Source organism: Apteryx rowi, unplaced genomic scaffold, assembly GCF_003343035.1.
Source record: "Apteryx rowi isolate R43461 unplaced genomic scaffold, aptRow1 scaffold_664, whole genome shotgun sequence".
In the NCBI taxonomy this organism is placed as follows: domain Eukaryota; kingdom Metazoa; phylum Chordata; class Aves; order Apterygiformes; family Apterygidae; genus Apteryx; species Apteryx rowi.
In genome coordinates, this window is record NW_020450943.1 from 367388 (window position 1) to 434834 (window position 67447).

A 67447-nucleotide genomic window follows, 5' to 3' on the forward strand; every position below is an offset into this window, starting at 1 on the left:
TGAGGAAATATACACTCAGCTGTCTGTCCTAAAAACTGCTCATCTAAATTCAATGGTGGTGCAGTGCCACAGAGGTCAACCAGGCTGTGCCCTCTTAACTCCAGAGCTGAAGTAAGCCCAGGTAACATTTCTTCTCTTTACTGTGATTTCAGCAAAGAAAATAATACTGTGATTTCTGAGGTCAGCACTCATGCCTGTTCCAAGTAATTAAAAAAAATCACTTTACTAGGAGAGAACTTGTCCTTAGTTCAGAGACTGAAACAATTATTTCTACATAATGACTTCACCAGCTAAGACAGGCTCCTCCCATGCATTTCACTTCAGACAGAGGCTGAATAGGGATTTACAGTATTTCTTCTAGCAATATACCCAAGAGAAAGCAAGAGTAAAAGTGTAGCATTCCCCTGAGCGTGAGACCTTTGAGCAACCAACATAATGTTCTCTGTGCAAAAGCAGCACAGAATACTGACTTCTTGTCAGCTGCTGGTTTTTGCTTTTCATCAGAAGTCAGAGGTAGGTGGTAAAGAGGCCACACTGTTTTATCAGTGTGAAAAGAGTGTTACTTAACATGTTACTTGAGGTAAGAGCACTTAGTGCTATCCACAGCAATTTCCTGAGACTTTCTGCCTGTGTCAGCCCGGAGTGGGCAGAATGCCTCCAGAGAATCAGCATTTAGCTGCTATTACCAGACAGCTTTCCATTCCCCTTGTAGTCCAGAGCTGCAGGGTGGAGATCTTGGTCACAGCGGTAATGAAAAAATGATAAGCTATATCCATTCTCTTGATCATCCTTACTGTATTCACAGGCAGTTTTGTAGCAAAAGAGCAGTAGGAATTTAGCTTTAATCCTAACTGAACAGCAGGAAGAAGAGTGCCTACACACAAAATGTTTCTGTGAAAAATTTTTGCATAAAGTAAATATTTTATGTATATATTTTTAATGAATAAGCAAAATAGTTGCTTAAAATGGCAAATCTGCAGCATTTGCCTCTCCCCCTATCCAAAAATGACAAAAGAAACTCTTTTTCATATTATCTTGGTTAAAATATATTATTTTTTACTTATTGCCAGAACCAAAGTCAAAGTCCTATTTTATGTATATAAAAATCCCACAAACCGTAAATTAGGTCTTTACAAGTTGGTTGTTAAATGCTCTAGTTTGAAGGACTTTTATCTGTAATTTAAAAGCTACCTATAAATTTCATGAGTATGATTCATAACATCCCATTTCTAATGCAGAACTCCTATTAGTAGCCATGATTAACAATTTACTGTCTTTATTCTTTTAGACATCAGTTCTCTGTTAAATACAGGTTTCTCAGAACTGTGGTGGAATGCCCTTCCACAGCAAAGGAAAAGATGTCCTAATTGGGCAATTACTGATTGTCTTCTAGATTGCCTTTTCTGTTAATACAGGAATAATATTTTTTATTTGTTAAATTTACAATATATAATATTATAAACAACATCAAAATGTTACTGATGAAAAGATAAGCACATAAAAATTATGTTTAACTGTCATATTCCTTATACGTATATATTATGATACCATCTGTAATTACAAGTCTACATACTGTTTTTTTTCTGTCGTGCCTCTGCCTGAAGAATCAGGCATTATTATATGTCTAAAACAACTGCTAAGAATTTTTACAGTCACAATTCAGTTGGTAGCTTTTTTCTTAATTTCTGAAGACTACTGAACGCTCGTAAGAAATATGAAGTGATTCATTTCCTCTTGAGATCTTCCAAGAAATTCTGCAAGGCTCTGAGACCCTCTGAAATATTAATGAGGTTATTTCCATGAGTACATAAAATAAAATACCCAGATGATAGACTTGGTGGAAGTTACAGCTGATCTATGCATGACAAAGGAGTTAAATTAGAAGTCAGCCCTTATGCCTTTACCCTTCCACTCTTGTCTTTCAGCCACTTCCAGAGTGTCCTTTGACACTAACTGTTACAGTGCCTGCTTAGGGCTACAGCATATTAAATCTCAGCTGGGTATTTAGAAAAAAATCATGATCTAAATAATGCTAATTTAATGAATTTCTTTAGCATGAAATTTTCTAGGGTTTTTAAAAGAAAAAGATGAAAATCAATTCTGTTATGTAGAATTGGAGCAAGCCTGTTGTCAGAAGCTGAGTCCTGAATGGCTGTCATCATTGTAGAACAGTGTTAAGTGTAACAGCTGCACAGTCATCAACCACAATAACCCTACCAAGAGCATGCTGTTAAGAAAGCAGCAGAAGGATACAAAGACTGAGGAGTTTGTGAACTGGCTGCTAAGGACAGTCAGGGGTGTCCAGCCCAGCTCTATCTTTCTGTCTCTGGGAGGGGTAGAGCTTTTTCTCATCCACTTCCCCCAAAGATGAAATCCCCACACTTGCAAGGAAGCTGGCAGCTTCCCACGATCTCAGGACACCCAGTTCTTGCTATTCCTCTGTCAGCAGTGTGGATCTGAACCTATACAGGAACAGGTATGGCCACTTTTTTCATAACCTTCCAAAAATTATTCAAGGCACACAGTATAGAGAAGGGAAAGAATAATTTGAAAAGGGCAAACCTGAAAGGAATTTTCAGAAAATTTTGTTCAGGAAAATGAAAAACATCTGTCCCTAAAGTTCCCTCTTCACTTTGTTTCAAAACCTTCCTGTAAGCCTGTTGGTGTCAGTGATTTTTTAGGATAAATCAATTCAATTATAAAAGCCACTGAAATCTTTTCTCAGGTGAGGTGTTGAACAATTTAAACATAAGGGGTTTTGCCAGTTTTCCTTCTAATGAGTGCTGTATGTAATTCCATAGCTGAAGACAATTAATTCTGTTTGAAATAGATCGTAAACACAGAGTAGCAGCAGCAGTTTCAAGCATTCTAAGAAAAAGAGGTTCCAGATATGCAAGAAGAACTATATCTGCTACTAAAACTCGTCTTTTTCCTGGTAAGTGATATAAAAGTAAAATATAAACCTAACAAAGCCTTAGGCATGAGGAGGTCAAGAAAGACCTTTCCTTTCACGGGATGCTTCAGTTTAGTTACAGAGTTACCTTGATTCTACACAAATTTAGTATGATCTGGCTTCATTATTGAAACACATTTATATCAGAAATAAATAACCCTGACAGTGAAACTACAAGAAGGCTTATGTATACTGTGCTTCCTTCAGTCTTCTATATGTCTTGCATTAATGCCTTTGTTGTTTTGTTTTGTTTTTTATCTCATTTTAATTTTGGTCATGTGCCACATTTGGGGGTTGGTGTGAGTGGTGTGTGTGTGTGTGTGTGTGTGTGTGTGGTGTGTGTGAAAAGTATACACAAATGTACTGACATGTATGTAAGCTCTATGCATTTATGACTCTTGACAAAATTTTCTATCAAAGGATGGAACGAACAGCTGTAGTAGGACTCACAGAATGGCTTTACTGCCACTCTGTAGCCTATTTGTGGGAAAAATTTCCACAATGTGTAACTTCAGAGTTTCAGATAGTTATTAAAATTTGGTCTTCTGAGAATATATTGTTTAGCACAGATAAATTAAGTGGCATGGCTAAACTCAAAGTTTTTCTTCCCAAAATTACAGTTTGGTAAAAAAAACCCTTCTCTATGTGAAGGGAAATTCGGTCTGAGTTTTACTGATATTGCTGGAAGTGTCATATTCTTTAATAAAACCCATGAATTCTAGTTTCATGAAAGGAGCCCTATCTTTTCAAAGATTAACATGAACATATAAAATAATAGCTTTGAACAGCAGAACATCCTCCCTCCGAAACAAAAACACATAGGAAGCCRGCAAATGAAAAAAGTAGTTTTAAAGTTATCTAGGCTTGGGTACATTGCCTTTTGTATTGTCAATTCTTCAGGAGTTAGAAAAGACTCAATAATTTCTCTCTACAATGCAGTAACTTGTGGCATTTCAATTTTACCTAGAAAAGAGTGAATAGCTGCCTGTCTGTCTGAACTCTCCTGGGAGTACAATTTATGTTCCCCAGTTTTAGTGTTGGCTACCTCTAAGATGTATTTATGAGCTCATTATTTTCATCCCCCAGGAAAGGAATCTGTCTCTGCCATCTTTTGTCTTTAGTAGCTTCACTAATACCATTCCTGTTTTATCAGCATGTTCACAATGACATTTTTAGTGTTGTATATCCAAAGGCATTTTTGGTGATGGAATTTTATGGAAATTCAAATCTAGTTTACTATACTGAAGGGAATAGGAGCCCAGTATTGGTCTGTTTTTCTTACTTCTATGTTCCTGCCACTTCAATCTATCCATTTAACCAAGAAAGATGCTTAGCTATATGAACTGCCATAATGGGTTTTATTATATTCTGAATTTCATTGATTTCACACACCATAATTCCAGTCAATTCAGTAAACTTTTTCTGATTTACACTACTATAATTTAAAGTAGAATCAAGACTATACGAAAAGTATTTATTTTTTTCTACCGTTTCCAACTTTAAGACTTTCTACTGGATTATAAATAGCTATGGGTTGCTTCTTCAACAGTCCTTGATAACAGTCCAACTGTCCTTCAACAGTCCTAGGTTCCTGTTCTGGAACCTAGAAACAAAACATTGAGATCCATAGAAGAAGACAGTACAACCATCCTGGAAACACTGGAATGAGAATAAGTAACTGTAGCTCTGAGAGGATGTGTCAGTATCTCATGTAGATGAAAAGACATATAGGTGCTACTAAAAGGTTATTCAAAGTTCATAAAGGATAATGGAGGAAAAAGAAGAAATCTTACGCTTTGTGAATGAGAATGATTTCTTAGGCAGGCTCAGGAAATTAGTGGCTGTGGTCCTACAAATGTTTGAGCTCGTGCTTCCCCAAATAGGTAATTTACACCATGTATGCTAGTCTGGTGAAACTGTTAGTGCTTCTGTGTCCATAAATCGTACCATTAAGTCTGGTAGCCACAGGAAGGGAAGAAATAGTATGTAGTACTACAAGGGATTAAATACATACGGAGAGGAGAGGAGAGTTTTAAAGCATTCTGGTTATAAATGTTGACAGAGTATGTTTTCTAGACTTTGGTTCGTTCATGTCATTGCATTTATGTTAAACAGTCCCTTGAATGGTTTGAATTGACAAAATACAGTTGCCCTTAAATGCAGCCACAAGAGAAGGGGGAGAGCATGGGATGCTTTTTCTCCAGTGCAGGAAGTAAATATTCTTTAAGTGACTAACCTGTATTTCCGTGCACACAGCACTTTCATATCAAGTAGGACTTGATAGTAGTAGTACCTGGGAAACGAACTGCAGAAGAAAAGCCTGTTCCTTGCTCCATGTTCATGGTAGAGAATCTTAGGGAGATTCCCACATCAGAGCCTTTCTTTGCAAGGCTTTCTTTGAGGAGCTATCTAAAATTGAAGAGGCAGTATAAAAGGTTTTAGAACAACTTAATGAATTATTAATAGTGTTTATGAGGACTGGATAGTATTCCCCATAGCGTATTAAAAGAACTCAGATAGAAACTGCTAAACTGTCATGTGCAGCCTACTGCTTAAATCAGCTTCAGTTCCAGAGAAATGGAAGGTAGCTTTTCTGATGCTGCTGTTATACCTTTTTCTTAAACCACTTTCCCTAAACCAGTTAAGTACCTTTTCCACTACTGGCAACTGATTAAGTAGGACTATTCTCATATGGCTGTATCCTAAAAAATTTAAGCCTGGAGGCATGGCACAGAATTACTATTGAGAGCAGGCCAGTATGTATGAACTGCACTTCAAAAAGAAAAGTTGCACAAGAAACACAGACTATATAAATCAGGGCTTTTGGTACCTAGAGTGAATCTGCCTAACAGGGCTTTTTAATTTTGGAAGTTATGTTAATATAAGTATATGGGTTATAAGCTAAAGGGTGAATTTGTATTACTGGAAGTTTACCACTATAATTTCTCATTCAGACCTTCTTTTTCTTGTATAAGAATGACATTTCTTATTTATTTTTATCCTATTGTGAAAGCAGCATAGGGTCTACTGGAAAAAAAAAAAAGCTCCTATTTCTATTCTAGAAAGGGATTGTCCAGACAGGAATCATGTTGTTCATATCAGCATATTATTACTCTACAATCTATGAGAACAACCAAACATATCTGTGGACAGTTTGAACATAAAGCCTTCTGCCACAGTGCTCAAATGGTATATATCTTCTCCTCTCATTTTCAGTGATACTCCATTGGCTCACAGAGCCACAGTTTGGTTCATTACATTTTAGGATACAAATATAGGATTCCCTGATTCACTTGTCTGGCTCATAATAATGCAAAGTTAATTCTAATGTATTTCAGTATGTTTTCTTTTTATTATATGATGATGCTCTTGGCTTTCAATGTTATCAAATCAATATTCATATTCTATCTGTTGAAAGAGATTTTGAGTATGTCCCAGTCATGTCACTGAGTATTGCAAAGACTGTGTTTGTAGAAACAGTAATGTATTTAATTGAGAATTCAATAGCCTGTGAATAACAAGTTGTATTATTGCAGTCCTTATACTGTCATATCTATGCTACTTATCTGGAACCTTAGACTTATTCATATAATTTCTCTTCTGAAAATGAGGGTAGCCCAGAGTCAGCAAATGTGTACAGTACCTAGCTAACCTGTGATCAGCTGCGTTCAGTATCAGCAATGACCTGTGTCTAGGTTTTGGCCTCAACACCCAGCAGCACTTGAAATTCCTCCCATGCACTTGCAGCTGTTTCCAGTGCAAAAGCTTCAGCAGAAGCCGCCCATCTCTGTGGGTCAGGTTGTGGCTGGCAGTCAGCAGTTTGGGCCTCTTTGCTTACTAACACAGACATTTCCTGTTTCTCCTAGGGGAAAGATGGTGAGCCTGAAGAAAGGCGGCCACCAATGAGGTGATGCAGAGCTAAGTCATTGCAGTCTTAGCATTTAAAGGGTAAAAGGTGAAACTATCCTATGAAATAGGGACATCAATATATCAACATTTATCCTTACATTTGAAATGGAAAAATAAAAAATTTCCAAAGTTTGGTGTCAATAACAAGAAAAAGAAAGACAGTATCTTAGTGAATGTGTGGTTTGGCTCTCTTGGTTCAGGCAAGAGGAAATGCAAAAGTAAATGTGTAGCATAGATTTTGGAGGGAAAGGGAAATATTTACACTTCTTAGGTATAGCAATTTTGTAGTCTGTAGTAACATGGGAAATGGGGTGGCTTGTTTAAAATGCATGTTTTAAATTGATAAAGACCCTCAGCCACTAAGCAGTTGGATGGTAATCTAATAACTTTGCATGAAAGAGGGACATTGTAGGATCGGGGTGGCAACCAGGTCTCAAATAATAAAACCTCAAGATTTCTGGCCTGCAGTTGTTCTCTGGACTGTTCAGACTTTGTATCATGCACAACATTTGAAATATAGCTTGACAGCTATAATATGCATGTAAGAAACAAAAAGACAAATTTCCCCTCAGTCATTATAATTCCTATATCGTTTTCCTTGCTATTCTATGAAAATAATACTTTGTCACCCATGAGATTAGAGAGCACGGGCCAAATTCTGCTGTCTCTCATATGCATTGCTACAGCTTCAGTTTAGTTTATGGGTTGTAAATGAAAGCAAACTCTGTCCCTGTAGTGTCAGGGCTGGCATTCCAGTGAATTCAAGCTCACCTTTCCTGTATTTAGCAAGGAGAACAGGCAGAATACATCTTCTGCAGCATCAAGTAGATGGAAGCCAAGAAAGGAGAAATTTGTTTAATCTTGGCCAAGTGGAGCATCACATATTTGATTCCGATCCTCCTCAGTTAATTCTTGACATAGCTGAACAGTTGTCTTTTCCTCTGCAGCTTAGAGGAATAATGTGGGGAAAAGGAAAGCTTGTCACAGTATTCAACATTTATCACAGACTTACATGTTTCTAAAGCATGATGTTTCCAGAATAAAACATGAAGCCTAATTACCACTTTGAGTCTTTTGCTATGTTTCAGAAAAGAGGATAAAATCTGTAGGGCCTGAGTAATTTTAGGGAGCTTTTTATAGCACACTGATACACAAGGGGCCATTTCTCTATTGAATATGCATGTGCGCAGAACAGTGTTACACACTGGCTCTGAAGGGAGTATCAGCCTACATTCCCATTTTATCCAGGTTTGTCCTGAGGTTGAAATAAGATCCATTGCTATTTTTATTACTTCCCCGGTTTTATTTTAACTTTGCTTTTCATATTCAGTTACTTAATTACCAAGATCCAAACTCTACTTTGTAATTGTATTTGTAAAGGAGAGAAACCCAAATGAGATAGTAAGTGGAGAAGGGATGTAGCTAGTGTCATAGCCCATCCTCTCACTATGAACTCAGTAGAAACTCAGAAACTCATTAGCAGGTTTAGAGAAGTTATAGGTGGTCTGAGACAGGATGGACCTGGAGTTAAGATATTATGTGTTCTACTGTAGTTCTTTGAAAAATGTTTTTTATCAATAACTCTGACTTCATTAGCCTGACACTACTAATTCTGCATTCCTTTATCTGTATCCCAGTAAGATATCATATCAGTGACTGTGTTGTCAGTGTGCTAAAGGTGTTATTATGGCTTTACCTGTTTCTGAGATGTGTGGTGATATCTGTGTCAGCAACTGTATGATTCCCACTCTCCATGTCCCTGTGCATATGGCAGGGAAGTTATCTGAGGCTGTATCACATGCTCATGAGCGACAATCCAGGCCACCCATATGGGAGAATGAATTGGAAAGTTCACAGGCTCCAAATTGCACAGTTTCTGCCTAACTGGCCAACTGTAGGCTTTTGTATTTTGGGAGACTTTTCCTTAACCCCAAATTTGCATGACTACTAGTAAACTTTTCAAGAGCAATTGAGGTGCCTACCTTCAAGTTGCTTTCCAAGAAGACGTAGGATCCTTTTATGGGGCTTTTCAACATGTTAAAGTCCCACTAGATCCAAGAGGAAGTTAAATACCAAAATATAGTGAGTGCTTTCAGGGGTTCCAAACAAGTATCTGCATCTCTAGGCACTGAACTTCCACTGAAAAGCTGGCTCTGTACATCTATCTTGCATTTATAATAGGTCTCAATATTTTAAATTTTCATATTCAAAGTTTAACACTCTGCAGATATATTTGCTATTTCATAATTTGGATAAAAATTATTATAACCTTCAGTAGTGGAGAACAACAAACAACAGACTCCACTTACTGCACAGACCACAGAGATACTGCCTGTAATTCCTGAACAAGAGCATTGCCATGTGGGTGCGTCAAGTGTATAAGGTAAGCAAATATCTTACAACTTTTGGATTATTCTGTTTTGCCTTGTATTTTTTAAATTAATAGTAGGCAATATCTGCTCAAAATAAATGACTGAAAGAGATGACAAACTTGAAAATGTGTTTGTAAAAGCTAGACGGCAAGAAAACAAAATCAGTTTTCCTTCTGGTACCAAGAGTGATCAATAAACTAATCTGTTAGTCTGATAAACCCCATGTGTCCCTGAAGACAGTGCAAATTCTGGCACTTTTTCATGTGTCTTGGAGTTCAGTATTACACTGACATTTGTTTCTGACAAGAACAGAGGAAAAGCAATTTGCACATGATCTCTAAAAAGAATTCTGTGTTTGAAATAAATAGTTTGCTGATCAAATTCACAAAACAAACAAAAAAGAGAGTCCACCCTGTCCTTATTAAACCAATCAGGAGAGGTGGCTAGAAGTTGGTTTCAGCTTGGAACTAAAACTAGTCTCCCACTTCTAACTCTCTGCAGCCCTTGGGCTCCAGTAGTTGTTTCAGAAGGTCCAGATATAATGAAAGAAATCTGAAAAGAAACAGGTAGTAATGGATACCTCTTCTAGGCAATACCTCTTCTAAGCAATACTTTTAAYGCCTAGAAATGGAACAGATGCCACTTGAATAAGTAATAGAAGCAGACTAATATATCAGTTGCATAAATGAGGTTATGCCTATTTGCACAGATTTATATTACTGCACATGGAAAATATTTTAGGTTAAAAGCTTAAGAAGATCCTTCTTTATTTACATATATTTAAATTGGATGGAGTTCTAGTGAAAACTCAATATGATGTCCTGCTGTCTTTTTAATGCCTCAGAAAAAATGATGTACTAAAGTGCTGTTTGATTTCTGTGCTTCATGTAGAACTATAAAAAATGAAGTTTTATGTTGAAATGCACAGCTGAAGAATGAATTTTGAACAGCATTGCGTGGAAAAGATGAACTACTTCCATAATAAATTAATAATACAGCTAGATTATGGTTTTGCTTCTGAGAGATACTAGCTGGGTTACAGGCTAGTGTAGTATAATAATTAAAAATAATGACCACTTTTTAAATGGTTCCCATCCATAAATCTTATGAGGACTTATAAAGATGAAAAGGTGCCATTATTACCATTTTAAAATAATAATAGAAATAGAGAAAGATAACATCACTTGGGAAGTCATTGACATAGTTGAGAGCAGTCTTCAGATGATCTGAGTTCAGCTCTTTGCCATTCGGATGCCACGAGCTTTCGCTGGGTGAACAAGCCCTTCCTCAGACCTCCGCTAGCCTTTCCTTAGGGCGGCCTCTTCCTTTGTCCAGGGACTCCTCCCAGCTACTGCAGTATTCAGGTACTTCAGACCTCTTCTTTCAGATACCTGTCAACTATCTCTTCAGGTAAACCTTTATCTTCCCATGCCCCTACCTCCCATATAACTGCCCATTTTAATTGTTTCCTGTAGTAAAAGCCAGCATTTAGTCTCAGGTTAGAAACAGGTATTTCTGAGTTTGTAATAGCATATGTTACTGAGGGGTGCTTACTAATCAGTGCCTTCATTATACAGCACTGCAGTTGAGCAGCAGTATCCTATGTCCTTCCAGGATATTGGGTTCAGCAGAGAGAATTTTTTAGATGCTGGAAACAGAATGTCATGGTCCATTCCCATCCAAACTTAACTTTTGTCATCCTGGAGTAACCACTGGGCTTGACCTGCCAGCACTCCTGTTGCTTTGATTATGTTAGGTGTTATGTCTTAAAGAATAGAAAGAGAAGATGAAACAGCTTGGCAGACCTTTGATTGGGAATAAATTCAGCTAATAAAAAATTCATCAACTTCTGTACCCGTACCTTTGCCAAAGGAGAACGTTTTCATCATTGGTCACTTAATCTCTCTGTGTATTTTCAGAGTATCTATTATCATAGCATTTGAATGCTGAAATTAAGGATCCTTCTCTATTTCTGCCATCTTTTGTTAAATGATCGCATTAGCAACTGTCCTGGAAAAATGCATGAATCAAGTCTCTCAAGTGCTTTAAGATAGTTCTCTGCTTACGTGTGACAGCTGTAAAGGTATTTCCTTAGTGCTGTCAAAAGGTGCAAGTTATGAGGCTCCTGTTTATTTGGTTAGAAAGCATGAACATTTCATTCAGGAAGGCAAATATTTGCTTTAGGACCAGTGCTGTTCGGGGGACAGCATGTTAGAATAAGGCTCTGGGGAACTAGCTTATTTTTTTTGTCTCTACCAATGGCTCTTCATTACCTCAGTCAGCTTTATCCCCAGCTAAAATAGAGATTGTGTAGTACTTTTAATTTGTAAAGCACTACTTGCATCAGCTATTATTTTTAGATGTTCTAAAATGCCTCTTCTGTGATAAATGAAAAGAGAGAAACAAGAAGCTGGACTGATAACAAGAAATCTGGGAGAACATCAGATCTTAGAGCAGATCAGAAGGATAAATACTGAATTTATATATCAAAGTTAGACTACTAGCTTCCTTTACTTAAAAAAATGCAGCACGTGAAACCATAAGACAACTAATGTTTCTGAATGCACTTGATTCAACAGCAGTTCCCTAAAACAGTGGAAGAATTACTGGAGTAAGAAATAAAAGGGAACAAGTAAGAGTCAAATCACCATGCCCATTAAAAACTCCCTACATATGGTGAACTGTCTATCTGAAGGCACTAGAGCATTCAGCAAGACGATTTTGCTGATGGTTAGCCCTGATATCATTGTTCTGTAGGGAAGATTTCAGCTAAACTTGTCTTTTGAGGCTTAAGAAAACATGTCCCAAGGAATGACTTTTCTCCAGCTTGGTCTCTGTCCTGCCCTTATGGTGGACCATCTTTTCCCTGGCAGCCTGGGCTGTGTGAAATCCAGGCAGACTGGCTATGCAGACGATCTCTTCCATACCAAAGAGGCACTCTAATCTTACAGTGATCAGAGCAGAATAATAATCACGTGTATAGCATGAAGAGTAATTGGGAGCCCTCTCTTACAGTATTTCTGTCCTCTGCCCATTTAAGAGGAAGCAGCATTATATTCTCACAGTCAAAAGGAGCATTAAGAAATTTCAGAACTTCAGAGATGACTAAGGACATAACAACATTTTACCTTATTTGGGGCAACTGATGACAGATACAGAACTGATTGTTCCAGGAAGAAAGAAAGAAAACTCGATGTCTTATGGCCAACTGTTGTAGAGATTTTTTTTGTAAAAAATGTCCAATGTCATGCTCTTAGCTGTTGTTATGTCATGTCTTAGCTGTTATTCACACAAATCGGTCAATATTACCCCAAATACTTTATTTACTACAACATTCTCTTTGGCAGTCAATGCCCCAAGGACAAGATGAAATAATATTAGTGTCCTGCCTCCCATTAATTCTCTTAATGAAACAGGTTGAAGTGTCAAAGGCTGCATAAAGGCTAATGAAAGTTCCATATCAGCAAGTGCCAATGATTTTTAGTAAGCTTCCTTTGGCCATCAGCACTTCATCTCTCTTTGTAAAAAGCTTTGAGATTCTTGAATATGTAAGGTGCTTCATGTCTCTATGTTATTTCCTGAGTGACAGTGTAGCTTTACAGTTAAATGTACAAGACAGTCTCCCAATGAATGCGTAATTTAAGAACTAATCTTACCTTCCAGTGAGATGGATTATAAGACAAAAGCATGAGGTAAATAAAGAACTGAGAGGGAGGATGCACGGGGAGAGAATGTGTATGGCTAAAAAGATGAAAACTTCTTTCACAGACACTGTAAAATAAGAGAAGTTGATTCTTCCCTTTCCTCTCTTACAGTCTAAAAGCACGTGGGCACAAACCCTCCCATGTGAGGTGGCACAGAGATCAGTAAGTAACAAGTGTATGAGAGTCTGATTCCTATCCAGCTGCATTCAGAGTATTATCACTACTGTCATTTTTTAAGGACACCCTTCCCTAGAAATTTACTGTACAGAGCATGATCTAAGACCAGGAAAATTCAGTGCTAGTCCATCTAGGGTATTACACAGGCTTTGGCCCAGACCCCTCCTTCTTTCTGAAAGAGGTCTTTCAACACCACGATTACAAAACTTATTAGCACAAACAGAAAAAGCAACTAAAAAATATTTTTTGTTTGCTTTTCCCTTTGTGATTGCAGCTTTACAAAAATATTTTCACATTTAAAAGAATGCCTCTTTCATGTGTCTCTTTGAGCAAGACACCCACACAAACAACATAAGATACAAATTATTCAGGGGAAACAGTGAAACTTGCAGTTCAAAACATTCTGGCAAAGGCACATACCAAATGTACTCAGGAACGAGAGGAAGATTACAGTTAAGCTTTGTTTTTAGAAATCATACATGTATTTGTAAAGAACAGTAAGTGTAATTTTAAATTGATGAGATACCTTTAATTATCCTTTTGACACTCTCTCTGAAAAGCATCATTTCAGTGCTCAGAAGTGATAGGTGTGCTGTGGTTAATGTCATGATTAGACTGAGTGTGATGTGGCTGAAGGCAGCAGTTTGTACAAGCACCGACATATTGGATTTGCCAGGTAGCCATTTTTGCAAGATGTCATTTGTTATGCTTTCATGAATCCCTATAGATAACTCTATGAATGAAGATTTAGATCCACATGCAGCTTTAAATGTTGTAAGGAGTGCATGCAGTCACTGAATTACATATTTAATTTTTAAATATCATGCAAGATAATTTCTCTACTATTTCTGCTTCCAGAATAGATTCAGGTCTTATTCACACATTAAAACTAAAACTCCTCTTAGTACCAGACAGCTCACAGAATCAGACTGCTGAGTACATTCCTGGGTTCTTGGCACAATTATTGGGCCCTGCTTAAAATGCATACCAGGATGTGTTTCTCTCCAAAACAGAGACACAGAGGTTTTTGAAGGGAAGCACTCATGTTTGCTTGCAGAACAGGACTGTAATGAGCACTGTGTAGACTGTTTAAAACTTCTATTCCATTAGCTGGCATCAATTTTTGATACATTATATCCTGCCTACATTTGTCATTTTCTAGCTCACTTCAGCAGCTGCTGCCTCCAGTATGAGTTCACAGGCAAAGAAACACTTCTCATCCCTGCTCTTATGATGTAAAGGGAAAGGGAGACAGATGTTGTTACTGGGCCCCCAATTACATGAACTACCAGAATAGGTAGCAAGCTACATTTGCTTTGTCACTCAGTGTGAGAACAGGAAGTGCAGAAATCTTGCACTTCTCCCTCATACATTGTATAGTTCCCTAAAAACTAACGAGCCTGATTTGGAGCTGGGCATTTTCATATTTCAAGGTTGCTCATCACGTGCAACTTCAGCAGCTGCAGTCCAGCTTTCCAAAGCCTCATTGATGGTTACTGATGAGTATTTTTCATTTTAGAAAGTGAAAAAAGCTGCACTTATTTCATTATTGCCAAATTTGTCCCACCAAATACCAGCATACTACAGGAAGTGAGGGCGGGCACACGTTTGCAAATTCTTCCTTCCAGCTGGTGGCTCAGATTCTTCTAAAGTGATTTTATTCTCATTAGGATACTTTAGCTTATTTTGGCTAGGCTGCAGTAGGACCCTTTTAATACTCAAAATTTACTTCTGAACACTCTGCTGCAGAGGGAGGAGTTCATAAAGACATGGCCCAGGAGCTGACGCAGAGTGAGAAGTTGTGGAATGGAGGCAGATATCACACACGACTTTTCTCCCTCCTCTAGCTACCAGAAGGGGGAAGAGAGCTTGAAGCCTGCTCAGTTATTTGAAGGAAAGAGAACAATCACCCCCAACTTCAAAAGAGAGTTCCAGACCGAACTCTGCATAGATGGAGATAATCTGTGGAAACCAAATTTGATGCACCTGGGGATTGCTTTCTAGGCCAGCTTCTGGCTCTGCCCTCTGGTTGTTTAGATAATCTTAAATTGCTGAGCTTCCCTCAGCAGTGAATAAGGATGAGTGCTTCTCACTCAGGTTTTTGCATTATACTCTGTGGAGCAGGTACTTAAAATGTCATCTTATAGGCAGATACCTTATTTGGGTCTTTTGCTCCAATCTAATGTATGATGTCCTCTATTTTGCTTGTCTCTTAGTTATAATCTTTTTTTCATTTGTAATAAAGAGGAAAATTCATTACTGTGAAGTTAAAAGAAATCTAAAGTTGTGGAGTACATTACAATGACATTAAATCGAAAGTAAATTAGAAAAGACTGCTTTTTTTAACCTCATCTTTTTGTGCAATAATACTATTTTCTTTTGTTTCAGATGTCACTGTATGAAATATGATCAATATTGCATGAAAGAAGAAACATAATACACCACAGAAGAAAGCATCTTCATTTCCAGTACAGTTGGGGAGCTATGTTATTCATCTTCTCACGAGAATGCCAACTCTGTATTTTAGAAGCTACATTTAAGAAGCTACTTTATGCATCTGAACTATTTGTTATTAAGAAAATATGAATGATGGACAAACTGATGTTTTGCTGTACAATCAACTTCAGCAAGAGATTATAGGTTTCACATCTATTTTCAATTATTTCCAGATTTATACTTAATCATAAGGTTGCAAGATAATCCTTCCAATAATTTCTTTTTCTAGCTGAGAAGAAATTCATTTTGTGTTCTCCATAGGATAAAAAGACTGTATAAAGATAAAAATGAACCTATATGTTCATGGAACGAGCACAGCTTTCAGCTTATTTATTGCTCTAAGTGACTAAGATGCTTAAAAGTTATAATTTCTGGGTATTGAGGAAGGTGGCTGAAGCATCATAGAAAGAGACAATTCTGCAGTACATTTTCAATTCTGCAGTGAACAAAGAAGACATTCATAAATTCTGCAGCATCTTAGTGGGTAAAGAAAAAAATGTGGAAAAATAGGACATTTGGCTTCAAACCAGAAAATCATTATTATTATATTTTTATAACTCACTAAGACACCAAATGGACTTTGTACTCTTTGATAAATTGCATTCCTATCTTTTGTATTAGTTTAGGTCGTTAGTATTCAGACTCATTATCTCCTGGAACTTTTCCTTACTTTCCATTTATTACTGCTCCACTGAGTGTAATGGAGCTGTTTGGGCTGAGCAGGGTTCCAAACTCATTCTGTGCTAACACATTATTTGTGGGTACAATTTAACCATAAATTACTAGCAAGAGACAGAAATTGCAGAGCCAGGACTTCAGACTCCCTTGTGCTAAATCCATCAGGATGAACAGATTGTAAACTGCCCATTGCAAATATGATATACAGCAATTTAGCATCATGTTAATACTTCATAACTTTCATCCCTTACATTTATATAGCTTTTCCCCCTGAAGCTTTCTGAAATTGCTTCTCCAGCCATTATACTGCACAAAGCAGTTCAGAGTTAATAGAAATAGTTGTGAACATTAGATTCTGAATGATTTGAGCCCATATGAAGTTTTTTTTATATTTAGCTGGATAAGTCTGAATCATTTGTTTCTGTTGTTTGTTACCATCTTACAAAAGAATCCATGAAGAATACTGACTTCCTTGATTTGGGGGCTTTTGAGGCTTTATTGCTCATCTGTGGTACTAACTTAAAGCTTCTTGGAAATGTATTTTTTAATACAGTATGGAATATAAACGTCTCACAATTTTTTTGGTTTTCTTTATTGTAGAACAGCAGAACTTACAAATGGAAGAAGAGACATATCTATTTCAAATCACTGCAGAACTGCTAAGGCTGTTTTAGTCAGTGTTTAAATGATTCAAATGATGGCACTATCTATCACTGTTCCCTTTCAGTAATCCGGAGATCTTGTTGATAGGGACAGCCCTGCTCTTTGTGACCCCAATTTAATTTCATTCCCCTGAAATTTAATTTTATTATTCTTGCTGCCTATAACCTCCCTCTTTCTTTTCCTTGGATGGCCAAACTGTGAGTTATTATTTTATTACTTCCCCTTAAAGCCATCCATCACATTTGTTGTTCTCTCCCAATTTTTCTTAATATTGTCTCTTTCTGGTTTTGAAATACCCGTATCTGAGAACATCTATATAAGAATGCTGTCATTTGACAAGTTGTGAGAATGACTTTACCACTGTTACCCCACAGCTTTCTAAGTGGTTGGTTTTACTACCTTGGAAGTTTGTATCTTCCAAGTTACCTTTACAAAACACCATGAACAAGTGAAATCAAGAGGTTCTTACAACCTTTCAGTCTCCCTTGAGTAGAGCTTACCTTGTCTCCTAAGTATGATCCAAACTATAGAAAAGGAAATAATGCGATAATGCAGAGACATTGATAAAAATGATCAGAAAAATATGTCATAAGATAATTGAGGTTAAGAGACCTCAGGAGGTCTCTAGTCCAACTTCCTGCTCAAAGCGGTGCCAGCTGTGAGATCAGATCAGGTTTCTCAGGGCTTGATTCAGTTTGGTCTTGAAAACCTCCAAAACTGCTCAACCTCTCTGGGACTGCTTGACTAACCTCAAAAAGTTTTTCCTTATCCAGTCTGAACCTCTCTTGTTCCAACTTTTGCCTATTGTTTCCTATCTTGCCACCATGTACCACTGTGAGGGGCCTGGCCCCATTGTCTTGGTGACCTCCCTGTAGGTGCTGGAGGCTGCTGTTAGGTCCCCTGAAGCTCTCTCTTCTCCAGGCTGAACAAGGCCAGCTCCCTCAGCCTTTCCTCACAGGACAAGTGCTCACAGAATTAGAATCACAGAATCACAGAAGGCTTGAGGATGGAAGGGACCTTGGGAGATCATCTAATCCAACCCCCCTGATCAAGCAGGGTCACCTAGAATACGTTTCCAAGGATTGTGTCCAGATGGCTTTTGAATATGTCCAAGGAAGGAGACTCCACAACATTTCTGGGTAACCTGTGCCAGTGCTCTGTTACCCTCACAGTAAAGAAGTTTTTTCTCATGTTCAGATGGAACTTCTTGAGTTTCAGTTTGTGCCCATTGCCTCTCATCCTATCGCTGGGCACCACTGAAAACAGTCTGGCCCCATCCTCTCTACACCCTCCCTTCAGATACTTATACGCATTGATGAGATCCCCTCTCTTCTCCTGGCTGAACAGTCCCAGCTCTTGCAGCCTTTTCTCATATTCAGTTCTTTCAATTCTTTCAGCTCCAGCCTTGACCAGCTTGGGGGCCCTCCGCTGAACTCACTCCAGTTTATCAATGTCTTTCCTGTATTGGAGCACCCCAGACTGGACACAGTACAGTCGATGTGGCCTCATGAGTGCCAACAGGGATAATCACTCCCCTCGACCTCCTGGCTGTGCTCCTGTTAGCACAGCCCAGGAGGCTCTCGGCCTTCCTTGCTGCCAGGGCACACTGCTGACTCATGCCCAGCCTGCTGTCCACCAGGACCTCCGGGGCCTCCTCAGCAGAGCTGCTCCCCAGCCAGTCTGTCTGTCTGTCTGAAGGGTGAGACAATTCTTTCAGCTCACTCAGGAAGAAGCACAAATCAGGGATGTGTGTATGTAACTTCTCTCTCCGCTGGTAAGGTCCTGCTGCTAACTCTCCCTTTTATGAGAGTCTGTCTTCTCTTTACTCTTTTTACTTCTGTATTTCAAAAGAAAAGCCATTCTGGGACATGGAAGTGTTTCGGGACCAGTATTTTTGCCATGGAGGTGCCTCTCTGTATGGCTCAGAAATAGCCAGAACTAGCTGTGAATGTTACCAATCCGGTCTGGGGCCGTGAGGGAGGTTCTGCCTGTTCCAGACCACAACTGGTGATGGAGCCGTCATGAATAAGGTCTGAGCTGGGTCACTGTGCAGGGGCAGGAGTGAGATGCTGCCCTGAAGGAAACACTCCTTTGGCCGACTGCTTACTTGCACTGAGGGAGGAAGGAGGATGCTAAAAAGCAACGAGCCTGTCAGTTTAGCTTCTTCCCACTCTCTCCTGAGATCCTCTTGGTTGGTTTCTCTCCTTGCATGTCCTCTTTAATCCTTTGTCTTCATCTCTAGCTTTTTAAAACTGAACATGTGCAGAGGGAAAGTGGGTCCTGGTGCAGCCTCTAAAGCACAGGAAGGCAGACAGGAGGGAAGACCCTCAGAAACTGCGGGGGAGAAGCAGAGGTGAAGCTGGAGTGGCATGGGGTGAACAAAACTGATGGGGAAGGCAGAACTGATGGTGTACAGGAATGTGCAAAATGGACATGGGGACAGAACTAATGAGGGCACTAGAGGAAAGACACAGACTGCTTTAAATATCGGCATCTTATAAGCTACTGAGACAGCGTCTGAGATGAGCAAGGGCAGGAATCACAGAATCACAGAATGGCTGAGGCTGGAAGACACCTCCAGAGATCGTCTAAGTCCAACCCCCCTGCTCAAGCAGGGTCACCTAGAGCACATTGCACAGGATCGCGTCCAGGCAGATTTTGAGTATCTCCAGAGAAGGAGACTCAAAGGAAGAACAGGATTGCATTTTTACAAGTCCAGTGAAGGGGCTGAGAGGCTTCTAAAGATGTTTAAAAACTGAACAACCAAGTATTCCAGCTTTCATTTCACAGAATCACAGAATCACAGAATCACTGAGGTTGGAAGGGACCTCTGGAGATCATCTAGTCCAACCCCCCTGCTCAAGCAGGGTCACCTAGAGCACATAAGGTGACACTGCCTGACCCCAGAACCGGCACCTTTCACTGAATGCTTTTTAGCCAAATATTCCTCAACCCTAGACTGCAAAAGACAAATAGCTCACATTTGTTTGACTAATGTCTTCATGCCTTCCTCTTTACAGCAGCAGCAAATTTATTTCACTAAGAATTACGATTAGTTCTTGCTCAAGTTTCTTTAGAATCCTGTGCACATTATTGTGGTGGTGCATGAGAAATATTTTTTCAGCTCCGTGGATAAAATATTTGAAAGGCAGAATAAATAGCTAGTGCTGTGCTTGGAGTCTATTAGAGCATCTACTCAAAAGATTGTAAGGGGAAGCTGTCAAAAGGAGATCAAAGTGGGGAGACCAATAAGAAGTTCTTAGCAGGTCTGAACTCAGGGACTTTTGGTATACATGCCAAAAAGGGGGAATGAGCACTGCAGATCTACAGTGATCACATTAGCTGTCTTCTTTCCTTTGAGCTTTACTTCTTTGAATGTTCTCACCTTTGCCTTCCTTCAAGCTCATGACTGATTTTTATTTCAGAAATGCTGTTATTCCGATTCTGCCGGAACTAATCAAATGTCATCTCGTTTACTTTGAACAATGTTGAAAAATTGTTTTAAAAAGTCCTTTCTCTAATCCAACCCTTGAAAATTGTTCCTTTTCACAAAACATGTCCTTTTTTTCCTTTGAATTTTTTCCCTCTCCCATCTTTTTAATATAGCTCAAATTTTGACATTTTATTTTCAATTTGTTAATTGCAATACTGCAYACACCAGCAATACATTTCTAGAAACACTGTGCATTAGGTATGCTGAGTTAGGTGTCAGAGCATGGAAAAGTACAGGTCACACAATAAAAGCAGCTCTTTATGTCCTTATATTCTCAGTGACAAAGGTTGACTTGAGGTAGAAAAAAATACTTGTTTAGAGTCCAGAGGGTTTTCCAGTCAGACTATAAGAATTTCAAAGTAGGTCAGATTAGCTGATGGTGTCACTTTAAACCTTGATCTGAGATGGTTTTAAGAAGAACTAAGGAAAGTCCTTTTCCACTCTACACATTCTTTTGAGACTAAGAGAAGAGACAGGGCTGTCATTTGAAATAGAAGTGGAATGTCTCAAAGATAATCCTATGAGTAGGGTGACTGTATGATAAAATTCACTTCTGTGAATCAGAAAAAAGGTAAAAATCTCTATTGTGTCACTCAAAATACTATGGCATTTCAGACTCATTAAAGTTATTATGAAGCCTGACCTGTGGGTGACACTAGAAAGAAACATCATTAAAAATCATCTCAACTTGTAAAGATTGCAATTAAGTATTAAAAGATAAAGGCACGTTTTAGAAAAAGATATTAATGACTTCAATGGATGATCTAAGCAGCATGAGAAAAAGTGAAAGAGACACTTGTTTTGTTTAGCTGTCTCAAGCAATGGATGCTGGAGTGCAAATCATGGAGAAGAGATGTTTACACTTGAAGAGACTATACCCTAAAAAGCAGAAAACAAATTACAGCTTTGTTTTCAGCGTGACAAAAACCAAAAACCAAAAAATATCTTTACTGTACAAATACAGTAGACAACCTCTCAAATAGTTTACTTCTACCTCATCCTTGGCTGATGACCTGTAATAGTGGAATATTTGCAAGCTTGTAAGTGTGCAGACATTCTTTTATGTTTCATCTTGACAAATTTTTCAGTACAGTGTGTACAAAAGACTACCTCAGCTGAAGCTTTCTGCTCTGCATACAAAGATGTGCTCACAAGTGAACTAAATGTCATGCTTTACAAAACTAAAAAATAAATCTGCTCAAGTGAACAGGTAATTTTCAAAACCAAGGTTTTCAATAAGAACCTAAAACCTCGTAGTTTGATAACTGCCAAAGCACACTAAATATACTGTCTGGAAAAAGGTGGTCATGAAAGAAAGAAAAGTCTCTATTAAAAGTGTAAGGCAAAGTGTAAAGTGTGTTTTTGTTAGACTCTCAATAAAATCACAGTCATCATTCCAAAGGTAAATCAGAGAATCAGAAAATGGAAGACTTTCACTGAGTACATCCTGCCATGCCATTATTCTTCAAAACATTATTTTTAGTATATTGTATATTATTCAATATCTCAAATGATTGATTTGGCTGATGGAAAAAATACAAATCACTATAAACAAAATATTCTGGTTACATTTATACTGAAGGCTAAATCACATCACATAATACTTTTCTACTGACATATGGACTATTTAAAGACTAAGCATTCAGTTTTCCATGGAAAAGATGATTGTAGCTGAGGTCAGATGGAGCATCCCTATGCTCATATTTTGCCCTGCCTATTCCCTTTCCTAAACTATATGGATGTTAATACGTTAAGTCCAAGTTTTTTATAATTTTTTTTACTTTAGGGTAAAGTACTTACATATTGTAAGCAAGATAGTGAAACCTCAGGTAAAGACTATCTCAGACAAGCAATATTTCTCTTAAGAATGTCCCTAAACAATTTGAAACAGTATTCCCCTGAGGCTTCTAATACTATATTGTTCAACCTCTGTTAAAAGCTGCCACTATTAGACAACWTATCTTCTTGACAGGTTTAAACCTATATATTCTGCATTGCATTTCAGAGAAAAACAAAGATCCATAGGAAATAGTAATTAAAATAATTTATGTCTAAAAACATTAACTCAGCATAGGAACAATCTGAAACTGCCACGGCTATGTTCTATGAATGATTCATTTGGCAATAATATCACATTTACAGATGTCTGATGCATAGCTCTACTCAGATGCGGACAGAAAGGCTTCTTGACTAAAATAAGTAATCAACTAAAGCAAAAAGAAATCCAAGATAAAGTGATTGACAGGTGAAAACACTAAGGTTTTCTTGACAGTCTTCATTTGAAAAATAAATTCTTTTTTTAACCAGATATTATATTCTGCTTGCCAGCATAGAAATAGAAAAACAACAACAGAAAAACTGCTTTAAATAAGTAGGCTTTTTTACAAGCTACTGAATGTTTTAACTGGTGTCCAGGCCTTTAAAATTGAAAACCGCTAATGATCAAGTTTATCATCTTCAGTAAATCATACTGAGGAGTTTTTCTTCTGGGTCAACGCATGTATACAAGAATGACTCCTGGTCAAGCAAGTTCACGTGTGTGCCTCTTTCAGTAGCCAGAATGGGCTACTAGGGAAGAGTATGTTCATTCCCCTCAAAATGTGGAAGCCAGAGAAGCACTAGATAAGATGCAGTATTTTTTAATCATCTAAACATAATTTTGTAATACACTTTTGAAAATAGGCTTTCAGAAATAAAGCAATACCAGATGGAAGCGTTGTGGATGTAATGGTCAGTGGGAGTTGTATTCTACCTCTGGGCTAGTGAGTCTGCTCACCAGTTGCATTTTCCAGTGGCCCTCTTTTCTCCACGTTGCACTAATGTTAGCTGTTTGATACGGCATAAATACCAATGAATGTCAAGCTTAGTTTGCCTTTTCAGCTGCTGAGTGGCTTTTTATTTTTGTTCCCAGTATTATGTTACAGTGTTTTTTTTACATTCTTTGCAAGTGGATTTGAAGACTGTATCCTTTCTACTTACCCAGAAAGATATCTCAAATCTGTTAAATTATGGGATGGCAAAATATAAATTTTGCATAATACATCTTATTGCATGGATAGCGAAATTTTCAATGCTAAATAACAGAAGATGGAAAAGCCATGATGCATGTGGCATCAGAACAGGGGCCACAGTCGTGTAAGATACAGAGAGACCTTTCTGTTGTCTCTTATTTGGACTTACAAAAGCTACCATGTGCAAGCAGATACATGATTTCTCATTTCTAACAAAAAGGACAATATTTCCTCGTGTTCTGTTTGATTATTTTTACCATGTATGAATTATGCTTCTACGATTAAACATATTCAGATCTTAGCTACAATTAAAGAGCATTTAAATAGAATTCATAAGTATATCAAGAGGAAAAAATACAAAATAGCTAAGAAAAATGTAATAAACTGAAAATCCAGGAGAATGAGCTACATAAAATATTGGTAGGTTTTTCCTGTCTATGAGGTAAACTAGACTAAAGAAACTCCGAGGTTCACAGCTGAAGATTTTAAGCTAAGAATATGGACAAATTATCATGATTGCTAGTGTTATTCTCAAACGTCATTCCTGATGCTCAAGTATACTATGTTACAGAGTGAATGAAGTTGGTTGCTTTGACATACGGCCTCCCCACCCAAAGCAATTCTCTCATAACTTCTCTTCACAAGCTCCTTTTTATGCCTGCAAACTGTATTTCCAACCTATCAGTATCAGTAATTCCATTTGATAAAAACCTTCATGATGTTTACACCCCAAATTTAAGTGGTAACCTGGGAACACATCTGAGAGGAGACTATTTTGGGGGTTTTTCATAAACAGGTCCCAAACAAAAGAAGGAAAATTGTCTATTCCACGCATATTCAAAAAATCGCCTACCATGTTGTTCAGCCAGTTGGAATCAAGAGATGGATATAAATGAATATAAAATTATGGGTCAGCAAAGGTACAGCTATACCCATACTCTAACTGGTCAAATTTCATTTCAGTATATGCATATCCTCCATAATTTAAAAGTTAAAGGTAAAGTTAATGCTTTTTACTGTACAGCTCTAAACACGAAATGTTATTTAAATGGTACAGATTATTACCAGATTATTATTTATTACTATAAATAACATTCAGCGAGCACAACACTAAGATAATTTGTTCATATTGACTGAAGTTAAATACTGAAACCAACTTTTGAAATAAACATTTTTAACTAAGAGTTAAGATTCAAATAACGGAAACGGGGCTAAAATGTTTAAAAAAGCATTACATTCTAATTTGCTTCATACATTGTTTACAGCTGAAAGGGTCAACATTTAGAATCTGTATTTAAGTCAATACTGATATCAATAAACCATTGCTTCAAATTAAATTAATGCAAAGGACATACTCTAATGGAAAAGAAATTACTCACAAACTACATCTAAAGTCTAAAAGTCTAAATGAGATTTAAAAAGTTATTCAATACTGTATGTGCAAAATTGCATTTACTGTCCTCAGAGGACTCTAAGTGGCCAGACATCTCTCATAGCATCTCTTCTATCTGCATACATTAAAGAGATTAGGTCTGTGGTTTCTGTTAAGCCCAGTGGTGACAACTGCTGGGAAACTGTCACTGATGTGTTTTCAGACAACTGGTCTGGATATGTGAAATTTGCAGAACTGGAAGCAATAGCTGGAAAGCATCCTGAATATAAGTAGTACTGTTGCAACCCTAATGGGAGAGAAAACGTGGTCATTAGTATAGTTGTCATATATCTCAGGAATTACATTTCACCTTTTAAATAAACTCCATCTTTCTTAGATCGGCATCATGCTATATTAGGATACATATTCACACAAGGTTTTAGAATCTGTAGATAAAACCCCCTATAATTTACAACAGTTTATAAACTAGCTAGTAAACACAGCTTGAATCAGTACATAGAAATCTGATCTCCCCTCCATTTGAATGTGAATCACCTCTGAGTTTTGCGTGTAATCTGAGTGGAATAAAATGCCAGAGTGTTCAGAAGGAGATATGACTTACTTAAAGCAAGCCAGCACGCCTTTCCATCAACAGAACTAATTTTGGATGTGGTATAGGTGAGAGAAGTGTCACTGAAATTAATGATTTAAATGATTATAGCAGTTTAAACACACTGTTGTACTACTTATGGAATTTCTAATACTGAATGGTACAGCAACTTGTAATACTCCACAAACGTGGGCTGTACTAATACATGTTTGTATGCAAATAATGGGGTTTAAGGAGTACAAAACAGCTTATTCCTAAGTTTTGGACATTCCTGGAGTTTGCAGTTCTTGGAGCTCAGAAAGGTATGTCAGCTATAATAGCAAATTTATCCTACAACAAAAGGAATTATATAATAAATAATAATCTTTGCCACACCTCTATTCAACTTTTCCTAATTTTCTTTGCAGCTATTTCTTTTTTCCTTAAAGTTATTGTTAATTCAGTGCAAAATTGTTTATTCTAAAACAACCTTTTCCTCATTTTTTAAGGAAACACAGCTGTTAGGAGGAAGGTACAGAATGACAATTTGTAATAAGTACTTCATTTTTTTTATGTTTAAAGGGAAGTGTGATCTAGTTAGTAGAGTTAAAAGAATGCAAGCTGCATATATATTTTGTTTTAGTACTTTATAAGCATATTACTGCCTCTTGATCTCTTCCCTCCTCAGGAAAACAGAGGCACATTTTACTCACTGTGCTTTTCTGATCAAAAACAGATCATGGTGTCTAACAGTAGTTCCTCATGAACATTTTTGTGATGTCTGACACATGGTTAACCATAGACTGAGCAAGCCTGCTTCTTTTTAGACAACTGTGAATCTTTGTAGAAATCTAAATGCCTGTGGGTGGAAAACATTGCAGCATTCCTGCAGCTCAGATTTTAAAGAAAAGCATAGGCTGAAACTATTTGTCAGTAAAAATTATTTTGCAAGATTAGAAATAGAAAACAGAGCAGTAAGGATAGGCTTATCCCTGGCAACTTGTGAATGGGTTAAAAAAAGGCTAAGCTTTTAAATAAACAGCATACTGCAAATTGTCTACTGTGCTCTGACAGACAGCAGAACTTGAAGAGCTAATCAGTCTCACTTTAGTCATATCATTGTTAAGAATCCTCAGAAAATGTCATATTACTACTGTGGTATTTGTGGGAGAGGCTGAACACAAAACTGAGGTTTATGAGCTGGCACTGAACAGCCAGAAGGATACTGATATTACTTTTTATGCAGTTCTTTATTGCAACATAAATGTGACTGTTTCATTTCAAAATCATCTTACTAGAATATTTCCTAATGTGAAAAAGGTGAAGGCTTACCTCTAATATCACGGAGTTGATGATGGGGTTAAGAACCTCTGCCTTCATACTGCTCTGTAAATCAGAAAATAGGGTGAAATGACAGGGCAAGAAATATATTTAACAGGAATATACTAATATCGGAGCAGTGGTTTCATGAATTCTAGAAAGGTCTTGTTTCAGCTTGATTCTTATTCAGACTATTTATTGTGGTATTCCTGATAATTGTCTCTACATTTCATACACACTTCAGTAGTATTTCTATTACTGAGTAAGAATAACTAAGATGGGCCCATGGTTTTATCTTCTGATTAATTCAAGAGCCACAGAGTTTCAAACTGCCTGATTTCCTATGGATGAGAGATTTATGTTGTCTATCCCACTGTCTGTTAGTCCCCTTTTCATCTCTCCTAATAATTTTTTAGTCCACTGCCTGATTTCAAGGAAACAAGATGGAGAAATAGAGGTCAGAAAGATAATTAAATTCTTAGAAGTTTCATGAAAATCAGTGGTTAGATATAAGTGAAATGCCCAACTTAGTTCCCCTACAGAGGGAAAAACACAGGTGAAACTCAGATCCTCAGACTGGCAGTAATGTATGTTGAGCTAGACAACACACACTGGCCAATGAGCACATGTGTGACTGGCCCAGCACACCTAACATTTTTCTCAACCACTAGATAGGAATAGAGATGGGTATAATAARTAGTGAAGTTACTAGAGGCTACAGAAACCAAATCCCTATGAAACCAAGCTTCATCAGTTCTGCTTTTTAAAATGGCAAAAAATTTTTTCCTTTTTTTCTTCTCACTGTTCTTTGCATTGTGCTTTTTGACAATGATAGTAATGCCCAGGAAGAGTTGCTTTCTTCTAATATTGAACAGTGAACTTTATTAGACTAAAAGAAATACAATACCAATTAATTTCACCAAAACAACCTTGTTACTTTTATATTACAGATTTAAAGAAACATGAAACACCTTAACTTTAGATTAAATTTAATTAGTATCTAAAAAAATTTGATACGAATGTGTGATATGATAAAATAGACATAATCTCTAATGGTACATGAAAGAAAGAAGACAAAAGTGTTTGGAGAAAGGTGGAGGAACAAAGGGAAGATGGTTAGAAAAAAGAAGAGCATTTTTACTGTCAGTTACTAGAAAATCCATTACATAGTGTACTGTTTAGTTGATTGTCAATAAACTGAAACATAAAGAAAGCAGTATCAATTAAGTACTATTGACTGTACGAATCAATGATAAGTTGAAGTTTGAAAGAGAACTTGTATAGCAAGCAAAGCTGTTATTTCTCACTTCTGCATTACTGCTTACTCTCAGAAACATGGCCAACATTATAAAACATGGGCACAGCCAGCACCACAACTAAATATCTGAACTACACAGATATAGATATAGTGATGGCACTGTCTTTGAAAAAAAGTATTTTGCATTCTAAGCCATTTCTCAGTTTCCCATGATTCAATGCACACTGCAGGATGCTGGAATGTGTTTGTGAATCCAAGTGCCATTGGCAGCTTAAGAAGGAAGTTGAACCACTGGGACATGCAAGAAGATGTAGAGTTAGTGCAGTCCTGTGTGATGGCTGCTCCCTGCTTTTCTGACTGATCATGGGGAGTAGAAGACTCACATCTTCCTCCAAAAACTTGCAGTGATGGGAAGCACTTAAAGCTCACCAGACAGTCCAACTAAAAATGTCTTCTGCAGAGAATATGTTGGCAGTGGGAAGTGTCTTTGTGCTCAATTTCTCATATGTCCTCACAAACATCCACAAAAACAATCTGGTCCTAAAAACCTAGTGTAACACTCATGAGAGCTTTAGTTTTCAATTTTCTGAGTCGGGGCAGCTTAGTATTTCATGGGCAATATATTTTTATGTGTCTGTACATCTATTTATTGCAAGTGTCAAACAAAGATATGCTAAAATACACTCCCAAAATGCAAAATAAGCAGATTCTTCCAGAGTAATGGGAAGGAAGGTAAATTATTCAGAATAGAAGCAATCCAGTAAATCATGTTCTTTTACAAATAACTCTGAAAATACTTGTTCAGAGATGTGCTGGAAGAGCTCATGGGAGAACAGGGGAAACTTCCTTTAATGTGCATTCACCTTCTCCTGAGGTAATCAGGAGAGACAGAGCTGGATCTTCTCTGACATTCACTGAACAACTTCAGCAATGACACAGTTTTTGTCTCTGAATCTTGCTAAAATGCTCAGGTGCCAGTTGTTTTTGAAGCATTTTGAAAATCAGAGTACCGCTTCTGCACTACAGGGCCCTGCAAAGGCCTTTGCTGCTCCCCTACACGTGAGTCTCCCCATCTGTCATCCTATCAATATCCTATCAATGTGAAGGGGAAGGGGAAGGAAATTATGTTTTTAGCAAGGAAGGTCACAGATAAATGGATGTTCCCAAATGGAATACCTTGAGATACAAGACAGTGATTTTTTAAGATAAAAGACCAAACACAGATTTTTTAATCTCTTAAATCTTTCACAAATGCAATGGCCCTAGCCCAGGGCATATAGCAAAGGCTAAGAAGACAGCTGGTGAAACCATCTTAAGGTATTCAAAGCATTATCGATGATTTTTACACAAATGCATTCTAAAGGGATAGGCTGAGTAGAAGAAGAAAATGTTCCCAGGTAGTGGGACTTTTGCCATTCTTGGCAACGTGGGCCCCTTTCAGTGGGAGCAAGTAAGGACTGCTGAGTGGAAATGAGGAAAAATGTGAAAATAGTCTCCAGAAAGAGAGATTTCAGAAGGCAGAGGACGCACTGCAGAGTCTATCCAAGCTCACAAACTTCCTCTACAGCAGGGAATCTGCTATAAAAGTGCTCTGTGTTCTTGAACTGAGGAAGGAAGCACCCTCTTTGCTGGTACCTCGTGTAAAGCCAGAGGATTTGGGTAATAATTTCTGTTTTAAGAAGTGAACTATATTTATAAAAACCCAAATGCAACAGAAGACAGTTATCTTACCCCAGCTGCTGTTAAAGAATCAGAAAACTTCTTTGATAAAGATGAAACTTCATTGCACATGGCACTTGTTAAGCTGGTTTTGAAAAAGAGAGACAAATATAAAAATACATCCTTGACCTGCCCAGGGGTAAAAAGCCTATGACWGTCCCAGGCACCAAACTTCATCTTGAAGGCCAAGAATATTCTTAAGGCAATTTTGCTTCTATTCATTTTATAAGTATCTTGAGGTAGATTTTGGTCATGATAAAAGTTTTATATTCCTCCACTGAAAAATTCAGTGCTGACCACAGCATCAAAATGATGCCATGTTAGCTCAGACACTAGTCTCTTTTGATATGGCAACTTTTCAATTTTTTAATTTCTAAACTTTTAGTTTAACTATTGTTTTTCTGATGATTGCAGCAAAACAACTCCTAGAAATACTGCTGGAAATAACTCAGACTTTAATGAGAATAGTAAGAAGTTTCCTCTCCAAGCACAGAAAACATTTACTCTATACTAAAAGAGGACATATTGTGGTTAAAGTACATGAGAACAAGGAGATCTAATTCTATTTCTAGATCTTTTACTGTTTGCTAGACCATCACAAGTTCATCATATAGCACTTGATCCTGCAAGCTACAGCATACTTTATCTCTAATTTTGCAAGGCACTTGAATAAGTGCTTTATTTTAGACTGAAGTGTTCCCATTCGCTTTGCCAGGGTTCTAACATTCCTAAAGATAAACACTTGCTTAAGTACTTTATTTACTCAGGATTCAAGTGCTTACAACATCTTAGGGTCAAATCTTAGGAGGTAAGCAAAACCCACTAAAATCAGTAGAATCTATTACTACAGAGAGCTTTTGATCTGAATTCTGAGTTCCATTAGGAAGACTGGCTTCTTAAAGTTACATATGTTCTGTTGTACATTAGCACAAAGTTGCTGACAAATGTCTTATTGTTTAGAACAACTGATTGACTTTTGTATTTTTGTGGCAGATAAGCACTAGATAAATGAGGCTCTACTGGCAGGTAATAAGACTGCCTTATGCATTGTAAAAGCAAATTCTGCACTTGCTGGCACAGTATCTTTTGCAGAGATGACAGGAAATGCATCCTACATGAACACATACGTTTATTTCCTGGAGCAGCAACAAATTTCAGCTTGTGAATAGGTCATGTTTTTCTAAACATACAGATGTTAGCCATGTCAAAAAATAACAGGCAGCCTATGTGATTTAATTACTTGAGAAAATACAGCCCTAAAGCCAATGCTATTTGTTGATCCATGGACTTTCCCTTCAGGTGCCATAAGCTCTTTGAGTTGCATGAGTTTTAAGCAAATGTTCTTATAAGAAATCAACAGTACTCACTTCGTCAGTACTTTGGCTTGATCTTGAGCTGTTTTTTCAACTTCTTGCCCATGTAGAATTAATTCTGCTACTTTATGAAGCTGCTCAATACACCGAGCTGTTACCTCTGCCAGACTTTCAATGGACAGCATGTAGATTTCCTTATATGAAATTAAAAACAGGGAACAATATCACCAACAATATCATCATCGATATATACACATGTATATATATATATATATATATAAATAAAATAATTTGAAACATAACCCCCCCCCCAAATTTGGAAATACCAGCATATACACAGTGAAATAATATCAGTCATAATGTCATCCTCATAAACAATACTGGAAAATGAAATATCCACTGATTATAAAATAAAGACCTTACACTCATTCTGGAAAATCAGTAAGAAGAAACTAACCATTTATTTCAATGGGAGCTAGGACAGGCTCTCAGATTTTCTAAGGTATCACTTTTGAGCCAGTCCTAATAAATACAAAAGTCTCTTAACTCTTGAATATAATGCATAATTATTTTCATTTGGAGCTGAAAGTACTGAGTCATTCCTCAGTAGCAAGAATGGATAACATTCCCAACAAAAAAGTATTTTTTAACAGCAACACTAAAAAATTCTACCTAGAACTCTGACATCACAACTTTCACAAGCTGGTGCCATCTGAAAAGCTGTAATTACATAAAAATTTGTAATATATACAGCACAACTCAGTTTACTCATTTGGATTTTTCTGCAAAGAAACATGGCAGATAATTTATTAGAATTCATTCAAAAAATCTTGACAAAGATCCCAACCACATTTAATAGTGCTATAACTTAGTGTAAGAAATTCAGTCACAGTTAACCACATCAACAGAAGGGAGTTGTTTAAGTGAACACAATACATTTAGTCTTAAGTAATATCATTCATAAAGAGACTTAACAATGGTGAATTGACTAAATAATACTTCTATTTTGTCCATTTGTGACAAATTATTCAAGAGTTCAAATAAAGTTTGAGGTCTTTTTCCATCTATTGTCACTGGGAGAAAGAGATGCTAAAGAATGTTGAGATATGACTTTCAATGAACTATAGACATTACGCCACAAAACCCCTCAGCTCCCTGTATTCTGTGCACATGCATGCAAACACGCACAGATATAAAGAAAAAACAAACTGTGTGATGAGCAGAGGGCCTGCTATATTGATATATACTCATGGGAAGAGACTAACAGTAAAAAAAAAATATGTAAGTTAGTTTTCTATTTGAATCTATTTCTTAATAGTTCCAGGAGTTTAAAAACAGTAAGAACAACATATAAAACCAACACACAAAGAAGTAATCTTATCTAACACGAGTAAGACAATTTGCTGCATGAAACTTATCTTCCAAAAGCTATTTTACCTCCACAGTCTTGTTTTTGTCTACTTCTGTTTTATCACTGCCAATTTTGTCTTCTCCTTTTTCAGTCTTTTCTTCAACGGGTTCTCCAGGTTTTTCTTTTAGCTTCTCTTCCATGTCTACTGTGGTGGAAAAATTGGCTTCTTCCAGCCACTCATGAGCTTTTTTCCTAGCCTGCCAAACAAAGAACCCAACCCCAAATTACTGTTTAAATAGAGAATATCAAATTATATTCCTGAACCATCTGTTAACAATATATTTATTTATTTTCATTTTCATTCAGAACTTTTATTTATATCAATCCTCTGGATGGCATTTAGTCAAGTGCACATTTAAGAAACTGAATGGAGAACTACGTCTGACTGCATAAAGATGGATCAACCAGAGATAATGCGGTATTTAGTATTTTTACAACAAGTATGATGTTCCTAGCCAGCACGTAGACTTAGCATTAATACCAAGTCACTGATACTTCAGCTCTATGTGGTGTTTTTTAAAGGAATTTACATGGAAATATTTCCCAAATTAAAAAATAAGAGAGTGGTATAAAGAAAGGAAAAAAAATTTTGGAGAGATAAATGTCCTAAATTCTTAAAGGAAAAGACAATCACTGTATCTTCATCTGTCTTCCCAGGCACAAAAGTAGATCAAAGTGGAAAACCCTTGAAGTTGTATATGGCTTCAGAGACTACTGTTATGGTTAGCAGGAAATTTATCATCTTTCTTTTTTAGTGTGAAGTTGAATTAAAATATGTTAGGACCTAAGCCTAAGCTAGCTATCTGTAGTCTATCTATGTATTTAGAGAGCACTAAACATTCATTTCAACCTAAGATCATCAGATGAATCACCTCTGAATGTTGCCTGACTACAAAAAGACCATGTGATTAGCTTTTAGCCATCTAACTTTTAGATGATTAAAGCTAGATGAGATAAATCCAGGACGTTGCTTCTAGCTGAGAAGGTCTGGAGAAGTCCCTCAGAAGAATAAACACGATGAGCAAGAAAAATAATTCTGAATCTGAACTTTGTCACTGTTCCTAATACGTTAGACCAAATCTGCCATGCTCACAACCTCTGTTTCGCTGTTTCAAAGCTTTCTAACATGGCCCATTGCTCTAGCTAGACACTGCACCTGTATTGACTATCTAATCTCACTTCTTCTAACAAAGATTTTCTGGTTTTGTCACATTAGTTCCACCCTCCTGTTCCTTGCTTTATGAACTGCCTGAACTGAGCTAGATACTGCTCTGGGTCAGACTTCAGAACAAAGCCCTCCTTCTTTGTCTTCATCCAAGAAACAGAGGGCAGCTCACTAATAGGCACTAACCTTATTAAGTTTGTCAGGAGTAGCAGCAACATGCAATTCAAACAGCAGTTCAGTGAGCATGCTGACAAACTCTTCTCCCATATCTGCTGCAACAAGAAACAAAATAATTTTTTTGTTACGGTATTATCACTATAATATTTTACACAATCAAATACATCCAGTTGAATTATATGCCCAAGTACTCTTGCACTTGAAAATAATTTTGATTACAAACTAATGACAGTGACCAAGAAAGAGGGGGAGATATGCTCAAAGAAAAAAAAGAGAAAAAGCAACTGAAATAACTATACAACAAGACATTCTAGCTTGACACTTTGACTATTCTTTCCACCTCATTCTAGATTCCACTGAGCTTCACTAAGGCAAATAGGTAAGAAGAAGTGGTATGCTCTCTAGTTACCTGACAGGAATACATGAGCTACAAAATAACCAAGGAAGAGATGTTGACCTCTTCTTTCAAGATAAGGAATAAAAATTGCAGCAGGGTGAGATACAAATATCGTTTCAGAGAAAACATACTGGAAAATATGTTCTCTACTTGTTCTCTCTGTAAACCACAGTTAAGAGGTGTGTTTCCTTTCTATTTTAAGGCTGAGCTTTGCTTAAGTGAAGAATGTTTTCTGTTCTGCTTTAAAGTAATAAGCCTTAAAGAATCTGCACTTCTATCACACAATATTTAATGAGCCAACATACATTTTCCTAGTATTTAAACTTCTTACTATACATATTCCTTCGTTTTACTGCAGTTGCTACCTTCTACCATTTTATCTTGTTCTAAGCTCTTAAAAATTGGTATTTTGGTTGGTTATGTTCATCCTCATTTACTGAGTTTGGAATCTTCATTCACATTTCCTGGTAGAATATGCAAAATCCATTTTTTTGAGCCTGACCATGCTTAAAGGTTAGTCCCCCAACTGAACCTGATAAAAGTTCACCTATTTCAAAAATGATTTTCATGTTTTGCTTTGTTCCTACTTCTGTTTGTTCATTTACTAGGCAGGCCAGTTTTTCCATTTTCACCCAAATTTTCACTACTGACCTTAAAAGTGGAGGTTCATTACTCTCTCTCCATTGAGCTTTGGGATTTTCGTAAAACTGTTTTCAGTCCACAGTACCTTGCAACATGTGGAAAGGTGGCAGAATCTGACACTCAGATTATAATCTTCTTGAGCCAATGATACCTCATCCTTACTTCTAAAGGGAGTGCATATCTTTGGTGCTATATAATAAATTGATATTTAATATCAAGAACTCTTCCGCTGCACTGACCAGGAGACTGAGCTTTCCTCTTAACAGGACGGGTAGTAGGTCAAGAAGAACTGGTTGGCCAAAGAGATGCACAGAGTTCATTTCATTGCTGCTCTCATCAGTGAGATTTTGCAATAGGTTTTTCAGGTTTCACTCATTCTTAAGACAATGCCAAATTGTTTTATAAAGTGCAGAATGCTGAAAACTGATAAGCAGTTCACTGGCTCAATGCAGTAGTACCAAAATTGGTGATAACTGGCATATTCGATTCAATACCCAGTTTGGTTACCTTCTTCCTTAACTCACATGATTGCATATGAATTTTTTTGTCTTAATGCCTTTTACAGTGTAGGTTGAGCTACTTCTTCAGCTATCTTCCTCTCTTTATTTCATAAACAACTGACAGGAAAAGAAACTGCTGTGAAAAACACATGAAAGGATTGCATAATCAAAGCTAGAGGAAACATTAGAGAGAAAGGTAAGCATTTGGCTTTCTCCTACTTGTGTCAGAAAATATCCTTCCCTTTTCTTTCTTTGGATATTGGTTTTGCACCTATCTGATTGATTTGAGCAAGGACAAAGGAGAAACTTTTGACTCCGGTTCCAAAGCTGCCAAGAACAAAGGCTAGCCCCTATCCTTTCCTAAAACAGTCCTCTAAAGATCATTTCTTCTTATATAGGGCCAAAAATGTTTACTGTAGAGACTAAAAGCAGCACTAACATCTCTGAATGAGATCTTGAGAGTTTAAGATAAGAATGGATCCTGAGAGTTTACATAAAACAAACCACCACCCTCTTCAAACACTTCAATGCAAAGTACTAGTTTTCCTCTCAACTAATCTCTTATTTTTGAGTATCAATACACCACTGATAAATGACACCATATAAATAACATGACCTAATCATAAAAAAAAGGTAACGAACTAGCCAGTAAGTGGTAATTAATTTGTTTTTAAATATTGCTCAGTGACTAGATAAGATTTAACATCTTCAAACACTATTAGTTAATCAATGCCTTCTGTAGGGGTATGCCTTCATTATGAAAAGAAAAAAAAAAGACATGTTTTATTGAGAGAGGAAGCAAAAGTTATAATCCTACTAAAGACATGGTAGTTGTAGTTTTAAACTATTTAGCAAGCAGAATTAAAACACAGACACCTCCACAGATTTTAACAGAACCTGCTACTTCTTACTAAAATGAGATCCATCTTTTAAGTCCAGCAGGACTCACATTTAGATCAGCTAGCTTGCGTAAAAATATATTTAAAAGATTATATAAAATAATAGAAAGAAATATGCCTTTAAAAGAGAACATAGCTTGCTGACTTGTTTTTATAAGTGTATATTCTATTAATGTGCTTAACAGGACCTTAACTTGCATTAACTAGCTTGAGCTAACAACATAAACTAGAAGGAAGTTGTCTCTTCAGAGCAAGACATGAACTGCATTTAACCCTGCTCAGCCAAACTGTTCTTAAATTAGACTGTCTTTTAGCTAAGCTGGATGCCAAATAATGTTTAAAACTTTTAACTAACATTACACACAGACCATTTTCTTAGTGTAATAGAGCTTATGCCACAGAAATATGCCTAAGGCCCAAGGAAGTCATTTCAGGTAAAGAGTTCTGGTTAAAAAAATCAGCAAATCTAAATCCTTAAAGATCAAGTGTACTCCCAGGAGGATACATATCAACGCAACCCAGAAAGCTAAACTTATTTGTAAAGTAAGACCAAAACACTAAGTGTAGTCAATAGAGAGTCACTGGACCCCATTTTAAATTATGTAAACATTAGCAAACCAAAGTCTGAATGAAAGATGAAAGAGTTTAATAAAACTGCGCTCTATTAGGACAAACAGACATGCAAATTGCATGTAGCATTACATGTAAAAGTGCTGAATATTGTATTTATTTAAAAATGACACACAATTGCCATTTAAAGGCCTGTCAATGGACTTCTTTAAGTTTTACAGGCTTTTATGCATTTGCTGCCTTAATAAAAACGCTTATACTGTGCATTAACAAATTCAGGAGAAGGCCTGTTTTCCTTGTCTCTGGTGATCTTACAGGAATCATAAGAAGCCTTCACTCACTCTGATATATTTTAGTGAAGTTAATACATTTTTTGTGACTGGGAAAGGTACCCACACTAGGACATTGTCTAGAGGGGACATGTCACAGCATTGTACAATGTTAAGAGCAGTCTCTCTGCAGTGACGCATGTACTGTAGGTTGTGCGTGAGAGGCAGAAGAAAGAAGTAAAGGCCACATGTCCCTGGTTAGAAGCCTCACCACAGAATTGTCAGCTCAGTCCTAACAGAAAACTACTTTGAAAAGTGATTAACCTTTCTAGTCTTTTTCTATCCTCCAGTGGAACCAAAATTAATCCAACAGAATTACTAACACATGAAATTTATCGGTAGTTCAAATACTGATAGATTTTGAGCCTGAACACACTAAAGGATATGAGTCACTTTGAACTGCAACCTAAAGTAACACCCATTCAACTGTAAGGTCAATAGAACTGATGTGTGGTTATTATTTCCACTGTCACAGAGAGGAGGATACATTTCAGTTCTGACTGATTTGCTTTTGCAGGGGAAAGCCTGCAGCACTCTGGTTTTGTCCTTTTCTTCAAGATGCTCATTGCCTTGGTCTCATCATATTTAAAAGACCAGTTAGTGTTTCAAGACAAGGACATCAGTTCTGCTTTACTGCACATCATTTGTGCAGGAAACAGAGCTTTTCTTGGGGGCTGGTTTCAAAGCAAAAAACTTTCCCATGTAAAGTAAGGAGTGACACACATTTCACCAATCTTCACTTCTAAATATACAGTACACTTTCTTGACTTCTGTTTCTTACAAAACCACAGTAGGATGTGGGCTTGTAAAGAGTAATGAGGGAAAAAAAAACAGCACAAAACCAAAACTCTACCATACTAAGACTTTACACTGAACACTTGCTGTCCCCAAGAAGAAACAACAAACCACCTCTGACAGACATAAGGCATACTCAGTAGATACTACTAGAAAGCACACAGTCTGAGTGGAAAAGAACTTCCAGTTAGAACATGTGGATGTTTACAAGAAAATTTCTCTAACTTTTCTGAAGGTTAGAGAAATCATACCTCACCATCTTGCAAGATGTAAGTTGTATGGACAAGCATCCCTGAGAACAGAGCAAGATGATGTGAAAGAAATACTTTTAAAGTTTCTGAGTATAGTGTTTAACAGCATGAGCCAATCCTCAGTCAAATCAAGGGGATTCTTTCTGCTAGCTAGAAGAGGTTGGTATAGGTCTCACAGGCCTAGAGAAATGGGTTATGGTAGCTTTAAGCTGATCCCAGCCTGTTCTGGGGATGACCAAAACCCTAAGTCTGTTGAAGAGACCTATTTTGCCGCTAATAAAAAAAGACCTTCCTATTTTACAGTAACTTTTGTGAGTTGATTTACTGACCACCACGCTGCTGCTGATCCCTTCAGTGATGTGCACTATGACCCAGTTATGCCATGTTTTTGCTATTTTAACCTCTTTCTCACTCTCCATATGCCATAATTTGACAAGCAATATCTAGAAGGCTGCTTTGCGACTGTGTTTCAAAGTGCCTTTCCTTCAAGAAGTTCAGGGTTTTTTAAGTCCCTTTACTATACTCTAACCTTTTAACGACCATAAAGGGGAGGATGCAATGTGAGGATCAAGGTGCTAAAACAGAAAAGCATTGCTAAACACTCCTAAACTTTCAGGTTACACARTTCTATAAATAGATTCTATAAGAAAACCTCAGTCATCCAAAAGGCTATTGTTTTTCCTTTTATTTTGTTTTGCTTTCACCGATGATATAGCAAACAATGCAACATTTTCTTACCCTATATTTTTTTATCCCACACTTCAATTGTGACACAAATCCAAAATTAAGCACTAACCAACTTCTAGAACTTCTAGAGTATTCATTTTAGTTACTTCTTTATGAAGAGTACTAGAATAATATAAATTAAAATGTAGTTTGGATTGTATTTTTTTGAATTACTATTTGCAGAATTAACAAGCCCTCAAATGGTTAAATCTATCTATTTCTAATTACCTTTTTGTTCCTTCACCACTTCATCATCTGACTCCTTTGGAACGAAAATCTCTTTTATATCAATTAACTCATTTTTCACAGTCTCCAACTGCTCTCCATCCAGTGTTGCTAAATATGACTGAATCTGTGAAGGAAAGCATAGTGAGCACTCCTAACCAAAACAGAGCCTTTCTTAAATTGCTGATTTTGAGCCTGTACCAAAATAGACCAAGAGATGGAAACTTCCATTAGATGCTCAAATCTTATTTCTAACCTTCCAACTCATGCTGTTGTGACATTTTTTTTAGCACTCAACAAAATTTGATGAGTATTGCAAAAATTACACAAGTCTTGCAAGCGCTTCAAGTCTCTATCTTCTCCCAGAACTCTAATTTTAGATTATAAATCTTGGGTCTCATTGTAAAACATAAGTATTTTGGGACTGCTTGAATGAGGACGGTAGGCAAGAAGAGCACAGGCAGAATTCATGCTTAGCTGGAGCAATCATGGAGGAGTTGGGACAATAAGCCTGTTTCTTCTCCCTTCAAAATCCCACCAAAATTATAGATAGCCTACTAGTCTCCCTGCTCTGAAGAATATACTGACAGATCTCTGAGACATCCTTGGGTGTCTCAGATATCTAGTATGAGTCCCTTCATATCTAATAGGATGGCATCCAGGGGGAATGGAAACAGATTCTTTGAATCACTGCTTGCATTCTCTGACTGCCCATGGAAGCCAAGAGAAATGTCTTTTTTCCGCTTAATACAAAATTTTACTTTTAGGTTTGTTCTGAGGTTTTTTTTTACTTTCCTTGGAAGAAGTGCAGACAGGCACAGTTAGAGACTAGAGAGAGACAAGATACTTTTTGTGACATCATATTCTCATATGTGCCTCCTTGGTGTGTCCAGCTCATATGCTCAGAGTTAAATGGCAAATTAGATTTGAGAGTCCCAACTCAGACTGAGAAGAACTACTGTGGGATTTTTTTTGCCCTCCTCTATAGCATTATCCATTTCATAGGATTAACTGGGAACTTTTAAAATGAAAATTTCTAAAATAAAAATTGTTTAAATTAAAAATAAAATAATTAATAAAAATAAAATAATTAATAAAACAATTTAAATAAAAAATAATTAAATAACCCATGCTATTAAAAAGACCTAGGACACTAGCAACCTCTTCAGTCTCTCTTGCTTTCCTCCTGTGGCACATCAGAGTGTGGCTTTTGGTCTGTTAGTATAGGTCTCAAGCTTATAGTACTAGGTGTATTTTGTGTATGTGGATGGTACTTGGAGTACATGTTCTGTGAGCCTTTTAGAACTATGTATCAATGCTACTACATGGAATTGGACTTGTTGACCCAGGTACTTGCATTCAGTCCTGTGTGCTTGTCTTCTTCTAGCCTGCTGATACTGCAGCACTATGAGCAAGTTACTTGGAGGTTATCTAGCACATAACATGTAGCACATCAGCAACCCTGTGCACAAAGTCTTACCCTGTGGTATCTCAGGGTAAAAGCAAAATAGTGTTGACAGATGCAATTAACCTGAACTAGCTTTTTCTATTTATTTCTTTCCTGTTTTGTGGGTTTCTTTCAAATTTCTTTCTTTTTTTTGGAAGGCAGGCCTTTGAACCTTACACGTAGGTTTTGAATTTATAATTTTGTACTTAGACATAACTGCAAAAAACAAAAATTACATGGACAGTAGGTACATACTTGATATCAAAACGAGTCTCTATTATTTGTGACAGATAACAAAACACTAAGAAAAATAAGGTGGTTATTTTTAATAAACCAGAGGACAAGGAGTGATAATTACAAAAAAAAAAAAAAGGAAGAAGAAAAATATAGTTCAAGAAATGTGTTTAGAAGAATGTTTCAGTATAAAATCCTGCTTCTGGGAATTTACAAAGGTTCTACTGACCTACTGTGTAGCACAGCCAGTAAGTTGATAGCTGAGATTAAAATATATACATATAATCGTATATAGTAACTTTAGCATGTTCTTCAGAGAGATGTATAGCATTTGTATACTTTCAGTAATTATGTCTTGGGGCAGTCTTATGTAAATTTAAAAACTACCCCAATAAAGAAGAGTTAGAAACTGAATAAGTAATCTGGAATCCATTTTAATTCACTAGCCTCCAGGTGTAGTAGGTCTGGAATTCCTGAATGTAAGTATTAGTGCCTTGTACAAAAAGAAAAGACTTGAACCTTCCTACAAATTCTGAAAAGACTTCTGCATTGTGTCATGAGCCAAAAAATACAGGATATATATGGTCTTAACAAAAATAACTTTTAATGGTGATTTTCTTTGTTTCTTTTGAGCTAATTTTTGAGTTAAATACTAGGTGTATCGAGATTGACTTCCTGAAGCCAAGGACTGGCCCTTGGGACCAACTGTCTCAGCTTTCTCTGATGTTGATGGAAAACCTTCTATTGGTTTCAAATGCAGTTGTGCAGGGAGATTAATGTTAAGAACAATTTTTTACCAAACATCATGATTTATGCCATCTATATACTGTACCTGGGCTTCACTTTCATTTGACAGGATTTCTAGAGCTTCAAGATGGGACAAACCTTGGAACTCATCAAAAAGCAGGCCATAATGTGCTGTCCTCTCAACTGTAACTTGCTGGGCCAGTCTCTGCTTCTCTTTTTCTTTAGCTTCTCGCAACAGCTGCAAAAATATACATCATTCCTGTTGTTTAACTGGTGGTGCTGTAGGCATGACAGATTTTATTACTCTCTGCTTCTCCTTGTTGAGAAAGCAGTAATAAAACTTGGGACTATATCACACTTGCAGAGCTGAAATTTTAGTCTCTCTGAAATACCTAATAATCTTTTGATGAACTTCTCTAATAAAATATTTAAGTAGCATTCTAAGCGTGTCTCTCCCAGTGGTAATTGCTATCTTTTTTAAAAAAACAATAAACCAACAAATATTCTTGCTTATATTCTCAAAAACAATGTCAGCTATGGAGAACATCTCATAAATTTAGCTACCAACTACAATGGAAGAAAATAAGAGGACAATTTCATACAAAGCCTTAAAGAATCATGCAATCCATTCCGCAGACCACAAAACTGGAAGAAAAAAATATTTTAGGAGTCATGGAAATAATAAACAGATAGTAAAACCAGTTTACATGATAGCAGGACTGACAAAAGAGATCTGCCTAATAAGGGTAGGTCTTTTACCAAAGATGGGTCAGAACTATACTCCATATAATTGGAGATATTTTGGAGTTATCTTATACAGCAGACTTCCCAGGAAGGAATGGCCTCTAGGACAAATTTGCTCTTGGCAGACTGGTAAATACATCCTGAACTGCACTTTAAGGTGCACATAAACCTCTGATAACAGGCAAGCTCTCACCACTTACACCATTCCCTCTTTCAAAATTTCTATGATATTATCTTTTTATTCATTTGATGCAAAAGACTTATGATGACGGATTTTTCTAAGTCTCCCATTTTCAAAGGAGCATTCAAAATGTTATGCATAAATCAGCTAAAAGGAAGGCACTATGTTAGGAGACCCATGAGAACCGATTTATGTCACTTCCTGCCACGTATTTTATATGTAGATTCAAGCACATCATTTAGGAAGGTATTTGCAAAGGTTCACTTTAATCCAGTGGTCTTAACTTCCCTAGGCTACCTATATGGTCAGTGGAATAGCTCAGACTGCTCTACAGGCCAGTTCAAAGCCAAAACCCAGTTTAGTCACTACAGTTATACAGCTACAGTAGCAAATTACAGAGCATTGGGCATAGCTAGGGTACTGGAACTTGATCATTTATACTGTTAAATTTTGTTGATTCTGAAAGTTTTGTCCCATATAGACAGTATCTTGCTTATTTTAATCATTCTTTATTTTAAATGATTCCACTTGTCTCTAATTTTTATGTGTTTACACCTTTTTAAATGTTGAAATTTAAAAGAATGCAGTCAGATCGCTGTCCCAATGAAGTCAACAATAAAATCTCAGTGATTTACACAGAGCCAGCATTTCACTTACAGTATTGCATATGCCTGCATAAACAGCTTTTTGTTTGAAGACATGAATCCTATAATCTGGATGGCTTTTTCCATGGTAAAAATGTTTAGATAGATCAAAATTTTGAGTCTCTGTTACCTGCAGCAGTCCCTTTCATTACTGCAAATCTAATGCTATTACAGTGTGAAGTGCCTTGGGATGCTTTCTCCAAAATACATTCCACAAGCTTAAGCCTTAGTACAATGGCTAACGCTGCAGCATGAGGCATGTACAGTCCGAACCACATCTCGGGGCAGACTTCAGCTGTGATACTGAGATTGTAGCGTGTTAAATCTGCATATATTCCCACTTTATCAGTGATGACTGTTTAAAATAGAGTGCTGCTGCAATAGACGTATATAAGTTGTACAGTTATATTAATATTCTTAGCAATAGTTACTTCGCTTTTGGCCTACTATATCAATCTGTTTCCACCTAAAATGACCAGTACTAAAGATGGAACACCTCATTAAAAAAGAAATACTTCACTCCTTTCTACAATGGGGTAAACACATAGCAGCATTGAAAATTTATTTCAATGTCTACCACTTTCCACAGCCTCCCTCCCACCTGTGTCTGGAGAGCTAAAGTAATTTTGTACTGGCAGCAATTATACTTCTGCTCTATTATTACCGTATCTCTGAACTTTTAAAGATGCGAGTCATGACTTGACTCCTATGTAAGGGTACCATTAGTTTAAGTGAACATAAGATATAACTTTTCAGAGCTTTAATTTCTAATGAAACATATGCCATATTCCAGTATTACTCATTCCCAAGGCAAGTACAGTGATGTTAGTGCCAGAGGATATCTATCTACAGCTGTTATGAAAACACTAACAATTTGACTGTCTCTCCAGAGTATAATGATTTATCACCACATGTACTATCTTATAAAAATCAGCTATTGTACATGGGATTATGCAGAAAGGATGATTTTGCAAAACATGGTATTTTGCGGTTCTGTGAAGAAAAAGAAAGTGGAGTAAATTTTACATAATATTTATTTCCAAATACCCAGCCATGATCTACTGCAATAAATTTAGTCTCTCCCTAAGGCAAATAAAATCCTGGAAAAAGAATTTGAACCTGCATTGACAGAATCATATTTAAATAAATCCAACCTGAGATAAGGAAACTGTTCTTGCCATCAGTGTTTTGGTTCTCTTAAATCCAGGATCGCTTTCTGCAAGGACATTCATGGTTGTCTTCCCGATAAATTCCAAAGCATCTAAGCCTCCAGATAATACACTTTTCCCCTGTATAAAATAATGCAATGTGGTTATTTCTTTTCTACTTTATGTTAATATGAAACTGTGAAGAGTATTGTTTTTGCTGACACTGTCTTTGAACATTCACCTCCTTATACTTTCTCTGCTTTAACTAACAATAGAATTTACGTGTTCATAAAATCATGTTATTTTGTTCTGAATACATTTTCAAAAAGAGGAAAATGAACTATACAAATATTTCTAATTAATAAAAAGACTTGCACTGGACCTGCACTTCTAAAATGTTGACACCTGTAATGACTCTGGAGCTGTCTATAGAAATGCGGTTCTTTGTTTTGTGTCTTCTTACTAGCATCACACACAATTCTTTAGCTATGCTGAAGAATAACTTTCACTGGCTAATGATTTCCATTCCAATCTGGATTCTGCATCTGGCAGATACTCACATGCCAATGTAATCTGATATATAATGGAAAATGCTTACAGAAGTCTCAGATGGCAATGCAGTTCTTAGGACTGAAGCATTACAGGAAACTTTTTAGTTAGCGGCAAGAGTTGCCACATAACCACTGAGACCCTAAGTTGTTCTTTGGTGACATTCAACACGTATAATAGTATAGTACAGTATAGCAATAGTATAGTAAAAGTATAATGGTATAATAGTCTCTCTAGGTCTGCATATGAGCAAATTTCTCTTATTTGAAAATCATACCTATACAATGGTCAGGTAATCTTGCTGATGCCCAGCTCTTGCAAGCCCTATGATCCTACAGATTCTGTAGCAACTCTCTGCTAGGGACTGTCTATAGGAGTCTTCCCCTGCTCCCAAAATGTTTGATATCAGAATGATGAGGTGCTCAGAGTGAACTGGATTTGCACTGAAAAAGAACTGCCATTTCATAAAACATGCTCAATGGGGACTTGGTTATCCCCTTTTTTAGCTGATGCTTAAAATCTTCCAGAATTTCATGCTAAATAGCATAGAAGCTCAGGAGAAAACATTTGCTATGATAATAATGTGCAAACACTGTTGGTGAACAAGATGACATGAAAATTGATTTGGAAACATAATGAAACAAATACAGGATTTTGCAAAAGCTGAAACACCGAAGAAGAGAAAAAGAATGAAATGCAACACAGAAAATATATGGAGAATATGTGGAGAATATACAGAAAATATAATAGGAAGGAAGGGTGGAGAAAAGATTTTACCTCATTGAGTCTGCAATCAGATGACTTTTTGGGAAAGCCAATATGAAATGAGAGACTAGAAAAAGACGTAAAGATAATGACTAGGGAACAACAATACAGAAGTGGGGTAGTTTAGTAAAAAACTTAAACAAATGGATTATCTTATTTTTTTTGTCTTCAAAAATAAGAACAGATCTTCCTATCATACTTTATCTGGAAGGACTTAACAGCAAAAATCAGATGATGATATCATGACTATAAAAAAGATTTCCCAAGAATCTACAGAATTGTATACAGTTTAGAAGACGACTGTATTTTTCAGCTAAAACTGCTGCCAAATGTTCATTTAAAATCAGTAACTCCTTACTTGTATTTGACTTTTTTTTAAATTTGAGCCAGTTATTTTAGCATGGAAAAGACACTTCAAACAGACCTACAACAGAACTGTTCTTACAAAGACCTACGATCCAACAAAGCTGACATGAAGTTGCACCTAAAAACAAAGAACTAGAGAAGAGAGGCCCACTGAAATGACTCACTGTGTTCTGCACAACATTACTGATTGCTGACAACATCCCACGAGATCCAGATGAAGGAGAAGAGGGAATATCCGCAGAAGTGCTTTGGTCTGGAGAATCTTCTGCTTCTGACAAGAAAGAGCAAGCTACAGTGTACTGTCACATCTACAAGTCACAAATTGCAGTAAGCTGGATTCTGTGATCGAAAACTTAGAATTTTGTAAATTGTATCAATTTGGCAGTGTCAAAGAGCTTTGTCCAATTTCAGTGAACTTGAACTTACGTATAACTGATGTTTCAGCTGCAGGAGGATCTGTTGCTTCTGAAGATGCTGAACTTGCATTATGAATTCTTAGGGTAGTTCCTGCTTTTTCCTTTACTGCTGTTATCCTATGACCTGCAGCAGAAACACATTTTAGATTACATGATTTGAAAATTTACTGCTAAGAGCGCATAGCTGTGCTCCACATATGATCACTTAAAAATAGCTGAAAATCAGAATTAGTATTAAACCTACCTCACTTGCTTAATTTGTTTTCTAGGTTATTAATTTGCTTGTACTACTACATTCAATATATTAACTGACCAGAAATATAAAGCTGAAATATAATACAAATGGCAATGGATGTGAAATACTGTAAATCTTGTTTCAGTGGTACAAATAAGTTTAGCTTCCTGCTTTTCAGGATGCTGAATATATTCTATTCCCATTAGTTTAAACAGAAATTAATGGTCCTCCTAATTCCATAGGGTTTGGCCTCATATACTTTTCAGAAGTTTAGAACAATTAACTTCATCCTGCCTTTTGGTGGACTATGGGTGACTGCAGGATTGAAGTAAAGAATCTATTCTTTAGTCTGCTGCATGGATGTTATGGCTGTAGGTATGTTCTTTAGGAATGCCGACCTGGATCATCAAAGATATTTCAGGACTTAAGTTCCTCAGTGGTGCATTCGAAGTCAAATTCTAAAATGCAAATCCTCAAAGCTGCTGCTTGAATATACTTCCTAAAGCCTGTAAGTGTCTGACGACACAGAAAGACTTACTGTTCCAGTGGTAGCTGATCTAGAGTAGATCTTCTACAGGGATTTTACCACCTTTATCTGATGTATATGTAGTGGCTCCCTAACTCTGTTCTGCTAAAATGGTCTAGTTTCATGTAAAGAATTTATATATGTCATTAGTGTTTTTATTTGAACCATTTTGACAGAACATGATTGCTTTGCTGCTTTTCTACACAGAGTTTACACCAGCAGATCACAAGGACTGGTAATATCTGGCTACAGGAAAGGGTGAGATTGGCTGTTAGTCAACAAATGGAGGTTGTAGGTACTTAATCTGGATCAGCTGTAGCTGAAAAACACTGTCCTCAAAAAAAGACTGCCCTCAAATTATGTTCATGATACGCTTATCCAATCACAAAAGATCCAGCCAGCATATTTGAAAGTTATCCACCCTCAGCTGGAAGCTGCTACACACAGCTGAGATGCAGTAAGTAACCAACTGACCAGGTGAGTTCTCGTATCTCATTCCAACACAAAATGAAAAGGCTTGAGTGACCTTATTTTAATTTTTCTTGTGTGTACACAGTTACTGCATCTCATGTAAGGCTGATCACTTCTAGCAGTAGGACAAGGCTGAGTAATTTATCTATCTGCCCTAACTATCCATAAGGAATATTAGTGATAATTTTGCACTTCTCCACTTCTCTACCTTAAGCTGAACTGTAAAGAAATAAATTACTTCAGTAAAGCCATTAGTACAGATGCTCAGGAAGATACCTAGGCATCTAGGGCATAAAGATTCATTAAATGTTGTCCATACTTTCCCACAATTATGTGAACTTTCTATTTAAAAAGTTAAAAACATCTTTTCTTAGTTATTTTAATTACAGTAAAATATCATTTGCTGGTATTCTGTACCTGGATATATGTATATAAACATATATATAGTCATTCATGTATGCCTCTTGAATATCTGATTAAGGGAAGGCGCAGCAAAACTATTTGGAATGGAATAAGAGAACGGAGAGTTTAGATTTATGATTCTGTGATTGTCAGATGGGTTGCACATCAGATGCTCTATGAATTCAATAATAAATACACTCTAGAAACCATATGTGAATCAGTACTTTGAAAGATCACATACAGGAAAAGCAGAGTATCTGGAGGAAACCACAAAGTAAAGAACAGATGTCCCTTAAGGAACAGACCAGCAAAAATAAGTGATTTTCTATATGATGGTGTAAACTGCATAGGATCCTGGTATTTTACACTGAAACAGGGACACTAGGCAGGTAAATGTTTTTACCTGTCTAAAGAAAATACAACCTTTGCCTATTCTATCTCATGTCTTACAAAATGAAGCATATGTCCAACTGTATAGGCTGTGCTAGGTTATCAGCCACAGAAATAGAAGTCATTGATGGGTAACTTCTTGTCTATTGCAAAACCTGTTTCAGCGCAGTTATAGAAGAGTGGAGTACTACTTTGTCTAGCCCTGGCCTCCTGCACGTTTTAATTGGTTCAACGAAAATATTAGCATGAATACATTCTGGAGTAATGATTTTTACCACACAAATTCCTTGGACTCACTTAAATAACTATTATTTGTTCTTTTAAACTAATGTAATAGATACTGTGTCATGTTCCTTTCCATTTCTCCTGCTCACAGCTTTTTAAATGACCAAAAAATCCATTCTTTCCATTGACATAAAATTTTCATAAGAACTTTGACTTCATAACAAAATATTACTGTCTTGTAATTACATTAAGATGTAACTAAGAATATTAAGCAAAAATTTCCTTTTAACAATTCATTAAAAAGTGATGGACTTTCAGACTAATTTTGCAATTTCTTTTTCCTGAATATAAACATAAAGAGTTTTTTTTTCACATTCTGTAATGTGATTCTCATAGTTTTGCAGATAAGCTTATATCTCTAAGAAAATTTGTATTCACACAGTTGCTGTACTGTATTTCAGAATTATGAGAAGCAGCATTTTTAGGGCTGTGGTTACATGCACTGGAATGATAAGAAAACCTTTCAGGGTAGCTAGGAGCGGTTTTGCTGAACTAAGCTATAGGGCAAGTATCTTTGACTACGACACAACCAGATGAGATCAGAACACCACAACTGAAACAGGTCAGCACTCTTAGAGATATACAAATGCATAAACACTGCAGAATTACATATTGCTTTGGAAACGAAAATCATTATTTGTTATTGTAAAAAGCAAAGAAATAAAACATTTGATGGGAGATGAGTCTGCATTTTAAGAGATAACGGTACGCTGATTTTGTTACACTGGGTGTGGTGACATAATTGAATTGATACTGTAAACTTGGAAACATCTCTGATACCTCCATCTACTGCTCCTCTGTAACAGCAGAGATAGAAGAGCTACAAGATAAGTTTTTTCAAGTGCTCACTTTTTGAAGAAAATATTCTTTTTTTTCTTGGTTGGTCTCCATTCACTTTAGGGCTTTAGCAAAATTGTCTTCCTTTTACTTAAAGAAACAACACAGGCTAGATTCTGATAGTAATTATGCCATTCAGACTGATTCAGGAATAATTCCAATTAAATCTGTAAATGAGACCAGTTTCAGACCGCCTTATTGCAACTGATATAAGGTTTTAATAATATAGCAATAGGCGTAAAGATTGTTACAATACATTTTTGGTTCTCAACCTCTTCTAAATCACAAGAAAGTAAATGGGACTGCAAACCCCCAAAGCACATCCACAATTCCTCCTGGCTGATAGTCTGTTACTTACATTCAATATATTCTTAAAAAGGAAGAACTGTGGAAAATAAGGGGGTATTTCTACAGCAGCTGTAATTTGTTATTTACAAAACAGCTGAGTGACCACCATGTGATTTTCAGCATAAATAGTTTCTCCTTAATCAGCTGTAATATATGCAGTGAAAGATACATCTTCTGAAGGGATTAACTGTCCTTTTTATGACCACATAAGGTATGAGCATAATATCCAGCTGTTGTTTTTTATCATTCTTTATTTCACAACAGGGGAATAATATTTGTAGGGAATGAAACAGATTTTCACATCATTTCAATGCTTTAATTTCACATTATCTCAAGCATTTTCATTCCACACAACCTTAAATTTAAGCTGTATAATGTTGATTACTGCATATATCCACGTGTAATAATATCCATGCTCATGAACAAAGAGACATGGAAAGTGGCATTTCATTCTGTCATACTGAGGGACAGGAAAACAAGGAGCATACAGCAGAGGTTTACGGTGTCTGATATTTCTGTACATCACTCTACTAGATGAAGAATGAAAAAACAGATGAATGTACATTAGATGTAAAATAATCAAGATAGCTAAACATTACTTATGACAATGTATGAAAGATGCATTGAGCGGCTTTACAGTATGAATTTCAAAGCCCATTTAAATAGCTGGGTTCTGTTTCTTCTTACTTTTATTGTATAAGGGATATTTACAGATGATAGTCTTATAAAGGGCACTTGAATTAAAAAAAAGAAAAAGAAAACAACAACCAAACATGCAAAGAGTGAAGCATATGTATACACCATGTTAAGAAATAGACTTTGCTTGGAAATGCAGCCTGTTGAGCATCATAACTTAGGCAAAAATATGAACTATATAATTCATCCATATAATTCATCCAACACTACAGCATTTGAAAGGTAAGGCTTGTGGGAAGAGGTAATAACTTTCACTAAGCTAGCTGATAGCTTAGCTGGAAAAAAAAAATCAGGCAAGCTCTCAAGCATATAAACTGTTGTTTTTTTTTAAACAGAAGTGTCAAGCTTCAAGTATGAGCTGAGAACACATTTTGCCTGACTTAAGCCTTGGGGTAAAAGGTTTGATGTTAGAGCTAAGGTGATCTAATGACTTCCTGGTGCTGGTAAGGAAGTTCCTGCTCCTCTTGTGTTGCCTATTTGTCCCTTCTGTTGGCACTGGCACTTATCTCATCCCACAGAGAGTTAGCTCAAGGAACTAAACAGGCAGAAAATGGATCTTTCTTTCCTTTAGGGTTATTCTTCTTCAGCTTAGCTTCCTGAACTGGTTTGCCAGAGGCTCAGGAGAACATGCGTGCTGACACAGGGAGGAGGAGGAAACATGCAAGGAGAAGAGAGGTGCAGGACTATTCATTTCAGTGGCTGCTAGCTATTAAATTGGCTTAGCTATAATGGTAACCCTGTGTCAGAGCAGAATTTTATCAACTCTACTACTGAAAGAATGGATTGTGTTATTTCTGATTTACTAAAAAATACAACTTAAATGAAAGAGGGTAAAATGATAGCAACAACTGTAACAACGGGGTTGTGTCTCCRAAGCACAGTGAGCTTAATTCTACCATCTTATCATCCCAATAACTATTTCAGTGGAGCTACTCCACTGTGGTTGCATAGGGCAGAAAACCAAACTTTTTGCGCACCTTTTAAAAACAAAATAAAACTTTTCACCTCATCAACGACAAAAATTCAATAACTTTCTTAGTGTGACATCTAGTGTCAGCCACTGAGCATGGCTGAGGCACTAACTAATCCAAAGGCATTATGGAACCTGTTGTGCAGAAGGATATCCTGCCTGCCTTTCACAGACAAAAATGTCATGGAGCTGGACCTCAATGATCCAAAAAAGGTCAAAGGCAGTTCAAAGACAGAAGATGTTTTCTTTAGAAGACAAAACAACCCCCAAAACAATCACTGGCTATATCTTCAAAGTTAGTTAAAGAGATAAGATATAAATTATATGGAAACAACTTTATTATTGGAAATGAAATAATTAGCAACACTAAGCATATTATAGCCATGCAAAAATGCTAATCTGTTTGGGAGCTCTAAATCAGGGCTTGAAGGATAATGAAATTGAGATACTTGAACAACCATTTCAGCTCAGTCTTAAAGAGAAAGGAATGTATTTGGTAAAAGCTGTATGTATCTGGTAAGCCCTTTAAAACGTTTAGTCAATCACAAACTATTTCTGGTATTTTTACGTTGTACAGTTTGTTTAAAAAAAAAAAAAAAAGCTTGACCAGAAAAACAGCTATGTTCTACAAATATAACGACAGAGAAACAGAAAAATCACATACTGAAGGTGCTGCTGGTAAGTCTAATTCCATAAAAGCAGCTTGATTTGTAACACTTGCTACAATGAATAAATAAGCAACATTCAAATGTCCTGGATCATGGCACATCCATTTTCTGATGAAAGGAGATGAAGTGTTGTTTGAATTGCTCAGATACTACACCAGGTAACTTTAAGGGGAAAAATAAATATTATTAAAAAGAAGAAAGCTTGCAAAGATTCCCAATAGCTTCTTTCTCTCTCTCTTGGAATTATCATACTGAATCAGATATATGTTAAACCCAGTCCCACATCCTGTCTATGACAGTGACAGGCAGTAAATGCTTCACAGGATCAAGCATGAATATCCATAATACACAAGAAGGAAATAACCCCTCTATATCAGGAATATAAACTATTACCTCCTTCAGTGATTTCTTAGACCAAATCTAAGATTATCTACATGGTCTTCAGAGTTAACTTGAGTTCAGTGAACTATATTATAATATTAGAGTCAGCATCACAAGTTAAAATGTCATGGAAAATAAATGTAAATGTTGTTAATCAAGATTCAAGGATCCAGTATCAGACTTGGACACCTTATAAAGGAAAAAACAATCAGGGTAAGGATGCAAAATGTAGTAAGTCTGACTATGGGAGATGAGAATGCAACCTTGACTTCTACTTTATTCAAAGTCTATTTTATTTAACAAATTCATTGGGCAAAATTAGACCCAGAATTATTACATAGGAATATGTGGATTCAACGCCAGGGTCAAGTATTCTCTAAGCTGCAGATTCCAAAAGATGGGAGCAGAAAACAGGGGAAAGGGCTTCTTTATATACATGTGGTTTTAGGCGATTTCCCAGTTGCTACTGGCCACTGCCAGAAACTAGACCTTCAGTGTGACTTCGTGCAACCACTCTCCTGTAAAATTAAAACAAATTAAAAATTTTTTCTGTTTGTGATTTTTTTTTGCTTATGCAGCTTCACCTGTTCCCACTGTGCTCTTTTTAAAAATAATAATCATGATACAAATATATACATGGGGATCATATTCCTATTTAAAATATGTATCATCACACCACCATATCAAGTCCGGCTGCATAGACAGCAAAATCACTGTATATTTACATATAATGAAGGTGGTAATGATGATGATACAGTCAGATGGTATGTTAAGAAGCCACTGTGAACTAAGCATGAATTTTTAATGTATATGAACCAAAATGTTATATGGCCTATATATTAAAAACAAGATCATATCGTAAGAAAGTCCACTGAATGTAACCCACAGAGATACAATGCTGGCAGCAGGTTTTATAGACTAAGTGGCCAAGAGCTTTGAAGGGGATCTTATTTACTTATTAGACTATAAGAAGGGATACAACACACATTCTGGTTAGAATCCCCAACCTTTACAATGGCACTCAAAACTTTCAGAAAAGTTCAAATCAGTTTTACAAAAAAATATCCAAGGCCATGCTGCCCCACAGAAAATGTATACTTTTCTTTGTGGTACTGAATTCAATCCTCCTGGAGGCCAAGACTTCAAAGCAAAAGAAGATTGTGAGCGAGATTGCCACTGCAAGCCTGCAAGAGCAATGTCTGCTTGGTAACAAATAATCTTGCTACTCACAAACAACATTAGCATGTCCATTTGATAAAATATTATCTGCTGCAAAAGCTAAACAGAATATAAATATGGCGATCTCACAGGCAAGACTGAATCACCTGAATGAGCTCTGTTCCAAGAAACTCATTGCTGCAATTGTAAAAATGAACTGAAATGTTTATCACCATTCCAATTCCAACTGATCAAGAGCAAAATTACTTTTATGCACATAACTTTTCCTGTTCGGTTACGTACACTAAGCCAAATTCTTTTCAGAATGCTGTTGTAGCTATGTAGTCATGATGGGCTGAGGGCATAAGAGAGGCAAGGCTTGTGAAGTCTGTGAAAGTAGTATCTCTTATTAGACCAGATAATATTGTTGGGGAAAAGATAAGCCAAATTTTAGACACCCAAGCTGTTCTACAGCTCTGAATGAGAAGCACTAAGCTTTACGGTTAAACACAGGTTGAGAACACTTAAGCGGTTCCACATTTAGCTAAGTTGTCCTTGTCCCTACCTGCATGTTCTGTAACTTCCCATCATTTTCCTCATTCCCTCACACCAGCAGTAGCAGTTACATGATCAAATAGGTGAGCCAGATTACAGAACTAATAAACCAATCCAGATGAAAACTCGTATTTCATTTGTACTTTTCAATGAAATCAGTCCAGTTTCCATAAACCAGCTCCCCACATCACTACACAAATGCTACTGTTGGCATAAGAAAGAAAAACGTTGCTGGGTCTGTCCTGCCCCTTTCAGCAGCAGTCTGCACTTGTCAGTTTAAAGAAATCTTAGAAACCCATTCTAAGTTTAATTAGGTATGTTAATTGGTTGGACTTCCTGAAAGAAAGGGTAGTTAAGACCTGTTGAGTGTGGGTGTAACTGAAAAAGGAGGTGATAGGGAAGTTCCCTCTTCTCTGAGAAACAGACAGAAATAATTTATTGCCCATGGTACAGAGGGTGGATAAGGAAGAGGATTATTTAGCCTTATATATAGGATCATGAAGCCAGTAATTAATTTTAATTCTTAGGTTCATCTTTTGAAGGTGTTCTGTGTATCTCTGATTAGAACTGAGAAGTTAGCAACTTAGTAGCTGTTTTGTGAGAAATAATTTCCCATTGGTAACTAGGTATTTGTATGCTTCATTTATTATCTGTGTGAGTTCTTTCTGGTGGGTAATAATCAAGACTTTAAGTCTTCATGAGAACATTCTGGGCTGACACACTATCAGAAATGAGCATGGGATCCAAGGATTTTGAGATTTCTGTTCATCTGGAACAATTCAGTATATATGTTGATTTGCAACAGTTTGCTTTTGCTAAGGCTTCACAAAAGATAAAAGATAGCTTGGTACAACTGCAATGTAAAAAACATAAGGCATATCACACAGGTTAACAGAAATGGAATCTTTTATAAACACTAGTGACTTAGTTGATTTGAGCAGGCAGTTAGAAGGGGATTATGTTTTTTAGAATATGTTTCAATATGTTCTTCCACTCTCTAAAGTCCAATAGGATAGCTTAAGAGCTTCATTGCCTGGCACTGAAAGCTGGAATGACTTACAAGAAACGAATTTATATTTTACAGACAGAAGTCTTAGTATATAAACCATAAACACATACGTGCATGAATCTGGGGTGGAGGGCTTTGACTTCAAAAATCCTGAGCTTTTGCTGATAGTAATTGCAGCAGATCATATCCTTTCTGTGAAGTAGCCACTATGAGGTAACTCACTCGTTCTACAGACAAACCTAATACATTGTCCATAATCTGACCTGAAGAAATATTTATGTGCGTTGACAGTTTAGGAAGGTCCCTCTTCCCATTAACGTCATGGCACACCATGAGCTTGCCAGGCATACAAGGACAAAATGATGTATGAATCTTATTAATCAAGGCAAGCAGTTTGACTTTAGTTGTTGTCTTTAAGAGTATTTAATGATGCATTAAAATGACTTACATATTTCCAAGTACTTTATTGATTGAACACTTACCCACTGTGGCAGAAGCTGATGACAGGAGAGACTTGCCCCAGGTACCCCAAGCTCCCCATCTACTTGCTTTAGATGAGGAGTCCACCTCCTGTAAGAAGAAAAATATTACTCCACTGTCTACAATGCATACTATCTGGAGGCAGGAGGAAAAACAATGAACCTGCCAGGCAACAGGATCCAGCATGTAATAAATGATGATACCAGCTTAAAAGGCTGTGTGATTGCTTACAAGGGTATACAATTTACAAATAGGCATTTTGTAATACAATACTTAACTTCACTGATGATGATGTCTTCTGAAGAATGATTCTGAAGAGTCAGGGCTCATGTATACAGAGAAATAGCCCGGAATGAGTAGTAACAAAAGTTTTGCCACCAGATCCTCAGGTGGATGCTTATGCTTTTGTGCAGAGTAGTCCAAGCATGAAAAATATCATTCTTAACAAACTGCAGGATGTTACTGTTCTCACCTCACCCTTTCTACCCTTCAGGAGGAAATCAAGGCCATCAACCTCATTTTGGTGTCTGTGAAACAGATCATTTGGCTGTTTCAATACAAAGTCTGATAGGCCAATTCAAACAGCCTTCCATAGTGAGTTAAAATAACCTTGCAGCTTTTGAGCTGAATGGCCCCATAACACATTCAGCAGGCTCCAACGCTGTACAGTAACTTCTAGCTATCGAATTGTAACATCTGTTTGGGAAAGTGCTAATACCAGTGAAGTGGTATTAGCAGACATCTGTGCAGCGAACATATGACTACAACTTCAATGTGAAATAAGTGCGTCCCTATGGAGAATTAGTTAAGAATTAGCTATCGCTCTAAACTGTCATTCTAGCTTATTTCATTTATAGTATCCCCGGACAGATATGCCCTTCTTTAGCTTTAGTATAAYGACTGATTTTATTGCCTCTGTATTCATAGTTCTAAAGAACATTTTTTTAAAGGTCTTCCTAAAAATGCAACAGATTCTCAATGGGATCTTAAAATGCTTATGGTCACTGCTGGATTGGGTCTTATGTGAAGTTCAGACTTCTGTGCCCAAGAAAGCAGAATAGAAAGCTTAGTTCAAGTCACCTATTCCTGAAGGTGCCTAAAACTTAGGTACTCCTAACAATGGAGTTCAATCAAAACACCAGCCAGAGGAGGTGATGCCCTTCTTTTTCATTAGTATGTGGTATTGAACAATTTTCAGTATTACATATTTAAATAATTCTAAGAAACTAGCAGCCTTGATAAAGTCTCTACTAACATATCACTTCTGCAGCTTTTGGTTTTTGAGTTAATTGTGAAGTACCCCAAGGCAGCGCTGTATTCTGTATTGTATACATCCCCTGTAATCTCCTTGAGGTAGGTCACTGTCTCTGGTGGAGTGACTAAAACAAAGTTATTTTAACCTTTCCCAATGTGTGAACGCCTGAACATTTTTCAGTGGAGATGTGAACCTATTTTAGCTATGTCAGGTATATTGAATGCTGTGTAGACTGTAAAAAATTTGTTTTTGTTAGTTTTCTTCTACTTCTAACAGTAACTTCTTGAGTAACTTCTTACAGTTACTCAAAGGACTCGCACAGGTCTGAGGATCACAAACTGAAAACCACTGGCCTAGAACAAAGGGCCCCAGTTTGACTGAATCCTGTGAAATATACACTATTTAGGCTGTGAAGTCTATGATTTGAAAATTAGAAAGTACAAGATTTAGTACTGCAGATGCAATTAGAAAGTACAAGATTTAGTACTGCAATTGTAACTTAAGTTCTGCCCTTTTCCAGGTTCATTCTGTGAACTGAACAAAGCAGGGGATCTGTACAGAAAATTAGTAGTATATAACCAGATAACAAAATCACTGCAGTATTGCGTATCTTTACAAAAGGGACTAGATTCTTACTAAGACTTAGGCTCTGACATGGTTTTATTGCATCCAGGCTAAAAAGACCAAATTTATATCATACTGGTGAAAAGAAAACCAACTCTTCCTAGTTTCCAAAAGCTTGGCATTGCAATTCAATTAATTTTATTCCCATGTAGGCTCCCTGCATATAATTCCCTAAGTTTTTATATACATAAAAAAGTGGTAACCACTGCAAACATTATGTACATTTTACAAAATTCTATTCTCCTTATAAAGCAGGGAAGGCAGCTTTTCCAGAAAAGAAAATCTTACTTACTGGACTGCTTTGCTCATGTAGTGTTTCCTCAGATTCAGGGTCAGCATCAAGGCTTACAGTCTCATTGCACTCAGCGGGCATGTTTTCAGTCACCTCTCCATTGGAAGGCAGACTTTCAATTACTTTTTCAGTCAAAGGATTTTCAATAAAAAATATGTCTCCTTCCTGTCCCTTACTGGCACACTGAGTGGCCTGTTCACCTTCATCTTGTGAAGGCACAGGCAAGATCCCAGCTTCCACAAGGTGTGGCACTGACTCATGAGGCAATACATCATTGCTGGGCATTTCCGTTACTTCAGGTTTCTCTTCAGCTGGGATGCCATCATGTATGTCTTCAGACATTTTCAATTCTGAATATAGAAAATAAATTAGTCTTTCTAAATTTCATGAACCTTTGAATGAACCCAAAATATGCAGTGTTTCCCATAAGCTATTGTTGAAAAAAAAGGGGGGGTGAGGGCCGTGGCATAAGGTCTCCTGAAGCATGGAGCCCTGTGGCACATGCATCATGCCTGATAATACCATTATATTTTGAGTACTCCATTCACCTTGCAGGATCACACTCAAGTATGAAGAGCAGCAATATTCTTTTGTTTTCCAAGATAAAGTTTGGTGAGAGAGAAGGGATGTTCATTTGTCTGGAGAAGTCAAATATGAGAGCTTCCACAAGATTAATTCCTGTGTTCTTTAATGTGGCTACTGGGGAACAAGGATGATCTGATCTGCAATGCCACTGGAATGCAATGACCAAACAGCTCTTGGTCTCATTTTCATCACTTCCAGATACACAGGCTCCTATAGCCTGCTGACTAATGGAGAGAAGGATGACAGGGAGTCGATAAAAGTATGTGACTACGACTGTGGTGATACTAACATAATGGAGAAAGCACATAATTTGAGAATATTCAAATTCTCAGCAGGCTGAGAATCCAGGAAGGGAAGAAATGGCCTCTGAGCAGGCACTACACCTGATTAAGGAGCGGCACTGGCAGAGTCCAAAAGGAATACTGTACAGTGATTACTACTACTTACTTGTTGGCAACAATAGTATGTCTGGCACTGTACTCAGAAGACAACCCTTGACAGAGAGCTGTCATTGCAAGGTCTTGTCTATATGCAGAGTTGCACGGCAAAACTCAAGCAATCCTCTCTGTAGATGGTGTCTTTTCATTGACTCCCATATGAATTAAATATGGTCCAAAGCTTTGTGCCTGTTAGGAAGGACTGGGGTTCTAAAAGAGACTGAGGAACAGAGGAAAAGGCAAAAAGCAAAATGTATTAAGGATTTAGAACTCTTCCTGAGAAAGATGGATTTAAATTAGCGTAGTTTATTAAAGTCTATAGAATCAGGTACATCTGTGGCTTTAGTAGCTTGTTTTTCTAGTCTGAATGTAGATCAGCTGTTTGAATGGTTCCCAAGAACAGCATTCAGTATCAGTGAATAAGAGACATAAATAAGTAAGCACTTGATGCTACTTATATTACTTCAGTTTACACTGTAACTGAATTACCTTTAAAAAGCATGTGTTTACAAGTCAGAATCTTTACATTTGCCATAAGTATTTGCAGTGTTCCATTACAAATATAGCAAATACTAGACAAATGCTTAAATACAGGTAAATATCACCATTGCTTTAACAGTGCTTACTGCATGATGGGCAGCATTGCCTAAAGAAAATTTTTCTTTCTGTCTGTAAACCAAATTCCACTGTCAGATAGGAGCAACTTCTACTAAAATCTATAAATCCTGAGTGTATGTACATATATAGCTTCAGGATATATATCTGCATCAGGATAAGATCTGAGTAAGAACAGACACACCACCAGTAAAATTCTTCAAAGAGCACATAATTTAACATGCGCACCAATTATAAATGTGTGCATAATTGTTTGTGGGATTGGGCCGTATATTGGAAAACCCTTAAGGCCAACAGCTCTCTGTTACACCGTTCTTACGGGAGCAAAGCATGTAACAAAACGACTCCCCAAATCAGTTAAAAACCAGAAGTCTGTCTTCTTGAACACGAGGTAAGGCGTCACTCAAGCAACTCTCCTGATGTAAATCAGCTCAGAAAACTCTGCTGTGAGGGAATTACTCTGAACGCTTCAAGGGGAGCATTTCACGACCAGCTTCGGAGAGGGCTGTACGTGAGCACCCTGCCTCCAGCAGGCGAGGCGGGCCGCGCCGCGCCGCCTCCCGCCGCGGCTCAGTGACACCTGCCGACCCGCACCCGGAGGCGCAGCAGCCGCCTGCCGAGTTTAATCCCGCCTCGAAAGCAAACCCGAGCGCCGACGGGCACCTCCAAAGGCAAACAAGCGCCTCCGGGCGGGATAACCGCCCTTTCCTGCCCGCGAGGGGGCACTTCCCCGCGGCGCCCCGCTCCCCCTCGCTCGACGCCCGCTGTCACGGGGCGCTCCTCTGTCGGCGGCGGTGCCGGCACGGCCGGCGGGGAGAGGCGCCCGCGGAGCCCCGCGGGACCGGGACCGGGTGCCCGCACTGCCCCCGCCCCGCCCGGGAGTCCCCTGCCCCGCCGCCACCTGCCCCGCGCTCGGGGGGCGAAGCGGGAGCAGCCCGCGCGCCGCCCCCTCGGACCCACGGTGACCGCAGTTTCCCTTCTTTCCGTTCTTGTTTCTCCTCTGGGGCAGAGGAATTGCGAGGGGCCCGCAGGCAGTTTCGAGAGTGGCAGAAGAAGAAGAAATCCCTTTACGCCTTACCGCTCAGCAGTCCCCTTGCCGGCGCGCCCCCTGCTCCCTGCCTTCCCCGCCCCGCCACGTCGGCAGCAGCGGCGGGAGGAGGCCGGGCCGGCCGCGCCGCGGGGAGGGACGGAGGGAGGAGGCAGCGAGGGAAGGAGGGCTCGTTGAGTCTCTCTGGGGGGCCGCCCGTTGCCTTGCCTTGCCTTGCCTTGCGAGGGGGCTGCTCGGGCCGCTGCCGAGCCGTGCCGGGGCTGCAGGCGAGGACGGGAGCGCCGGCCCGCTGCGGGGAGCTGCCCGGCCGCCATTACCGCCCCTCAGCGGCGGGGCAGCGGCGGCTCGCTTCAGGCGCGAGCGCAGCCGCGTGCCGGGCCCCGGGGCGCCCTCCCGCCTCGCGGCCGCAGCCCCCCGCGGAGCTGCCGCCGCACGCAAACCGCCGCCGCACGAGGGCGGACGCGGCAGAGCCGGGCTCAGGCCTTGCTCTGCGAGCCCGGCGCGCGGCGGCCGAGGCCCGCGNGGGGTGGCGGTTGGGCTGCGGCGGCGGGCGCGGCTGAGGGCGGGCACTGCGCTGGCGTCCAAGCGCGGTTTTCTATTTCTTTTGGTAGGAAGTGTAATCCTTCCTCAAAACAAGCAGAGGCTAAGCCCTAACTGAAGTATGTGGCTGTAGAATTAAGCAACTGAGATTTGGCTTTTCAGAAAGCCCTTTGCACCCTAGTTCTATCTGTGTTCACATGAAATTGGCTAAAGGAAACTTAAGAGGTGTGTACACAATTTTCCGGTAAGTTACCGTCTGCCTTGGCTCCGGCAGTCTTGTGTGAAATACGTGATTAAACACGGGATTTGCAGACTCTTGCCCAACAGCTTGTGGTTCTTGTTTCTGTCTGATTCCTCGTGCCCTTTCCTCATTTTACTTCTTAATTTTGAGGCAAAGCATACCCTTTTTTCACTGTGAGGGTGACAGAGCACTGAACAGGTTGCCCAGAGAGGTTTTGGAGTCTCCTTTTCTGGAGATATTCAGAACCCGCCTGGATGCAATCCTGTGCAATGTGCTCTAGGTGACCCTGCTTGAGCAGGGGGGTTGGACTAGATGATCTCCAGAGGTCCCTTCCAACCTCAACCATTCTGTGATTCTGTGATTTTACTGTAATAAAAGGCAGTTTGGCATTCATCACGGCTGTTACTAGTCTTCCTTTGCTGAAGAAAGGAAAAAAAATACTACTACCATTGGGAACATTAGAATATATTTTATGAGTCACTGAGGAGGTCACTATAAGAAGTCACAAAATAAACCCCCAGTTCTGGAAAACGTGCTTCGCAGCGAGATGGATAAAGTTATGTAACTTACGTATTTATCAAGCAAAATTCTCTGCAGTTTCACATTAAGGTAGGTGATAGCAGAACAAATACTTATGTCACCAAAAAATATTATAAATGATAGTCTTATTTCTAAGTGATAATATAAATAACAGGGCATGTCAGTAGTTCTAGCATTTTCTTTTAGGTTAATTTCTTCATGTTTTTATGTATTTATGGAACACGAATCTGGAGTGATACTAAAGTTTTACCTCTKCTTGGCATTGGAGTTTGTGGAAGAGTAAAGTCAAACGCTTACGGGGAACCATGACAGAGGAAGTTTTGTGACTGGAGATTTTCTTTTCTCATGATGGGTGATAATTTTGACTGTAAAGCAGATCTTACAGTGCCAGTTTGACAGATTCTCTAGAAGTTCACACATGTTTTAGACATGAAAGGCAGTATTAATCATTATTATAATAAAAATGTTTTCGTGCAGGATGAACAAACATTACAAATGAGTAAATGTATGTATCTGGCCGTGGGATAGAAGAATGTATTTGTTTCCTAAGTAGAAATGACTTTAACCAAATTTAGCACTTTAATTTTCTGATTTTCTTTCCCTTTTCAATAATTAATTTCACTTATATTTTCTCACTGCAGTAATGTTGCAAACAGTTTTTTGGAACACAATTTACACAGATAATGAACAATAATTAGAGATGGGAACTCTTCTACTTATTTCAACTTTCACTAAAGTTCATTCTTACCATAAATGGAGTGCCGTCATCTTTCTAGTGGGCCCTAGATGGGCTTTAGAAAGGATACTTGTCTTTTAACAAATAGATAAATATAAAGAAAAGATGGAAGGAAATAAGTGCCTTATATGAATTAATTTAATTTGACTACTAATTTGACAATACACAGAAGTATGCATAACATTGGGGAATATATTCATCTTCTTCCAGTTGTGATATGTGCTAATTTGTTACATCAAAGTGAGAAACAGCCTTGAAACATCCTGGACTGTGATGTGTGCTAATTTGTTACATCAAAATAAGAAACAGCCTTGGGAACATCTGTGGGAACATCCTACATCCTGTGGTGGGGGCATGTACCCCGCCTGAGATAAGKGAGTTGAGCTAGCGAAGCGGCAATGTTAGTTTAGATAGCCTAATATGGTGATGGCGATGTCACACAACTGTGAAATATAGCATGACCTCGAAAGTTGTAAAATATGTGCGTGACCTGAGGGTCACCACTCACAATGCAGAGGAAGACTCCAGCCTTCATCCCCACGACCACCAGAGGGCTGAAGAAGACCCCCTAGCAACAGCCGGCGCAACCGCAGAAGTTACAGGAAGTGCCACATATACCCGGAGCTGGAATCGCATATAAGGAGACTGTGAGGGGGGGATTGCGCGCGCCGTTGGTRGAGCAGGAGACTCCCCGGCCGCCCAGTGCTGTTTTGCTTACTTGTAACTTGCTCAATTATTCCATTAAATTGGATTTTATGCAAACCAATTGGAGTGGTCGTGTTTGCCTAAAACACAGTGATTGTACTGGTAAATCTGTGTGGTAAGTATGAGAGCTAATGGCATACAATTGATGATAATATACTTATTTTGCTTTTTAACTATGCTTTATCCATCTTTATAGTATGTAGGCACGACTATAAAACTCAAACTATGCCAATGGCCAGCCAATACTGTCATTTAGTGAAAGAGATACTCCCCAATAATAGTCTCTAACTTATGGCAATTATTACATGTTAAAGAAAAGTACATCTTGTTCTGTTACTCGTTGGAGTTATAGGTATGTCATATTCAGGCTGCTAAGCTGTTTCATTGCAAAACAAGAATATGGGATGGAAGCAAGGGCTCACCTTAGGATTTTTTCTAATCCTAAGGATAGGTAGCAAAATCTTTCCAGCTAGAGAGGATTAGCTGGATGATTTCCTTTGCTTCCTGAGAAATTGTTATGTAAATCATGAATGTGTTATGGCATGCTAAACCCGAAAGGTAGATGTACAATGGCAGAATTAATTCTGTATTTAGATCTCAGCTAAGATGGAATTTCTGAACAACATTATAGAGAAATAAAGAGAGGCTGTTTTATGTTTTTGCCAGGACAATAACCCAAGTGTTTGGGCATTCTCTACTGAGGTCTCTGCTCTGTTTTGATTCAAAAAGAAGGCTTGATCCACTGTCTCCGTGTCCACTATTTGACCCAGTCACAACACTGTTGGAGCAGAAGAGAGAGATCATTCTTCCTTTCCCATTAAACTGAAATTCAAGTAAGACAAACTGGACTTATAGAAAACAGCCTTGATAAGAACTTGACAACTAAATTCATATAGCTAAATAACAAAATGAATTAGAATTACGCGTATAGACTTAGATCATTATTAAATTCAGAGGAGAAGATGTTTGAATTTCAGTGTAAAACTTATTTGAAAGAAAAAGTACTTATTCTCTTACTAATTTGATAAAGATTGAAAGTTGGTGAATGGGTGTAAATGAAGATTAATATTTTTACCTGCTTTGTCTATTACAAACCATAAAAATATGCAGTTCAAAAATATAATCAAATAATGGGGAAGTTATATTAATGTTGTATGTGGAAATAAATCTGGGAGAAGACAAATGCCATTTCATAAACTGTCAGTAGATGGCACAAACAAGTTTTATAGAAAGTTTGGGTGTTCCTAAGTATTGTTACAAGGAGAGAGTTACAGGAAGTTTCCTTTTTGACTTTTCCTGGACACATTTTCTACTTTATTGGAGACCAGGGATTTATGGTGAGAAACTTTTCTTTTTTTTTGGTTTTATGTGATTGCTAGTTAGCTAAAACTGTTTTATATTCTGCATTTCATTTGAAAACGAGCAATGTTCTCTTTAGAAGGTAATTATTAAAAATGTATGGTGTACTTTCAAGTATATGGGGAAGAAACGAGAGTAGAGCTGCTTTCGTTCCATAAATTTATCCAAAGAGGCTTGCTAAAAACAGCCTCTTTAGATTAGCACTGCATCTGCAGTAAGAAGGTTGCGGTGATTTAATGGAAATAATTTTTATACGGTTCAGGATTGAGTCTAATCTGACGACATGTTTTATCCATATAAACTATGTATTTTAACATCAGAGTTTCAGCATTTGTTAGATTTCTTGGCTATGTGGAATTACTAGTTTGTCACCAAGATTGTCATGAGGCACTCCACAAGTTTAAGCTGTGAGTAGTACTAAGTTTTAGTCAGTTTATACTGACTGGACAAGCTCTTAAAACCCTTCGATCTCTTCTCTGACCCTTTAAAAAACAGAGCAATTTCTCCCTGTGCTCTTGGTTTGCCCTACTGGATTGCTTCTCTCCTTATATCTAGATAATGTTCTTTTTGTCAAACTTGAGGACATTTCTAAAAGAAAAGTGATATATAAAATATAATTTCTCCTGTGTTAGCCTGCAAATCACCGGTCATGTGTTATAACAGTTGTTAATTTCATTGCTTCATAGGGTAATCTAAACAAAGTGTGAAGGTATGTGTAAATAGTTTGACTATGAATGCCAGGATACAGGAATGAGAAAGAAAATAGATATCAGTTAAGCACATGTGGAAGAATCATATCCTTTCACCTAGTTCCTGGGTATTGCTGAAATTTTGTCTTAAGAAGGAATAAAGATTTGGTGGTAGATTTTTATTCAGCTTTTCTCTTGAAGCTACACATTTCGTTTGGTTATATATATGCATTAGGAGTAATGTTGCCCAAACAATCAGAAGAATAGCATAGAGGATGCTGATTATCTTTTGTTCTCTGCATTTGCCAAAATGTCTGTTGAGGGCTAGGATGGTAAAACTGTATATAATTTTTCCAAATGAAAGTCTAGAAATAAGGCTGGAAGAGATCTGCCTCTCTGTTCCACTATTTCTACATGGTTTCCAAGTCTAGTTTCATGCATTCCCTGCAAAATAAGAATTCAGTTGTCTGTCTGTGATTTGGTGACTTGTTGAGATTTCTTACTATAAGTTGTGTTACATCAATGAAAATGTTTATCTTATACCCAGTAATGTAAATTCTAAGAAAGCTTGCAGAATGGGTAATGGTATAGAGACTAGGGTCCTCCAGATAGCAGCATGAGTACCACCACTGACAGCGAATTGCTATCTCACTGTATCATCATTGCAAATCATTTGTTTCGGTTCAGGTTTTGTAGTCACAAGTCCATTTTAAAAAATGTCTACTGAGTATAGCTTGCATCTTCAACAGAGAATCTGTGGAGTGGATGACCTCACTAATCTCAAATTTTATACTTTCTTATCAAAGTGTGTTACAAAGCTCTGGGGAGCCTACACAGTGCATGAGATCACAGTAGCAGTTCTATGAATAAGTGGCAGTTGCCTATGAAATCAGTCAGACACATTTTATAAGAAACAGACTCATTATACACTAAACACAGCAGATTTTACCAAGTAGAAATTTTAATGTTGTCCTCTAAATAAGGAATGCCTCTCCTGAATGTTAATAAGTGCTTTCATTGCTTTTTGAGTAAAAGGGAGAGACAGGAAGTTGGAACCTTACAAAATCAGTTCCTATGATGGCTTCTGGATAGCCACTTCATGATATAATCTGTTTTGGGTTTTGTCTTTTTTCTTTTTTTGTTCCAGGATTAAAACAAAGATGGACAGATAAAGAAGAGCATTGAGCATCTCTAAGGAACCATAAAACAATATGACAGAGAAGATAAGATCTCTCAAAAACCTTTTTCTTTATGAATGTCTGTTTACATTAACTTTTTGGAACAGTATAAGCTTGTCTGTGGAAAATGAACTCTCTACATCTGTTTCTCATAATCTTCCAGAAGATGGTCCTGACAATGAAAACAAGACCCAGCCACTCTTGTATACAAGTAATCATAAGTCCAAAGCTAGTTTTGATTGGGTTGTAATACAAAATACTACAGAAAGCCTATCACTGTCAGAAATCAAAAATGAAGATGTAAAAAAATTAATAGCTTTATTATCAAATTTCAAAAAAGGCTCAAGATTACAATATCTGACATTGGCGAATATTTCTGTGGACTGGGAATATTTTACTAAAATTCTTCAGACTGTATGGCACTCATCCATTGAGTACTTCAATATCAACAATATGATACAGTTGTCAGACGTTACAAATTGCGAGTTTGACTATTCTGATACCTCTATGAAGGCATTGACAATGAAGAAGGTTTTAATCACAGATTTATATTTTTCACAGGATGACCTATACAAAATATTTTCAGACATGAACATTGAAGCCTTGACAATAGCCGAATCAGAGATGATACATATGCTGTGTCCATCCTCTGACAGTCCCTTTAAATACTTAAATTTTTTAAAGAATGATTTAACAGATCTGCTTTTTCAAAGATGTGAAAAATTAATTCACCTGGAGAAATTTATCTTGCAGAGGAATAAATTTGAGAGCCTTTCCAAGGTGAGCTTCATGACCAGCAGTATGAAATCACTGAAATATTTGGACATGAGCAGCAAC

At 37.5% G+C, this 67447-nt stretch overlaps 3 protein-coding genes across 12 annotated transcripts in view; 2 read left to right on the plus strand and 1 right to left on the minus strand.

The window, feature by feature from the left end:
• The window catches only part of TMEM156 (transmembrane protein 156), a 27253-nt gene extending 9380 nt beyond the window's left edge, over positions 1-17873 (plus strand). The window contains exons 5-8 of one of the 3 annotated variants that reach the window (XM_026085323.1): positions 2831-2935; positions 9141-9245; positions 13050-13100; positions 15504-17873. In XM_026085323.1, the coding sequence (XP_025941108.1) occupies positions 2831-2935; positions 9141-9244 (209 nt within the window). In that variant the 3' untranslated portion in view covers position 9245; positions 13050-13100; positions 15504-17873. Of the gene's footprint in view, positions 1-2830; positions 2936-6819; positions 9246-13049; positions 13101-15503 lie in introns of those variants that run through there. The other 2 variants (XM_026085322.1, XM_026085324.1) reach the window with 2 other exon arrangements.
• Positions 17874-19757: 1884 nt separating this feature from the next.
• FAM114A1 (family with sequence similarity 114 member A1) lies at positions 19758-60737 on the minus strand. Of its 8 annotated transcripts, none has more exons than XM_026085329.1 (15): positions 60653-60737; positions 58970-59179; positions 57938-58287; positions 55769-55856; positions 46366-46479; positions 46104-46210; positions 44266-44400; positions 41628-41780; positions 39118-39241; positions 33790-33875; positions 32465-32635; positions 31082-31221; positions 29727-29799; positions 26750-26803; positions 19758-25135 (listed from the first exon to the last, which is right to left on the minus strand). In XM_026085329.1, exons 3-15 carry the CDS (start codon positions 58277-58279, stop codon positions 25034-25036), a joined length of 1689 nt encoding a protein of 562 aa, XP_025941114.1. In that variant the 5' UTR covers positions 58280-58287; positions 58970-59179; positions 60653-60737; the 3' UTR covers positions 19758-25033. The 8 variants fall into 8 exon arrangements, with proteins under 8 accessions (XP_025941114.1, XP_025941116.1, XP_025941115.1 ...); XM_026085331.1 differs by lacking the exon at positions 60653-60737 and adding an exon at positions 60535-60637; XM_026085330.1 differs by lacking the exon at positions 60653-60737 and adding an exon at positions 60531-60637.
• Positions 60738-63226: 2489 nt separating this feature from the next.
• LOC112975365 (toll-like receptor 1) overlaps positions 63227-67447 on the plus strand; it is a 5443-nt gene continuing 1222 nt past the window's right edge. Inside the window, exons 1-3 of the mRNA XM_026085321.1 lie at positions 63227-63499; positions 64051-64721; positions 66580-67442. Coding sequence (XP_025941106.1) covers positions 66644-67442 — 799 coding nt within the window. The 5' untranslated portion in view covers positions 63227-63499; positions 64051-64721; positions 66580-66643. The remainder of the gene's footprint in view (positions 63500-64050; positions 64722-66579; positions 67443-67447) is intronic.

Coding starts and splice junctions, on each gene's coding strand:
- FAM114A1 (XM_026085329.1), bottom strand. CDS start 58,279: ATGTCTGAAGACATACATGATGGCATCCCAGCTGAAGAGAAACCTGAA. Junction 55,857..57,937: donor TACATGAGCAAAGCAGTCCA/GTAAGTAAGATT, acceptor TTCTTCTTACAG/GAGGTGGACTCCTCATCTAA. Junction 41,781..44,265: donor GAACAGTTTCCTTATCTCAG/GTTGGATTTATT, acceptor ATATTTTTGCAG/CTGTTGCGAGAAGCTAAAGA.